At 46.9% G+C, this 69,981-nt stretch overlaps 11 protein-coding genes across 11 annotated transcripts; 6 read left to right on the forward strand and 5 right to left on the reverse strand.

The window, feature by feature from the left end:
• Window positions 1-4,714: 4,714 nt before the first annotated feature.
• Window positions 4,715-5,918, forward strand: PpBr36_11359 (uncharacterized protein; the record flags this gene model as incomplete). The annotated part of the gene is made up of 2 exons (XM_029898461.1): window positions 4,715-4,933; window positions 5,883-5,918. The coding sequence occupies 2 exons, from the start codon at window positions 4,715-4,717 to the stop codon at window positions 5,916-5,918; spliced, it is 255 nt and encodes an 84-aa protein (XP_029743221.1).
• A 587-nt stretch (window positions 5,919-6,505) lies between these two features.
• PpBr36_11360 (uncharacterized protein) lies at window positions 6,506-7,102 on the forward strand (the record flags this gene model as incomplete). The annotated part of the gene is made up of 2 exons (XM_029898462.1): window positions 6,506-6,661; window positions 6,707-7,102. The coding sequence occupies exons 1-2, from the start codon at window positions 6,512-6,514 to the stop codon at window positions 7,100-7,102; spliced, it is 546 nt and encodes a 181-aa protein (XP_029743211.1). The 5' UTR covers window positions 6,506-6,511.
• Window positions 7,103-12,875: 5,773 nt separating this feature from the next.
• Window positions 12,876-13,709, reverse strand: PpBr36_11361 (uncharacterized protein; the record flags this gene model as incomplete). Its single annotated transcript, XM_029898463.1, has 2 exons — window positions 12,876-13,042; window positions 13,244-13,709. 2 exons carry the CDS (start codon window positions 13,707-13,709, stop codon window positions 12,876-12,878), a joined length of 633 nt encoding a protein of 210 aa, XP_029743210.1.
• Window positions 13,710-16,907: 3,198 nt separating this feature from the next.
• Window positions 16,908-28,625, reverse strand: PpBr36_11362 (uncharacterized protein; the record flags this gene model as incomplete). The annotated part of the gene is made up of 6 exons (XM_029898464.1): window positions 16,908-17,336; window positions 17,364-17,863; window positions 22,452-23,533; window positions 24,047-24,877; window positions 24,943-26,548; window positions 28,571-28,625. Coding segments are annotated over 6 exons (4,503 nt in total), but the record flags the coding sequence as incomplete, so codon positions are not given.
• PpBr36_11363 (uncharacterized protein) lies at window positions 18,802-20,122 on the forward strand (the record flags this gene model as incomplete). Its single annotated transcript, XM_029898465.1, has 4 exons — window positions 18,802-18,888; window positions 18,980-19,002; window positions 19,396-19,619; window positions 19,695-20,122. 4 exons carry the CDS (start codon window positions 18,802-18,804, stop codon window positions 20,120-20,122), a joined length of 762 nt encoding a protein of 253 aa, XP_029743212.1.
• Window positions 28,626-32,178: 3,553 nt separating the features above from the next.
• Window positions 32,179-32,896, reverse strand: PpBr36_11364 (uncharacterized protein; the record flags this gene model as incomplete). Its single annotated transcript, XM_029898466.1, has 2 exons — window positions 32,179-32,334; window positions 32,399-32,896. The coding sequence occupies 2 exons, from the start codon at window positions 32,894-32,896 to the stop codon at window positions 32,179-32,181; spliced, it is 654 nt and encodes a 217-aa protein (XP_029743214.1).
• A 940-nt stretch (window positions 32,897-33,836) lies between these two features.
• Window positions 33,837-35,157, forward strand: PpBr36_11365 (uncharacterized protein; the record flags this gene model as incomplete). The annotated part of the gene is made up of 4 exons (XM_029898467.1): window positions 33,837-33,923; window positions 34,015-34,037; window positions 34,431-34,654; window positions 34,730-35,157. 4 exons carry the CDS (start codon window positions 33,837-33,839, stop codon window positions 35,155-35,157), a joined length of 762 nt encoding a protein of 253 aa, XP_029743219.1.
• Window positions 35,158-36,283: 1,126 nt separating this feature from the next.
• PpBr36_11366 (uncharacterized protein) lies at window positions 36,284-37,685 on the reverse strand (the record flags this gene model as incomplete). The annotated part of the gene is made up of 3 exons (XM_029898468.1): window positions 36,284-36,675; window positions 36,967-37,559; window positions 37,618-37,685. 3 exons carry the CDS (start codon window positions 37,683-37,685, stop codon window positions 36,284-36,286), a joined length of 1,053 nt encoding a protein of 350 aa, XP_029743216.1.
• Window positions 37,686-49,807: 12,122 nt separating this feature from the next.
• Window positions 49,808-50,208, reverse strand: PpBr36_11367 (uncharacterized protein; the record flags this gene model as incomplete). The annotated part of the gene is made up of 2 exons (XM_029898469.1): window positions 49,808-50,121; window positions 50,142-50,208. 2 exons carry the CDS (start codon window positions 50,206-50,208, stop codon window positions 49,808-49,810), a joined length of 381 nt encoding a protein of 126 aa, XP_029743215.1.
• Window positions 50,209-60,213: 10,005 nt separating this feature from the next.
• Window positions 60,214-61,236, forward strand: PpBr36_11368 (uncharacterized protein; the record flags this gene model as incomplete). Its single annotated transcript, XM_029898470.1, has 2 exons — window positions 60,214-60,713; window positions 60,864-61,236. The coding sequence occupies 2 exons, from the start codon at window positions 60,214-60,216 to the stop codon at window positions 61,234-61,236; spliced, it is 873 nt and encodes a 290-aa protein (XP_029743218.1).
• A 3,253-nt stretch (window positions 61,237-64,489) lies between these two features.
• PpBr36_11369 (uncharacterized protein) lies at window positions 64,490-66,427 on the forward strand (the record flags this gene model as incomplete). The annotated part of the gene is made up of 5 exons (XM_029898471.1): window positions 64,490-64,867; window positions 64,962-65,052; window positions 65,114-65,182; window positions 65,247-65,840; window positions 65,985-66,427. 5 exons carry the CDS (start codon window positions 64,490-64,492, stop codon window positions 66,425-66,427), a joined length of 1,575 nt encoding a protein of 524 aa, XP_029743217.1.
• Between the last annotated feature and the right edge of the window lie 3,554 nt (window positions 66,428-69,981).

A 69,981-nucleotide genomic window follows, 5' to 3' on the forward strand; every position in this document is an offset into this window, starting at 1 on the left:
CTTTGAGCGCCAGATTGGGGCTTGTGGAGCGATAACCAGTCGTTAGAACATGATGGGAGACGTGGCGATCCAAACTGTTTGTTGCATCCGCAATTTTGCCCCTTTTTTGTCACATTTTTCATAAACCTCGTCACAGGTGGGGCGCAAAGGTCTGCGGGTCCGGGCCGGCGGTTGGACGAATCAAGCGAGGATTTTTAATGACCAATATGGCGCCTAGACAGCTTACCCGACACGGGTTATTGGCGCATTGTTTGACGTTGTGGCCTTGTACGGCATATGGCTTCCAGACCCGTTCGATTTAATCCCAGCCTGCATGAAGGGGAATGTTAAACACTTTTAGCATTGCCGAAAATATTGCCGAATTTGCGAGCCTTTACCGTGATTAAAATGTGCTAGAGAATTAGGTTACACATTCTCTCTTCATACCATTGACCAACAGGCTCGACGCTGATTTGTCAAGTAGAAGCGCTCATGGCCAGGTTTTGGTCCTGCGTTTGCTAGGCTGCACTGCAGGTCCTGATGACCGAAGAAAAAGTAGGTTTGCGGGAAAAGGAGCTCGTCAGGCTTTTGGGGGGGGTTAACCAGCATTTCCAGGAGGAATGCCCAATCCTTAAACCGGGCCGCAGACCAAGTCTCATTGGAGCTGCACGCCAGGTTTTGGGACAACTGCAACGCTTGCGAACAAGAAATTTTGCCAGTTTTTATTGTAATTATGTAAAGTGTCGACCTGATGTATTTAAACAAGACCGATCGCCGACTGTCGAGGGCTTTGTTTATGTTGTTCCCCCTTTACGGTTAATCTCTTTCTTCTGTTTTATTTTTGTTCCATATCGAGAGTGTAAAACTCGGTCATCTTTTCCTTGCCTGCAATGACGAAGGAGCTTCAGAATGGTGGATTGGCGGCACCAGTCTCGCACCAACCAGTACAGCCAATTGTTTCTGACAGCGTCGATTACCAGCTCTGGCAGATTATCCAAAAGGCCAGCTCAAGCCGCCAAGAAAACGCGCAAAAGGAGCAAAGAGTTCAGCAGCTGTGGGCTGAGCATACCTCGCTGCGCAAAGAGATACGAGATTTAAAAGAGCAGCAGGATGCGATAAAGTCTAAACTTGGCAAGGCTCTCGATGAGCAGGAGACCTTGGAGCTCGAGCTTACAGCGACTCAGAAAGAGAACAAAGAGCTTAGGCAATGGGCTTGCAGGTTCCCGGAAAACGCCCAGGGCCCCAGTGCCGACACGGAGACAGACAAAAAGACGGAGCAGCAGTTGCTGGATTGCCAGGTTATAGCCGAACAGCATGCACAGGATTCCCGTCTGTTACAAGAGGAGAACAAAGGCCTGAGAGAACGTTTGAAAGCGTTCGAGGAGCGCGGAAAAGGTCTGTCAGACGATTTTGAGCAGTTTGAGGCGCAAAACAATTTGTTACGCGAAAACGGATTGCTGAGGCAAAAGTATGAGGACGTCCTACGGGAGCTTGTGGGATATTTTCCCGATTTACAGGAAGACGCCGGCAATCTTTCATTGATTTTGGCTGAAAATGCTGGAAGGGCCAAAAGGAAAAAGAGAAACTAGATTTTGGACTGGATCACTTGGCGTTTGTTAGTGCCTGGCATGTTAATTTGTTATTTATTTTTGGTCATGTTGGCAATCGGCAACTGCCCGTCGCAGGGGAAGTTTTGCCACGGCTAAAACTAATACTTATACCGATGTGCGTAAAATCTGTTCAAATGTACCACAGTCCTGTTGTTTCCGTCCAAGCCCTTCAGTAAACTTTTCTTCTTCTTTCTTCAAGGCATGGTGGAAAATGTGAAGGAAAAAAAGCAGCCTCAGGCGCTAAGGGTCAAAACCGCTGGAGTGCTGACTGCTGGCTTGGTTCAACTACAGGGCAGGGCGGGGCCGGATCCATCAATTTCAGGGCCAAGTTTTGGGACAGTTTTGGGACGAGTTGACTTTTGGGGAACGTTAAAAGTTGCTTCACAGGTCCAAATCAGCGGACTGGCTGCAAATCTGGCCCGTTTCTAGGCCCTCTTTCATGTGCTGCGTTTCAGGTCAAAGCACGTTGGTGATAAGGCGGTCGGTAGGGTAGCATCTGGATTTCAAGACGTGATGAACATCTGGTTGTGGAATCCGAACAAGGATTGGGAATAATTGCGTTTGTTGATTTCTTGTAAAATGTGCTGAAAATTCTGGTAGCACTAGAAAATCACAGCTGCATATCGGACATGCCAAAGCTGGCAATGTCAAACATCGTGCAAACTTATAAGCTGCTCATTAGATCACTAAATCACTATGTTTCGTGCTTGCAAAAGAAAGAACGGCTTGAAGATTGTTTGTCTCAAACAGCGTTCTTCCACCTTCCTCTTTCCTATCGCCCTTTTTCGCCTTTGTTTTCACTATGAGCACTTTCCAGTCTTACAAACGCGCGATCGCCCCTAGCTCTGGCGATGATTCGGATGCCGCCCCACTTTTACCTAAAGCAAACACACGTCGTTGGATCGACAACCAGTTTGGACGCGTGCTTCGGTTCCAGTTCGGGATTCCCAACTTGGACTGTTTTGTCAACCGGTCGCTGCATTCCATTTTACACAGCAGCACCGTTCCGGAAAACATAAAGCTTTTTCTTGGGAACCTCGAAGTAAGAGGAATCGAGTTTTGCGAAACGGATGGGCGCTCAGCACCCGCCGAGGCGGCAATGCACAACCGTGGAGCTGTCGTCCCGAAGTTTGTAATTTCGCCAAAAAGCGAATATGGAGTCTCGCAGACCCTGATGCTCCTCAAAGATTTCGACCTGTACAAAAGAATCGCGGTTTCGATCAAAAGCGGAGGCCACGGATACTCCAGTGGAGACTCGTGCCCAGGGATAATGCTAAACTTGGGCAAAATGTGTGGGCAGCGAATGGAAGGAGACAACACGCTGGTTTTGGAGCCCGGATGTGTTTTGGGGCAGGTCATCAATACCATTGCCACCAACCGCAAAGCCTTGCCTCACGGGAATTGTTTCGGAATCGGTGCCGGTGGCCATTTCCTAACGGCCGGTTGGGACATCGCCTTGAGCCGGCCCTACGGTTTGGGATGCCAATCCGTGGTTGGTGGACGGATCGCCCTGTGGGACGGGTCTATCGTCGAGGTGAATCAGCAAAGCCAGCCCGATCTGCTGTACGCCATGCGTGGCGGGGCGGCGGCTGCAGTAGGCGTCGTCACCCGCATACGGCTGCGCCTGATTGACGAACCACCGTCGGTAACGTGGTGTTTTGCTCCTATCGACAAAACGCAGCTTCAGCTGTGCGTCGCAAAGAAAGCGCTTGCAAATGCCCGTGGCCTACCACGCGCAATCACGGTTTCCTTCCGGTTTTACTTTGAACCCCATCAGAATGACCCGGTGTGCTCTTTCAACATTACCAGCCTGCTGTCGGCGAAGGAGACTACCGAGTTAGACCTGCATTCGTTTCCCCGACGGCTTGTAGATTAGCCTTCAGATAAATAATCGCCCAAGAACAAACTGCCATAGAGATTTTCGTGCCATCTTTTCGTAGATTGTCAGCAGCCAAAACTGATCCGATAACATGTCCTTCGACTGGTCACAATTCAACTCTGGAGCTCAGTTCCACAGCTTCAACTTGGAAGATTTTGCAGATTTGTCGGACTTTCAAACTTTGCCGTCAACCCAGGCACATCCAGACGTCGAGCTTCCTGATCTTACCTTCAGCGACGGTTTTCAGACAGTAACTTTTGGCTGTAGCAAAACTTCGTAGCCGGCACCAAGTCATCCTTCGTCGGAAGACAGTCCGTGCACGACGGCAAAAGACAACACGGCCGCTGAGAGTGCAGAAGGCCTGGTACAGGTTGTGAAGCAGATTGTGCTGCAGCACTGTAAGCAGCGCTGTGAACAGCACGATGAGCAGCATTGTGAGCAGCTGTTTTCTCGACGGTTTCAGGAACATGTAAGACAGTTAGAGGTGTTTAACAGCGAGTAAGTACGTGTGATTTTTTAATGGATAGCATACAACATGTCACTGACGTAATTATGTAGGAGAGAAACTCAGCTAAAGAGGCTTGAAAAGGAAGTAGACGACAAGATCGGTAGTTTGGAAAAATGGGCAGCGCAGGTAGAGGCACAAGTGAAGGCATTAAAGGAGCTATATGAGTAGATTGTGGATCTGTAGGACGGTTCTACGTTGGCCTTAGTCCTCTGTCTTTTCTTTGTGTCTCCGAACCTGTCGACTGTTTGTCAGTTTTTTTTTTTTTTTTTTACAATTTTGGACCTTTTTAGGAGCTGTTAATTTGTGTCCTTTAACCAAGTGTCGAAACGAAACTAGCCGAACAGAATCACAACCGGTAGGGCTGGTATCAATACATGACTAACGTTAGAGTCTATTGCGTCATGTATTTGGACTTTATCCCTGATTCGTGAACCTGACTTCAACTGTGTTCCAACAACTGTGATGGTTACGTTGTACTCGTCGGTGTGCCTAACCTGGCCCCACCAATAATTTGTGCCGGTAAGGTGCCCAAGTTCTGGGCCTGGATCCCCACTTGAATATGGGGCCTTTTCCCTCCTGTACATGTGAACGGAATTCCAACGTCACACCGTTGGCATTCAGCTTGCCAGCCCGGATTTGGACAAATCCTGTATTGAGGGTCTGTTCTGTCGCAACTCTCAAGATACCCCTTTTGTTTTATATTTATATTCGAATCCTCAGTCCCTTCGGAGATGCACAATGAACCCTCGAGAACAAGGCAAGCAGCGACACCAGAAGAAAATCAATCGAAACCTCAAAGGATTGCTGAGCAAGTGTTACAAATACGGAAAACTGTCCGGGGTCGAGCTGGCTCTTTATATAGAATACCCAGACAAGGATGAGTTTGTCGTCTTCGAGTCGGAAGGATACAATTGCGACGGAAAGATCGCGGAAAAGGTTTGCTTCACTCGCCGACCGGTGCATGGACAGACCTAACACTCCGCCTCTAGAAAGCTTCAGTGAAGTCGAAGATTTACAAGCCAATCGATATCGAGGATATGCTTAATATGTTGCACAAGAAAAAGGTGCCATTTTTGAATCTTCGGTTCACATCGGGAGGCGTAAACTTGAGACTTTTCTCAAAGTAAGGCAGGAGGTTTTCAAACTCGTAACTTTCGTCGCCAACCAGGTCGGCCCACATCTTATAAGATTGCACACTGCCGCGCTGGTAGACCATGAAGTTTCTGGCTGTTGATCCTCCAAAGCATTTCCCACATCCGTGGCCTAACAAATAAAAGTTAGGACGGGTGTTCTGCAAAGGAATGTGATAAAACTTACAGTTTGAGGTTCGGTAATAAACCCCCAGTCGACCTGTTTATTTTATCGTTAGCATTTATAATCCATATATACGTCTTATAAACATGTTTGGTAGCATCGTCGTCTGGTTTCGTAAAGAGCATAGAAAATAAGAGATTCGTTACGGGCCGATACATCCATAAGTTCGGAAATACACTCACCATCGGCTGCCAATCGTGGGGACCCTTGCTCGCGAATATGCTAGTAAATGCCGGAATCTCGCTCATATTACTGTTCCCAATCTCATAGAAGCTGCCGGCTTCGATGACTGCTACCGTCCCTTTCTGCTGTTGCGCGAGACGGGCGGCTACGGCAAGGCCGGCGTTACCACCCCCGACAACAATCTGTGGCTATATGTTAGTGAACGGATAGTTACTTTTCAAGTATGAACAGACGCACGTAGTCAAATGTCGCATTGTCACCCGGAACGCCGAAAGAAGTTCCGAACGTTATGCAAAAGGTGCAAAAGCCAGGTCGAGACCAACGGAAGACACCTATTCGAAAGAGGACCTCGGATCATTCACGGGAATCCGCGCTGGATTTATCCGAAAAAATAACGCGATTGGGACAGTTTCCTAAGATCCCAGACCTTAGGATCCGGGCATGAGGTCAAGCGTCAGAGCCTGGCTGGTAAGCATTTTTGGAGATGGCTGGTTTCTTTTTTTCTTTTTCAGGTAGTTAACGACTAGCCAGTGGGCAGTTGAAAATACTCTATATGAAGAAAGGGAGTTTATAAACAGATTATCAGAATAACAAGCTGTCAATTCATAATACAAGGCCGCGGAATCTGGGAGAGTCTCTATTTGTGAAAAGCACAAATCCACTTTAGCAAAGTAAAATAAAGATTTGAAGCTGAACTGCTGGCGGAGAAACAGATTCACCATAGGCAGAAGAAGAATTAAACAAAGTAAAAGGAAGGTTTTGCAATCGGAAACAGGGACGGATGAACAAAGAACAAAACCAGGCGACGGAACCCAAGAATTGGCCTATGTACCGGACAGCTTTTGGGAGGCAAGCGAAAGTAGAGCTGGTGTTGAAATGTCGAGAGAATCAAAAGCCAGACAGCGACAGAAGATATATTTGACCCCTCCCGGCATTATTCAAGCCAAGCTTTCATTGCATGATTAGCTTATTAAAATCGAGCTTCTTTATAAAATCAGTTTACCTCAGCTGAAACCTTTTGTCAGTTACAAAATACCCATGTCTGACGTTCCGGCGAGCAAACAAGGCACAATCCCAAGGCTTGAGAGCCCGCCGTGCGCAATATCGCCAGTCCGGATGGAATGCAGTATGCCAAGTGTCTCTATAGCCGGCTCGCAAGAACCCAGGCTGGAGGCCAACGGACAAACGGTACGCACATTGATGATTTCTTACCTTCGTCGCTAACTCGGCTAGGATACGTATGACGCAATCAACCGTTATTTGTGGAATGCAGTCCATCTAATCGAAGCCTCCCGCCGGGAGAGTAACAAAATATCTCAAAGCTACAGTGACCTTTTCGAAAGCTGCAAAATGCTATGGGATCAAAACCAAAAGCTCGAATCGAAGCTTTCCGCTGCTTCGGATGCCAACACTCAGCTACAGGATTGCATCTCGACGAACGAAACACTGAAGGCGGCACTCGGGTTTGAACTCAAGGAGAGCGAGGACGAAAACGCCGCGGTCAAGGAGTGGCACTATCAAGAAATCAAAGATAAGGACGTCGAGATTGCTATACTGAAGGAAAAACTAAACACTATGCATGAACAGGTTGAACAGTCTGGAATGAACATTGCAACCCCCAAAGTGTGATCACCAAAAAGCGGAAATTTGTTCATCACGCAACGAAAACGCGCTGTTGCCGCAAAAGCAGCTTAAAATGGACCGTACGCTTAGCATTGTTTCTCTAGTGCTGGGAGAATGGGATAGTAGGAGGAAGTATGGTACGACAGATGCAAACAATGGAAGCGATGCAGGTGACCCGTTTGCAAAATAAGATATAGGTGCTACAGTATAATATGTTGGTTAATTTGCTGCAACAGCGTTTATTGAGGTTATGCAATCTCCATGCATCTGCAGTGGAAGTTAGTCCCAAGCCGGAACGTGGACTGATTTATGCGCCAACCCAAAAACAAAAACTAACAACTTATCAACTTCACAACCAAGACTTGAGCCTTTTATTCCCAAAGCCCTAAGCCAATCGCATTAAGCTATAGAACCCAAGTACTTTCAAAACCGGCTCGAAAGATTAAGACTGTTTCACACTTGATTAGGGTAAAGGCTGCGAGTTCCGATGATAATCTTTATCCTTTTGGTTTGAGGCTTCTGATTCTGCGAGTCGATATTCGACTTTGTCGTGGTGTTATCAGGTGGGGCTTCTGGATATCCCGAGCTGCTATTGGATATGTTTTGGCTTTGCGTGGTCATATGTGACCTCGTGCACTTCTTGCGCGTATCGACTAGCAGGTCCATATCTATGGTTTAAACTGCAGCGATCGCCAGTGCGGCTCAGACTGTGCTCTTCTATCCTAACGTGACAAATGCACTGAAAAACCGTAAAGAAGAAAGTGGGTATAATTGCTGCGATTTGGGGATGTCGAACGGCTGTAGTCTGGCTGTTGGATTGTCATTGCTATTCTTGTATTGAAATGGAAATATGCTCTTTTATGGCTTGCGTCGGTTCAAATCGCCGGGCGGAAAACAGGAAACTGGTCCACGGCCGACATGTTTAGGTACCAAGAAAGGGCCTGGTCCGAAAATAGGTAAACTTGGCACTGGTGCTTTTCTGTAGAAGAGCAGATGTCCTTGTAAAAGCCACTGTGTGGCTTTTATTGTACATATTCATTTGTTGGGGGAAATCAACTGTAAAACCATGCCACGGTTAAAAACGATTAGCCAGACCAAAGCTTACCCTGGCAATTGAATATCTAATTCTGGCTTATCTCAGATGCGAGCAAGTTTAATAACAGGAAGATCGTTGAAAAAATTGCTCTCGAATCTCCCGTGTGGCCATACTGTAATCCTGAGCCGATGTTGGCATGGCTGAGCGAGGGTTGAGGATTGCTTAAGTCCGTGGCGCAGTCACCAGCTCCTAGTTTTGGCCTTTATAAGGCGCAATTTATGGCCATGTCTACTCAGAAACAGAAGAAGACTGGGCAAACACCTACAAAAATCCACGGCGTGCTTAAGAATCACTACAAGGTCACCTCGATACGCTTTGTCGAGAATGTAACTCGCCTGGTCGCACGCCAACTCCTGAATGTTTCTGGGAAGGCACCTCTCACGGCTTTCAACTCCAGTTTCGTCGCCGCTCTCACTGAGGAACAAGTCGAGCAGATTGCTTGTAAAGACCCGGAGGTCACAGTCCAGCGCAAAAGAAGTCGATCGCGAAATTGCCAATTTGAAGGAAGCCCTCACCCTTCTTCACTGGTAGCATCGCCAGCATAGTTTTCACCATTCTTCACTGGTAGCATCGCCAGCATAGTTTTGTTGGGAAAAATAAAATGCCATTGCATCTCGAAAATAACAGTGAGATGACAGGAAGAGAACTTGGATGAAAGAAATGGGTTTAATGAAACTGGTACCTCAGTGCGGGAGTAGTATCATGGCAAGGTACAGGAATGTAGTTGATGCTGTTGTTGTGTAAACTAGTTTATTTTTATCTGGATGGCCGTCTCTATTACTGGTCCTAATGTGCTGGTTTTCCATGCGACCAAGTACAGTAGCATTTAGACGGATTACCATCCCTCACTCTCATTTTCCCCCTGCGCTGCTCTTGCCAGCTTAAACTTGCCAATAATATGAGATCGCTGCCAAAAGGTTTTGCACAGATGGCTGCGCATCTAATATTATCGTCATACAAGCTGTCAAGCTGCCTAATCTTGGCTCGGTATTCATCCAAAGCCCATTCCGAAAAGCGAGGCTGGCCAGAGAAAGTGAACGAGAACCAAACAAGTTGTGGCACTGAGAAAAGTCCGAACCAGGCATCAAGTGGGAGAGGATACACAACGTTTAGCCTGTTACGAAGCTGCTCTTTTCCATCATTCTCAACACCAGCGATATCCACTGTGTCGCTGGCCGGGACGAATGAACCGCTGCTGCCGCACTGGGAGTGTCCCAAGGCGGCGCCTGTGTTCGGGCATTATACATAACGTTGGGCTCCACATCTCCGACCCCCCTAAAGTCCGGCCCCCTTGAAAAATGTAACGACGAAATACCCCTTTTATAAACCGATTTAAATGTAAACCTATCAACGCACAATAATACAATCATTGTCAGGCTCTCCCGGTTCGCTAACCTCTTCTCCATCGTTCAAATCCTCTAAACAGTCCCTATTATTTTCCTGTGCTTCATAAACGTTTTTTTTGCTGACCAAAAGCTCGTTGGGATCCGGAATTACCCTTTTCCTTTTGACCGGCCGTACCGCCTCCAATTTTGCTTTTAACAAACTGATTTTTTGCTGAGCTTCAGCCAATAAGATATCCTTGGTTTCGAAGCTTTTTTGGACTTTTGCAAACAAAAGCCGTGAAGTGGCGTTACTTTTTTCGGACCGGGAAATTTCCTGTAGTTGAAGTCGAATATCTCGGGTCGTTTTAGGGGTTTTCCAAATAAGTAAAGATTGGTCGTTAATTTTTTGGTTTGGGCTTTCCGGTGTTTTATCCCTTTGGAAGCCGTTATTTCTACCTTTTTCGACGTTGGCGTTGCTATTTTCTAATAAAAACGGGTTTAAAAGTGGTTTTGCCAAGTTCACCGGCCATAACCCCGTCGTACGCCAACCAGATTGAATGGTTTTTGCTATAAATGCTTTTGATCTGGCTTTTCGATAGCAAAGTAGAAAGTTTCGTTTCCCAACAACCGTTGAACAGCAAAACTGGTTTACAAATCCCAGGTGACGTCGATAAGCTTCCTTTAACGGCCCAAAAACCGATAAATCCAACGGTTGAAGAACGTGCGACGAATGAGGAGGTAAATATAAAAGCTGAATATTATTTTGGAGGCAAACAAGCATAAACTCGTCGCTGACGTGTGATCCGTGGCCGTCGAGAACTAATAAACGCTTTTCAGGAGTTAAAGGTTGGGTATTTGGAATAAACACCTTTTTTAACCATTCGATACCTGTTTCATTATTTGTCCACCCGTTTTCTGTTGCATGAAATTGCCAGGTATCGAAAGGACTTAAATCAGCTGGAAACCATTGTTGCNACCAGTTGGAGCGTACATTTGCCTGCTTTGGATTTTGCCCACAACGCCGCGTGGCATTCCAGCCTTGGTATGTGCCCGTTAAAGGTAGTGCTCGGGACCGAACCCCGAAACCCGCTGTCCACCGACCTGCCAACCACGACCGTTGATTCAGACCAGAAACGAAAAGCGCTGCAGATCGTCCGCCAGACTAAAGAAGTCCAAGAGTTGGCTCGCCAAAACGCGCTAAAAACGCAGGCGAGGCAGGAAGAACAAGCCAACAAAAAGCGGCGACCAGTAGATTTTGGGGTTAACGACTATGTTTTCGTCAAGAAAAAAGGGTTTCCGACGACCGCACCGACGACCAGACTGGATTCACAGTGGACCGGACCATGGCAGATTCTAGAAGAACGAGGATATAGCTATATTCTGGACGTACCTGAATCGTTTAAAGGAAAAAACTTGTTCCACGCAGACCGCCTCCGCAAAGCCGCAATGGACCCATTACCACAACAGAAAAGAGAGCCGCCTCCGCCAGAAGAGATCAACGGAGAACCAGAGTTTGTGGTCGATAAAGTTCTAGCGTCCCGATTATTTGGCCGGAGTAAGACATTGCAATACCAGGTCGTATGGCAAGGATGTGATCCAGACGACACGTGGTACCCGGCTGAAAATTTCAAGAATTCAGCGACAGCCCTTGACGACTTCCACAAGAAGTACAAAGATGCCGCAGGACCGCCGAAGCGATTGGCAATCTGGATAAAAGCCGCTGCCGAGGATAAGTTGGACGAACCGAATCAGGAGGATAACGTGGCGGAGCATGGAGAGTTAAACGGTAAAAGGAAAAAGCGACGACATGGTTAACTTGACAAGAGCCTCGCATGATCTCCTGCGTCGACATACGAGGTTTGGAAGGGGGTAGTGTGACATTTGGACCATGAGATCACCAGACCCTAACCCTGACCCTGGACCAACGACCCACCAGGGTGATACCTTTATCGACGTCGCGTCAAGCTCAGAACTTTGTTTGTTTCCTTTCCTCTCCTCAGAGTAGAATCTTCGTCGATAGGCGCCAATAGACTAGCTTCCGTGCTATGCGTTTTTACCCTGGGAGGTATAACAGCCCCCGTAGCTGATACACATTCGATTATGCTCGTCCAACCCCGCGTTCCAGGCTCTTTTCGCTGTAATGGCCGGATTTTATTACGCCCTAACACCAGGCCATTAGATCCTTTGCCTTCCATTATACCTGTTTCGTCCATATTCCAACGGTTGGCCGGTTTTATAGTATCGATAACGGGATTTTTCAAATAGGACCACCAAGATTTAATTACCTCGGTTGTAGCCCCATTAACCCGGGCATTTTCTATTCGCCGGGGCCTTTGGGTTTTCAAAATTGGATATCGGGCTATAAAACGGCTAACCCAATGTTTCCCAAGGCTTTTTCTTTCTCCGGCGGCCTGAAGAATTCGTTCCGCAAAATAGCGTAGTTCTTGATGCGTTGGCGGAAGGCCTAACGCGGCCTGCGCAAGTACCCAATCTGCCAAATAGGTCTCCTGCTCCTGTGAAAGCCTTTGACAAAATCTTTTCGCTTGTTGAATTGACTGGGCCCCCTTTAAACGATCGTGAAGGGTACTCCGAGGAATACCCCATTTTTGCGAGGTTTTGTGAACTGATTTGCCATTTCTTATGTCAGAAATGGCAGCAAGAAGCTGATTTTCAGTGTACTGTTTCATTGGAAAGTTTGGAGCAAGAATCTTCAAAATGCAAGTTCTAAAGTGAAAAGTTCGTCTAGATATTTATAAAATAAAACAAAGGGTTGACGTGGCTGAGTAGATATTTTTAGGGGCCGGACTTTAGGGGGGTCGGAGATGTGGAGCCCAACGTTATGCAGCTTGATGACGTGCCCCTCGCCGTGGTCGGCTCGGAGCACCTGCCACGGCTCGCGTTTATCCGGTCCCAGTACCGACATCCTTACTTTGTACGGAAGGTCGGCGCATCTCTCTCTCTCTCTCTCTCTCTCTCTCTCTCTCTCTTTCTCTATCTGTCTCTCTGTCCTTGCCCCGTCACGTTCAATACCCTGTTTCTCCAGGCTGTCTCGCCTTTCCGACCCCCATGCCTCGAGCCTCTGCGGGTTTTGAACACACCAAAGCGCAAGCTCGCGCGTCGCCAATGTATCCTCAACACAGTCGTGACCTTCCCGGCCATGGTTCTGGATATCGATCCCCACGAGTTCCTTCATCAAGTCTTTCAGCCCCCAAACGCGTCGAAATAATTCCACGCCACCAAAGACAGCTTCGGCAGTCTGCAAAGACGTATCGACAATCCGAGTGTGGGCAATGCGGAGAGCGTGTAAATCGTGTTCCAGACCATGACCAATCAAAATAGTATCGGAATCAACATATTCTCACAGCTCGGCCCTAGCAGCGCGCCAGCTCGCAAGGCAGTTCTTTCTAGACTTGGCTTCCCGTAAGGCACGGGATGTAATGCCACTGTGCTTGGTGCGCCAGTTAATTACTTTCCCCGGGGGCTGAACGAATTTATTGATCAAGACCTCGCTTGTCAGGACATCAACTGCGCAGATGTAGGCGACTTCGCTTGTCTCGGTCCTGCGTGGCGCAAGTTTCCCTGGTCCTCGGTTGTTTTTCTGTTGTACCGGTTGATGCGGCGATGTAGGACTGCTGTTGATATGATTTTCTCCTTCAAATCCAGGTCCAGCCAGCTTTTTATAATGTTTTTCAGTTGCTTTGGGAGCCTCTATACCCACCATCTCACAGTCGATAGCCACTACCCGTCGCTTCGGAGCGCTGTCGCTTCGCGGCCAGGAAGGCAAGAAGTCCTGGAGTATGATCCCCGCAGGAAGTCTGATGCCTTGGTAGTTATCACCAAGAAGGACGAATCTGTGCCTCCTTAACTGGCAGGAGGAGTGACATCTCTGTTTGAGAGCCTCATATATGATGTCTTGATCTGCAGTCGACAGGGTGCTATAGGTGTTGGACCCGTGATGGAGCGTCTTTGGCGAAGAAACATTGATATCGGAGTAAGGGCCGCTCTGAAGAGGGACAAATTCAACCTTGAAACTTTTGAGCTGCTGCTGTGGCGTCTTGCAAAGAGCCGGGAGATCTTCCGTAAATTGAAAGTCTGGCTCCCCTTGGGCTGGCGGCATCCCAACGGTGTCACTGCCGTTCTCCGACAAGCCGGTCACGGCCAAGCTCAGCGACTGTAGATTCCAAGTATCCATGAAGCTGGTGAACGGTTTGGGGAGTGTAAGAGTAAGTGCCTCGAACTAAGTGATGCTAATGTTGGCTTTGATGAGAATTGATAAAGGGTTCAATTGATGAAAGGCCAAAGGTTGCGCAGTGGCGGTAGAGAAAGGGGGTGTAGACTAAGGGAGGTCGTCTTCTTGTGCTTCACCGGCACCTCCGATAAAGTACTACAATTAACTACTGAACATTCCAAACTGACAAATTCTTACAAATACGTGTAACCAATTTCTAACTACGTGCATTTATTATTTGTTGCCACCATACCATCTCAAATTGACACGTTGTTACACCATATGCAAGCAGTTACTTATCCTATTCGACAACCAGAGTGTGCTGCGCTGTTTTTAACCAACTCATCAATTGATGAGGAACAATCATGAAATAATTGCACTCTTTAGCGAGCAGCGGAACCCTGCATCATCAACAAATAACGCTGCTTTTGATCCAAGCAAAGCATCCCCATCCCCGCCTTACCTCCCCAAATTTCCACCAGCTCCTGTCCATAATCTCCCGACAGTGCCTTCCTTGAACGTTCAGGTTAGATTGGAGCGATAGACTATGCTAGCGATGAAATAAAGGAAGACAGACATCGATTTCGAAATTCCTGAGGCGCCGGAGGTGTCGGCTCACATTCGCAAAAGTTTATGAGGAGTTGGACGCTCCCATGCACACTGCGTGGTAGACGTAAACGAAAGTCATTGTCGGGTTGCAAGACCTATAGCAACAGACACGTCAGGTCACTAAGCAGGCCGGATGCTTAGGGCCGACCGCCTTCACCTTATCTTTAACCAATGAGAGAGCTACATAAATGAAGAGTCATTGTTTCGTCATCTGTCAGCTCTCGTGAATTTCCGGCGTGAGGGGCTGCTGGAAACATGGGAAAAGGAAACAAAAGGTAGTGTTGCCTTTCTTTGTGATTGAATACAATGTAACGCTGTTGGCAGTGCTGCACAGCTCCTGTGTGGTGAGCCGTGTCTCGGCATGCATCTCTGGACTCTCCTACCAACTGCATAATAACAGCCAACCATTGCTTTAAAGGAAATGATGTTCATGTGCCCATCAGTTTGATTTAGTGGGCGTAAAGCCCCCTCATCGCCCACTGCCTCTTATCATCTGCATATTGACAATGTGGGAAAAGATGTCTCATTGTCTGGGCACTCGATACTTGATTCAGGTATTTTTTTACTGCTGCACTTTCTGTCACTTCCATCAGTGTGTTTGGCTTCTGTTCAATCTCAAGCTTTGCCCATACATTTAAAACCATCAATGGCCTGTACTGCACTAACTTACTGCACCAAAGCTTTCCTTGACAACTATCTCTGGTAAACTAATCTTTCGATTGCAAACACCTAATTTATACCATTTTCTCTGGTTAGGGATTTGAACTATGACATTTACTCGTGGACAGATTTGCCTCATGCCGCTCCTCAATACGTCACAGACCATCTTTTCGAGGATCGCAAGTGGTTCGCGAGGGATTGGACGCTTCAATTTAGACCAGCCGCGCATTCTACCATCACTTATCCAGTGCATGAAATCCATTTCATCACCCCACCATCATTATGTGACGCCGGGCCCCGCGTTTTAACGCCCCATAGATAGCGTACCATGGAAATGGGGGGCCTCCTGGATAATCAAGAACCTATTAGGCTGGAGATGGACGGTTTTTAAAATAAGATAACTGGTTCATAATGACCTGATAACATGCTGGGGCTGTATTGCATGACCACTACATCATGGTAGCCGCATCTGTAAAGGCGCAAGCGTTTCGCAAACATTAGCCACCGCCATTAAACATTCCAAATACAGGAGGCCCTTTTATCAGGGGGGTCTATTTTACATTACATGCACACGGTGGCAGTGACCAATTGCACCTGTGATTGGAGAGTAAGCACAAGGGTAGTGAATTTACAGCGAAAAGAACCTGATAAAGAAAACTACCCCTCAGGGTATTTGTTTAATAATTGGGATATAAATTCAACTTGAGATCCTGTGTCCACGCGTACGTTGTCGCCTGCTATACCCATGAGACATGTTGATTTGATCAATACACTCCAATAATGGCCTTACTTGCTAAGATCCCTTTCTCAAGCCTCGAAACACTGGTCCTACCTCTCGATACCGGCATCACTGAGTTCAGTCACCTCGCCTCTTACAACTGGATCGAATGTCCCACACCAACCATAGCCGTTCCGGGTAGCCCCGCCAAATGGTCACCACCTACCGGGCCCACCAGGCTGAAAAAGGACACGGGCTACTTCTATGCGGCGCAGAATCTGGCCCGCCATCCCGAAAGCCCTCTCGAGCCTCTTTTTCGCTCCATGCTCCTTACAAATCCCTTGGTTGACCTTCGATCATTTGATGTCGTGACTGACCGGAACAACATACGGAAATTGCTGTCGTTTGTCGAACCTGGCATCGAGGGCAACAGAGTTGGGGATTTCGCAATCAACATTGAGGTCGTCGGCACGACGGCTTTATTCTCCCGTGAAGAAAACGAGGTCAGGCGATATGTCGCACCAAACGAATTCCGGGGCCACGGCCACGAATTTGAAAAGGCCTACACTATGAACAGCATACGGGGCAGCACTGGGCATTACAAGATTGCTGAGTATTAGTTTGGTGGACTCAAGTTACTCGTCAGGTATGAGGTTGACGGTTATGTCTCTCCAGTTGGTGAAAGAGATGCAAAAAGTACCCTTGCCCACGAGTTATCTTCGTTGCAACTGTCAAAAGCATTGCCGGAGGCGTCACCAGTGTCATATACATGGCCAGGATCGAAGCTGGAGGTGGTGATGCAGGGAGAAACAATCTCGTCAGAGCAATGCCTAGAGATTAAGACCCGAGTTGCCCACAAGCCGTTACTCATCCAATATATTATGCCACAACTTTGGACATCGCAAACAACGAAGCTTGTGCGAGCTTACCACACTGGTGGCCTCTTTCAGTAATCAGTAGAAGCGTGGTATCACATGACCACAAAGGCTTAGTCAGCGTTAAGAGCACGATAAAAGCGCTGACACGCTCTTTAGCCTAGATAGCACCACCTAGAACAATACATGGCTCTCCTACCCAATCAAATCTGCCTGCACGTGTTCGTTGGTGTGCGTCAATATCTCCATAGGGCGCATCTCGTTACACCAAACCAATCATGCCCAAACCTTCCTGAACTTGGTATCAAAACCCTGTTGGAGGATCTTGAATGTCTTAAGAATGTTCATCAAATTAGCCCGGTCTTCCTCCTCCGAAGGAGCACTGTCTGACTCGCCATCCGCCTCGCTCTCGGAGCTATAGTCAGCCTCGCTGGACTCCTCAACTTGATCCCAAGAGTCCGCCAATACAGCCTTTCTCGCCGTTTTCTTGCTGGCGGCATTTTCCTTTGGCAGCTGGACCTTAATGCCAGGGATGTTATACTCCTCGCCCTCATCCTGATCGTCTTCCATTTTGTCGAACGCGTCTTGCACCTCTGTCATGTCGGGATAGCCTGACTTCGGGTTCAGAAAACTGTCCAGGCTTGTGACAATAGTGGCCAAGATCAGCGAGAAGTCCTTCAGGCGGAACCAAACGTCACCCGCCTTGATGCCATTGCTCCTAACCAGTGTCTTGAGGTCGCNCAACTATCTTCTCACATGCTTGCTAAGGTCCTTATATTCTACGACAATCTGTATCCTATAGTCGGTGGTCCGGCCTGTGACGAACACTTCTATCTCGTGCTTCGGAGACGTGTACTTGCCATCGGTTCTTCCGAAACCATGATAATTTCTAAAGCTGGTCAAACGCCGTTCCGTGCTCGGCCGAACTCCATCTCGATCCCGGTTCCGCTCCCGAGAAGAACCATACGCGACAGACTCATGTCTGTTGTCTACACGTTCCCTACAAGAATCCTCCCTTGTAAAGGCCTTCTCCCATTCGTATTGACGATAACCGTCATCTTTTTGTTCACTGTAATTTCCGCGTCCTACGTGCACATTTCTCTTTCCCTGTTCTGTGCTTGTTTCCCTGGGCAACGTTCTGGTCTGCGCACCGGGATCGAATCGGACACGATTTGTCCCTTCCTTTTTGAGAATTGGTCTTATTGGCAGTTTTTCGTCTGTTTTTTCGGCGTATTTTCCCTCTGAGGTGGTCATTGCTGGCTGTGCCAAAGGGCGAGAAATGTTGCTCGCGTTTCTCTTCTCATCATCGTCTTTTTTGTTTTTTGACACTGGGAGCGACTTCTTCCCTCTTTTGCATTGTTGACGGGAGGTCGATAATTTTGTTCATGTTCTTTTTTCACAGACAAGTGCCTGGCCCCAGACCTCGGCTCCCCAGTTGAGGGATGCTCTAAAATGTCACTTGCGTTGCTTGTCCGGTCCATTATCCCACCGGACCCGCCTGCCTTGATACGATGTCCATCGACGGGAGTTTTGTAGCCCTTTCGCCGTCGACGTACCTCGTCAGTTTGACGTGCAAGCTCGGCGATTTCAGGTCGAGAAAGCTTTCCAAGCACGGCGACGAAGTTAGGGAAAACTTCATATACCATTCCAGCTTTATCTAATACACTTGCACTAATGAGGCTGCGATGTATTTTGGTCCATACTGCGTCAGGTGTAACTTTTCCGGAATCCTTTGGCCGGTTTAAGTCGGGCCGATTTGGTTTCGCAGTACGAGAAGACATTTGATTCGGGCTGGAATGTTTACTGTATCAGATTTGAGTTTTACGGTTTGTGAATGTATGCTCCCGATACGACAGGAGCGTAGTGCACGTTCAACTTTAAATTCGTTAAATAGTTCTTTGGACGCAGTGATGGCAGCCCGTTTTGGGGAAATAGCCCAGATTTGGACCTTGACTAGCTGAAACTGCGCCAATGCAAACCCCGCGTGTAAAGTATCAACTGTAAGGACGACAGCCCGATCAACATAACCAGAGATTTACGAACGTTTATCTAATAAAACAGCCTAAAGTGGTTTCGGGGTTTGGAGTTTCTAGAACAAAAGGCCAAAGCTAGCCACGGCACGCTTTAAAAATAAAAAAAACGAGTTGACACGTAGTGATCGTGTTAAGTATAACGGGGCAAGATTTGTACCACAATGTCAAGGCTAAGTCGACTTGAAGATAACCCAAAAAGAAAGACCAGTCCCGAAAGAGATCCGGTCCTGAAATTGGCCCGCGGACCGGTAATAGACCGCGATTACCTTTCAAGAAACTCGCATGCCGAGATCCAAAAGCTGCACGGTGAGACTCGAATATAAAAGAAGCAATTCCCAGGCAGGTGGAACAGCAGAGGTGATGTGCGTCTTTTCTTTCATGCACCAACGCATTCCATTCTTTTACGCGCTGTTCACTACCGGCTTCTGCATTAATCTGTTATTCCTACTTTTTTAGCTTCTTCATTTATCTTGGTTCATCATTCGCTATGCGTCACATCTCGGCTTTTACAGTCCCCAGCTTTCTTTCTATCTTTGCGATACTAGCTTCGGCTCAAGCGTCCCCAAAACCGACGGAATGCTCGGCGCTTAGTGGAGACGCAACCTCGATTCTGGGAGCCCGCTGCACGCCTCAGTCTGTTCCGCCTTTGGCCACGTCTTCCCAGAGCCCCGACAATCGCGAAGAAAAAGCAAAGCAGGACCTCAGCTTGACGCAACAACTTTTTCTCGCATCAAGGCAAGTGTTTTGCCTTATAGGGGATTTGAGACTCGCGTTTGCCTTTATTTACTCGTGTTTGCTAACAAATTCCAAAGCGCCGCGGACCGGTTTAACCTTCTCCCGGACGATTCTCAGTTTGTGTTCAACTTCAACCAAACCCAGGAAGGCGCCGGCGATGGCGGCATGCTTGTAGTCGCAAACCGCAAAACCTTTCCCGCCTTGGTCGGGACGGGTTCTGGGATGGCCGTTGGTCGTGTGGGACGTAAGTCTGCTCTCTAACCTCGTTCCCCCACCAATGAAACGACCCGGTCCGACCCACTTTCTAACCCGGAAACAGCTTGTGGCCTCAACACCTTCCACACCCACCCCCGATCGGCAGAGCTGCAACTGGTCGTGCAAGGACGTCTGGTTACTGAAATGATGCCCGAAAACGGAATCGTGGACGGCGAAGGAAAGCCCCGCGTCATTAAAAACGAGATTGGAACTTACCAAATGACGCCCTTTTATCAAGGTTCGGTTCACACGCAGTTCAACCCTGATTGTTCCGATGCCGTCTTCGTAGCTGCTTTTTCCAGCGAGGATCCCGGCGCCGGCCAGGTGGTCGAGCAGACGATCGCGTTCACGGACGACCTGATCGCCGCCGCGTTCGGGCAGTCGATTTCTGGCGAAAACCTCGAGGCTGTGCGCAAGGCGATTCCCACTAGCATTGCTCTTGGGGTCGAAAGCTGCCTGGAAAGGTGCGGTATTGAGAAGAAATCGATGTGATNTGAGGGGCTGCTGGAAACATGGGAAAAGGAAACAAAAGGTAGTGTTGCCTTTCTTTGTGATTGAATACAATGTAACGCTGTTGGCAGTGCTGCACAGCTCCTGTGTGGTGAGCCGTGTCTCGGCATGCATCTCTGGACTCTCCTACCAACTGCATAATAACAGCCAACCATTGCTTTAAAGGAAATGATGTTCATGTGCCCATCAGTTTGATTTAGTGGGCGTAAAGCCCCCTCATCGCCCACTGCCTCTTATCATCTGCATATTGACAATGTGGGAAAAGATGTCTCATTGTCTGGGCACTCGATACTTGATTCAGGTATTTTTTTACTGCTGCACTTTCTGTCACTTCCATCAGTGTGTTTGGCTTCTGTTCAATCTCAAGCTTTGCCCATACATTTAAAACCATCAATGGCCTGTACTGCACTAACTTACTGCACCAAAGCTTTCCTTGACAACTATCTCTGGTAAACTAATCTTTCGATTGCAAACACCTAATTTATACCATTTTCTCTGGTTAGGGATTTGAACTATGACATTTACTCGTGGACAGATTTGCCTCATGCCGCTCCTCAATACGTCACAGACCATCTTTTCGAGGATCGCAAGTGGTTCGCGAGGGATTGGACGCTTCAATTTAGACCAGCCGCGCATTCTACCATCACTTATCCAGTGCATGAAATCCATTTCATCACCCCACCATCATTATGTGACGCCGGGCCCCGCGTTTTAACGCCCCATAGATAGCGTACCATGGAAATGGGGGGCCTCCTGGATAATCAAGAACCTATTAGGCTGGAGATGGACGGTTTTTAAAATAAGATAACTGGTTCATAATGACCTGATAACATGCTGGGGCTGTATTGCATGACCACTACATCATGGTAGCCGCATCTGTAAAGGCGCAAGCGTTTCGCAAACATTAGCCACCGCCATTAAACATTCCAAATACAGGAGGCCCTTTTATCAGGGGGGTCTATTTTACATTACATGCACACGGTGGCAGTGACCAATTGCACCTGTGATTGGAGAGTAAGCACAAGGGTAGTGAATTTACAGCGAAAAGAACCTGATAAAGAAAACTACCCCTCAGGGTATTTGTTTAATAATTGGGATATAAATTCAACTTGAGATCCTGTGTCCACGCGTACGTTGTCGCCTGCTATACCCATGAGACATGTTGATTTGATCAATACACTCCAATAATGGCCTTACTTGCTAAGATCCCTTTCTCAAGCCTCGAAACACTGGTCCTACCTCTCGATACCGGCATCACTGAGTTCAGTCACCTCGCCTCTTACAACTGGATCGAATGTCCCACACCAACCATAGCCGTTCCGGGTAGCCCCGCCAAATGGTCACCACCTACCGGGCCCACCAGGCTGAAAAAGGACACGGGCTACTTCTATGCGGCGCAGAATCTGGCCCGCCATCCCGAAAGCCCTCTCGAGCCTCTTTTTCGCTCCATGCTCCTTACAAATCCCTTGGTTGACCTTCGATCATTTGATGTCGTGACTGACCGGAACAACATACGGAAATTGCTGTCGTTTGTCGAACCTGGCATCGAGGGCAACAGAGTTGGGGATTTCGCAATCAACATTGAGGTCGTCGGCACGACGGCTTTATTCTCCCGTGAAGAAAACGAGGTCAGGCGATATGTCGCACCAAACGAATTCCGGGGCCACGGCCACGAATTTGAAAAGGCCTACACTATGAACAGCATACGGGGCAGCACTGGGCATTACAAGATTGCTGAGTATTAGTTTGGTGGACTCAAGTTACTCGTCAGGTATGAGGTTGACGGTTATGTCTCTCCAGTTGGTGAAAGAGATGCAAAAAGTACCCTTGCCCACGAGTTATCTTCGTTGCAACTGTCAAAAGCATTGCCGGAGGCGTCACCAGTGTCATATACATGGCCAGGATCGAAGCTGGAGGTGGTGATGCAGGGAGAAACAATCTCGTCAGAGCAATGCCTAGAGATTAAGACCCGAGTTGCCCACAAGCCGTTACTCATCCAATATATTATGCCACAACTTTGGACATCGCAAACAACGAAGCTTGTGCGAGCTTACCACACTGGTGGCCTCTTTCAGTAATCAGTAGAAGCGTGGTATCACATGACCACAAAGGCTTAGTCAGCGTTAAGAGCACGATAAAAGCGCTGACACGCTCTTTAGCCTAGATAGCACCACCTAGAACAATACATGGCTCTCCTACCCAATCAAATCTGCCTGCACGTGTTCGTTGGTGTGCGTCAATATCTCCATAGGGCGCATCTCGTTACACCAAACCAATCATGCCCAAACCTTCCTGAACTTGGTATCAAAACCCTGTTGGAGGATCTTGAATGTCTTAAGAATGTTCATCAAATTAGCCCGGTCTTCCTCCTCCGAAGGAGCACTGTCTGACTCGCCATCCGCCTCGCTCTCGGAGCTATAGTCAGCCTCGCTGGACTCCTCAACTTGATCCCAAGAGTCCGCCAATACAGCCTTTCTCGCCGTTTTCTTGCTGGCGGCATTTTCCTTTGGCAGCTGGACCTTAATGCCAGGGATGTTATACTCCTCGCCCTCATCCTGATCGTCTTCCATTTTGTCGAACGCGTCTTGCACCTCTGTCATGTCGGGATAGCCTGACTTCGGGTTCAGAAAACTGTCCAGGCTTGTGACAATAGTGGCCAAGATCAGCGAGAAGTCCTTCAGGCGGAACCAAACGTCACCCGCCTTGATGCCATTGCTCCTAACCAGTGTCTTGAGGTCGCCGTGCTTGAAAAAGTCGTACAGATAAGCGTTCCAGGGCCTCCCGTCTGTGTCATCTGGATAAACACAAATATAGGGCACGGCCGACTCCTCGAGAAAGACGCCCTCACGGAGCATAGTGCACAAATCTCTGACTGATTCAAATGAGTCGTCGAAGCCGGAAAGTGCTGCGAATGGGGATCGGATTTCGGGCGTAGGGGTGGATAGGGACGCTGGGGTTTGGTTGCCATTTCCGACACGATACCCGGAAAACGGCAGCCTGTCGTCAGGGGTATTGGCTAAGTGCTGACGAACGTACGTCTGCACGTACCTTTTGAAGATGCTCAACGTCTCCCGGTTGTGCTCGCGGAGTATTTCCAGTGCCTCGTGTGGCAGAGGAGGAAGAATGACTTTGGACGACGACTTTTTGATTGTTTCCAGCCACTCGTTGTCTCGGAATCGGGGACACGGCTGGCGACAGAAGAGATGAGAAAGTACGAGTAAAAGCTCAAGTACAACCTCGTTTGGCCTTTCGTGGACGTTGGCACAGAGATTGTGAAGGTAACCGCCTTTTAGAAGTGAATGGAAGGCAAAAACCGAGTTTTCGGTGAAGTACAGGTGGCTGACCAGCCCGGCAAAATTCAGCGGCGCGCCGAATTCGGACAGCAAGTTCTGCCTTCGGAGACAATCGATTGAGAAGCGAAGATGATGCTTCGCTGCCAACTTTCCGGACGGACCGCCGAGATATAACAGACTTTGCGAAAGTAGAGACTGTGCTGTGTCGAGAGAGTAGCGATTGCAATTGGTGTCATTGCAAAGTGATAGGACCCTTAAAACAAGTGAGGTCGATATCGGGAACTGTCCTCGGATGCTGGGGAGCCGTGAGGACATGATCTCGAATGATCTATGGCTGGAAATATTGAAAACAACATTCCCCAGCAGATCAAATCCTCGACGGCCTGCTCGACCGGATGCTTGGCGATAGTTTAAAGCCGAAAGAAACACCGAATCTGCTGAGAACACAACAGTCTTGCAGGGCACGTTGATACCCAATGCCAGGGTTCCAGTGGCAATGACAACTGTCAAATAGCCGCGGCGGCAAAGCATTTCAACCCTAAAGAAAGAGCGAATTAAAAAAAAGCTAGCCATAGACATGCGATAACAAGCTCAAGCCCAAAAGGTCACTTACACTTGACGATATTGACGGTTCATGCCGGCATGGTGGACGCCAACGCCCCGTTTTAGGCCATTGATGAAGGTCGGATGGAGATTCGACCACCTTAGTCTCTTGAGGAGCCCTTCAAGATCCTCGCTCGGGCATGCTCTTGAATCTGCAAAAGAAAATCTCGGCAGTGGCTGGTCCGGATCGAAGTACTCCCACTTGCTTGCGTCTTTTGTCGTCTGCTCGCGTATTATATCTAACTTGGAGACGTCTTCGTCCAGGGTAGACCTTTTGACGGCAGCGAGAGCCTTTGTCGACTTTTCTTGCGACCTTTTCCATGTCTCATATTCGCTCATGGTCTTCAACCATTCTTTGCTTGTATTTTTCCATCTTAATTCGTACTCCTCCAGCTTAGCGATCACGAAACGCATGATCTTTTCGCACTCGCTGCGGTCGTAGTTGAACATGATGGCAGGCAGACCTCGTCTGTGATGAAGATCCAAGAGGAGTTGCAAATTAGACTCATCAGCCACGGCTTCGCTCTTCTGAACCTGGCGCCGCTTGCTATCTATCGGGCAAGACAAACCCTCTCCGTCGCTGTCGAGCATTTTTTGCAGGAGCTCATCTCGGACCACCTCGAAAGGAGACTCTGGTTTTGTCATCCAGGGCAAAAGACAATCTTTCAGGCTTGACTCCCAATCGATAACATCGGCCTTTTTGACTATTGAAGGCAGAGCAAGCGAGGGATTGAGCTTTTCAGGGATAGGAAATGCTGTAGTCTGATGCCTGTGCATGCTTTGCCAGAGCGTCAGGCAATCTCGAGCTTCCAAGCTGATATCATCTAGTGTGCCTCGGTTTCTGGAATACTGTTTGTCAACACCTGCATGTAAAACGCCGAAATTAAAGGGGCTGGGCTCTCCTACCGATTCACGATGCTGGCAATAGGATGTACAAAAGCAAACGGACTCTGGCTGTCCCCGTCTAGACCATTGGTCGAGCTTGTAGCATGTGGAAGGAAGCCGTTGAAATTGCCTGTGGCGTTGATGGACGATGGCTTGTAGATATACTTGCGCAAATCGGAGTAGCGGGCGGCATGCATCACCAACTCCATTTCGTGTCCTTTGGTCTTTTGAGACTCTCTCAGCCACGCCACAAACTCCTCTGGATTTCCCACTGTAGCTGATAAGGCAACAATTGGGCAGGGCGCCATCAGGAGTAGCTGCTCCCAGACGACACCCTCCTCTGCTTGCCCAATGCAGTGAACTTCATCAAAAATAATGCGCTTGATCCGATGAGCCCACGACCTCTGCTTCTCCGCGTTGGGCGATGAAAGCAGCATGATCTGTAGAATGTGTGGCACCGTAATAAGAACTTGACACCCCGCCGGGTCGTTGACGCGATAATCCCTGGTGTGGATGGCCCACACACTTCTGCTTTCCGGATGTTTGAAGTTCTTCTTGAACCGGCCGTGTACCTCGGCGGCGATCTGATTGACAAGGGCTTTGGTGGGTGCAACGTAAACGAGAACGTCATCATCGCTGCTCTGCATCACCCTCTTCATGGCGTAGAATGAGATGAACGTCTTGCCGGTAGAGGTCGGCGCGATGACGCAGATGCTCTTATCGGCGTCGATGGCATCAAGTACTTTGCGCTGCCATGCGTCTGGCTTGAATGCGACACGCGAATCTGGCGCCGAATCGAAGCCGCGCTCCATCTGTGGCCCATAATGCTCAAGTTGGTGCTCGATCGAGGTTGGTCCCTGATACAGGCCCTGAACCCTCGCCTTCTCCGTCGAGGCTTGGATTCCGTCGGCCAGCTTGCTCAGCTCCAAGGACAATTTATGTGGCAGACCTTTGGACTTTAGGACGACAAGTCTCGACCAGATTTTTGCGATGATATCGGCTAGTTTGCTGTTCTGTCCTAGCTTGACATTCTTCTCAAAAATGGCTAGGAGGAGTGAGCATATATATAGCGATACTTCGTCGCCGATAAGGTCCTTATTATAGTCGAAATTAGACTCATAGAGCTTTGCCGCTTCAAGTCGTCTGTGCAGGTTGGGCCCCTTCTCTAGATCCTGCTTCTCGATCGCCCATCCTTGTTCCGCTGCTGCCAATTCCGTCGACCGGGGAGCCAAGGCTGGGACTGCACGCAAATCTTTTCCTCGGCCTTGTTTATTTTTGGCACTCGACAACTGCCTCAGCTGCTGTTTCCACGCTGGTATAGCCATCAGGGTTCCGTTGCGAGACAAAACGACGGTTTCCGGACCAGTGGTGCTAAGGCTGTCGGCGTACCTTTTCGTGGACGCCATAAACCTCTGGTGACGCTTCAAGGCCCACTTGTCTAGCGGCTTGTGCTTCTGCTTCGATAAGGTCTTGGAATTGTGCCAGTGTGTCGCCTCTCGAAAGATTTTGGACGCGTTTGGCGGCTCGAGTGTGGAAGATGCGGTGATCTTGACATCTTCAAAGTACGGGTCGAAGGCCGGATGGGTGAATCTGAGCACTGGCTTCGCAGAGTCAATCGACGAGACAGCTTTCTGGGAAGATACTTCGTCCGGTATGCGATCAAGCAAATCCTTCAGGGCCGGTAAGCAGTCTACCCTTGACGTATTCTTGAGGCTCTGGGAGTACTGAGTAGTAGTAGTAGTAGTATTAGTTAACGCCGGGCTCGGCCCGGCTTGTTAGCCGGCCGTTAGCAACCTCCCGAGGGGTATCTCGGCGCGCGTTCTATCTTCTTTATTTACACAGGGGGAAAACAAGGAGGGCAGAGGCGGATCGTGCCTGACCGGGTTCGGGCCCGGTCCTGCTTAGGGGGTTAGTTCACTGACGCGACCCCGTGCCTAAGGTGCACGGAGGGTTCGTCTGACGGCTTGTGCCGTGAAGTGTGGGTGAAAAGGCAGTAAGTCTATTCCTCGTCAGAGTTCGAGTCGTTTACGATCGGTGTCCCTAGGCGTAAAGTGCGTTCGTGGCGCGCGGGGCGCTGGCGGGCCGCTCTGGGGCGGGCGCTGAAGTAGTTGGTGGCTATCGAAAACGCCTCAAAGCTTTTCGGTTGCCCGAAGCTTGTCTGGAAGAATTTACAGCGTTGGGCGCGATATGGCGGCCCGACCGGCCGATCGTTATCAAGCCACGGCCAGTTTCTCCACACCGCCCGCGAAAAGCGGCAGTGCACCGGGTGATCAGGGGAGGTCCGCTTCCAGCACCAGGCACACGAGGTGTTTGCATCCTGGTGGTTGAAACGGTCATGGTAGGCTTTGAAATCGCCGTGGCCGGTCCTCATGGCCAAATAATGGCCCAGTAGGGGTCTTGGCAAACGCAGTTCCTCGGGCTCCTTTCTCGGTGTGTATTGGAATTTCCATTCCCTATATGCGGGGGACCGTTCCTTGCATTTCCTACAGTAAACTATAGTCACAGGGTTGGACCAGACCCTCTAACGGACAGGCCAGCTAGAGCCCTCCTAGTCGCTGGATACCCAGCCTGCCACGTAAATACAAGGTTTGCACCTTAAGCCTACCGCATCCACAAAAAGGCCTCTTGATAGACCGACGCGCGCATCCGTCCTCTCCGGCTAAAATAGCATCTCTTCCGCCTAACATGCCGACGACATCATCTGCCCCGGTGTACGTCCCTAGTGCGAGTAGAAAGCTTCGAAAAGCCGGCGACACCCCGTACATGTCCATCCACAGCTTAGTCCCCCGTTGGTTCCTGGGCTAGCCCAGCGCCACAATGTGGACATGAATGCAATCGAGTTCTTCCCGTCCTCCAGACCCGGCGCAGATTCCCAGTGCGAGTGAGAAGCATGGGGCGCCTCAGTCACACTATTCCACCACGGCCCACCGTCCACGGGGTGTACCAAGGGTGCGAACCAAGGCCGTGCCCACGTTTCTTGCTTCCCGTTACCCAAAGCCGTCTCCAGCAATGGGCCGACCACGTCTTGCTGTCGGGACCCTTTGGAGACTGCCGCGCCGGCACAGTGCTTCCGGTCCACGTACAACTAACCAACCCCCGTAACGGCACTACCTCCTCGCTGCAGGCAATCCCAGAAGGTGTGAGGGGGTGAGAGGGTGCCCTGTCGATTCGAAGAACCGTCGGGTGGTTCTCAGCCTAATTTCCCTTTCTTTTAAACCGTATTGTCTAGCCTTCCGGGGAAGGACGCCTGCCTTTCCGGCTGGCAAAGTTTTTTGTGCCACGCTGGCTCGCATCGCGAGATTGGGCCTTGTCTTGTGCGCCTCTATGCGGGTGGCGCGCCGAGCCGCCGATCGGACTCTTCCTTCACCGCGATCAGTGGAAAACTCGTCAAAGGGGAGATCTGTCGATTATACATGGGTGTTGCGAGGAAAGGCGTTCCGTGTAGTGACGGTGCTTAGGGCGACAGGTTGAAGAGTTTTTCGTGTGTGCGCGCCTGTTAGGGCTACAGGCGGAAGTCCCGCGCAAACGTTAACAGCATGGTCCGTGCGCCCATACTGAAAATTTTGTGTACGGGAGAGAGTTGTGCTGATTTACTGTACAATGCCACGCCACGGGAACGAAACAGCCGCAGCCAATCACTCTTTCTCACTTCTTTGCAGAATTTGATTTGGGCTTGGAAAACCCCGACAAGTCGTTGCAACCATCCTTGTATAACGTGGCTTGACAGGGCTCGGCGTTGACTTCGGCTTTTCGGGAAGACCTAGTAACTCAAATGCCTTCAAGGGCTGTTTTTTGGTAGCGGATCGTTCCGAAATGTCTGGGATTTTTTACGATAGTATGCTCTCAGGATGGTTGGTCTCGGCGCAAAGTGAAAATGCACTCCGGGATACGCATTTCCCATATTAGTAACGTTAACTTCATGGTTAACTTGGCCCACGTAATCCTATCATGCCCTCGATTTGCTAAGAGAAAATCCTCCTTTTATTGGAAGCCCTATAGCAAACCCCGCAAGCATGCTTGTACAATATTGTTCGGTTGCCTGAGGTAGATCAAACCCATCCCCATAACCTTTTTACGCTGCTCTTTACGCGTCCCCACCGTTACACCATCTCCACTCCTCTCGCCCGACAAGGATTGAGCGACATGCTGCCGTGCCAGTCTTTCAAAATAGGGCTGTGCAAATCAAAACAGATGTCATTTGTTGCACTGCCTCTTGGCCAAGAACTGGCATGTATCCTCAGAAACGCCTTAGTAGCAGATGATTGACAGAGAAAATATGCGACCTGCTTGGCCAGGGAATGCCCCATTCCCCGGTTGCATGGTTTTGTTCCCGGCAGCAGAAAACACTTGTTTCAACATCCAACAAAATCGTCTCCAACAACTTTATGACGCACGGGATGATTGGTGCACCGGATACCCGGCGATCGCAGGTTCGTCGTCAGGGCAGAACCTGGTGGCTGTCGAAAACCATATCAAAGATGGGTAACTTCAGCTGGCTCGTAATCGGAATTGTCAGCATCGAAAAGTTGTTTGGAATTATGGTCGGATGCGAAATATGAAATGTGGGCGGGTTGGACGCTCAGGTACAACCCGGCGGCATGGAGGCTCAAAAAGTCTATAGACGTACAAAACGATGCCAGAGAGAGGTTGATACAGCTCACGGCCATATCGAATTACAAAAGCCCGTACCGCAGCCTAAAGATACGGCGCAGCGGAGTGGTTAAAATTAGACAAACGTGATCGGCCTCAAGATGGTCCAGAGCTCGGTTGCGACGCCGGCCGTTGCAGTGCCCATCCCGGCGCCGTACAGGAGAGAGAGAGAGATTGCTTGTCGGTGCTCAGGAAGGATGCCCTATAGAATGACTGGTAGAAAGATAGAAGAGGGAAAGTAGGAAAAAATCAAATATAAAACCGACAAGCACAGATTTAGAGATCGCTTTTGCGTTAAGATTAAAATTACAGGTCCACACACCCTTCCTGCAGAGTATACCCACTACAGCCTGAAATGGCTGGTGACAGTCCTTCGCCAGGTCAGGTTATTCGTGCTAAAACGCTTGCGGCCTGTGAATGCCAAAGGCCGTCTTCATCAGCCCGATATCCTCGGAAAACACCCTGCTAACTTGACCTCGACCACCCGACTTCCTTATCGAATTGCTGGAATCTACCATATCTGGCTTCCGTTTTCGTTTGTTCGACGCTAGCTGAACCAGCGGAGGTCGATGTGGCTCCAGTATCAGTGCCCTTTCGAAGTCGATCATCATAACACCGTTGATCTCCGCGTTGAAAAGCATGTTTGCCCCTCGCACATCCGTGTGGGCCACTCCCAGTTTATGGATTGCGTGCAACGACTGCATCGCCTTGTTTTCGAGCTCTCTCTCCCCACTACCCACAATCTCCGTCGCGTCAAGGTCATATCCGCCCCACGAAAAGAACGTCACGTGTACTACGTAGACCCGGTGGTCATAGTAGTATACCCTATTCATCAACCGGAGATCGATGGCCCCGAGAAAGACGGGCACATATTCACCTTGGATGGGTTGCAGACGCGTGTAAACCGCCGCCTCGTGCTTAAGGTCCTCGACAAATGCCTGAACCGTGCCCTTGCCGACAAAGGTATAGCCATAGTCAACCAGGCAAACCTTAAATAATACGCCGCGTGCACCTCCATGCCCCAACGGCGTAATCCCGTTGTCCAATGTCCGTTCTAGCTGCTTGAAGAGCAGATTGACGAATTTGATGTGGTCTATCGGATGACGGAGACAGGCGCGGCTTGGGCCACTATCGCGGTCGCTGTGAGAGCTGGGCTGCCTGTTGTGTAGTGCCATGTTAGGGCATTTTGCGTCGAGTAATCCGCCCTGAACGAGCCCCAACAGACACTTTTGGGTGCAGTAGGGCCTGTCTTGCTCATTACTTGCTCCTCCGCTCCCACCCTGCGGCCGTCGAGCTAGAATCCGCTCGCTGCGTCGAGCTCCCTGACCTCCCCGACCTTCTTGACGCATCCGCCGTTCTGTCGGACTCGGCGTGTCTGGCAAATCCGGTCCTGATTCATCGTCTGACGATTCTCCAGGCTCTCTATGTTCGTATTCCTTCTTAGGCTCATCTCCCATATGCCGACGTCTTCTTCTCCGGAGAAGATACGGAGATCGATCNGCAGAGATACGCCTTGATAAGGCACAATTCAAGGCCATGTCTACTCAGAAACAGAAGAAGACTGGGCAAACACCTACAAAAATCCACGGCGTGCTTAACAATCACTACAAGGTCACCTCGATACGCTTTGTCGAGAATGTAACTCGCCTGGTCGCACACCAACTCCTGAATGTTTCTGGGAAGGCACCTCTCACGGTTTTCAACTCCAGTTTCGTCGCCACTCTCACTGAGGAACAAGTCGATCAGATTGCTTGTAAAGACCCGGAGGTCACAGTCCAGCGCAAAAAAGTCAATCGCGAAATTGCCAACTTGAAGGAAGCCCTCACCCTTCTCCACTGGTAGCATCGCCAGCATAGTTTTGTTGGGAAAAACAAAATGCCATTGCGTCTCGAAAATAACAGTGACATGACAGGAAGAGAACTTGGATGAAAGAAGTGGGGTTAATGAAACTGGTGCCTCAGTGCGGGAGTAGTATCATGGTAAGGTACAGGAATGTAGTTGATGCTGTTGTTGTGTAAACTAGTTTATTTTTAGCTGGATGGCCGTCTCTATTACTGGTCCTAATGTGCTGGTTTTCCATGCGACCAAGTACAGTAGCATTTAGACGGATTACCATCCCCCACTCTCATTTTCCCCCTGCGCTGCTCTTGCCAGCTTAAACTTGCCAACCATATGAGATCGCTGCCAAAAGGTTTTGCACAGATGGCTGCGTATCTAATATTCTCGTCATATAAGCTGTCAAGCTGCCTAATCTTGGCTGGGTATTCATCCAAAGCCCATTTCGAAAAGCGAGGCTGGCCAGAGAAAGTGAACGAGAACCAAGCAAGTTGTGGTGCTGAGAAAAGTCCGAACCAGGCATCAAGTGGGAGAGGACACACAACGTTTAGCCTGTTACGAAGCTGCTCTTTTCCATCATTCTCAACACCAGCGATATCCACTGTGTCGCTGGCCCGGACGAATGAACCGCTGCTGCCGCACTGGGGGTGTCCCAAGGCGGCGCCTGTGTTCGAGCATTAAACATATGCAGCTTGGTGACGTGCCCCTCGCCGTGGTCGGCTCGGAGCACCTGCCACGGCTCGCGTTTATCCGGTCCCAGTACCGACATCCTTACTTTGTACGGAAGGTCGGCGCACCGCGAATCCTCCACCTCCCAAGCCACAACATGTAAGGCCCGTGGGCAAGAGTATACTGATGGAGCGGATTGATTTTGTTACTTAGTTGCGCTCGAATATGTGCAGTAGACCGACCAAAAAAGAGGTTCAGCTACACTACTGTACAGTATGTAACAGCATTTACTCTATTATTTTAATTGCAACTATCTTCTCACATGCTTGCTAAGGTCCTTATATTCTACGACAATCTGTATCCTATAGTCGGTGGTCCGGCCTGTGACGAACACTTCTATCTCGTGCTTCGGAGACGTGTACTTGCCATCGGTTCTTCCGAAACCATGATAATTTCTAAAGCTGGTCAAACGCCGTTCCGTGCTCGGCCGAACTCCATCTCGATCCCGGTTCCGCTCCCGAGAAGAACCATACGCGACAGACTCATGTCTGTTGTCTACACGTTCCCTACAAGAATCCTCCCTTGTAAAGGCCTTCTCCCATTCGTATTGACGATAACCGTCATCTTTTTGTTCACTGTAATTTCCGCGTCCTACGTGCACATTTCTCTTTCCCTGTTCTGTGCTTGTTTCCCTGGGCAACGTTCTGGTCTGCGCACCGGGATCGAATCGGACACGATTTGTCCCTTCCTTTTTGAGAATTGGTCTTATTGGCAGTTTTTCGTCTGTTTTTTCGGCGTATTTTCCCTCTGAGGTGGTCATTGCTGGCTGTGCCAAAGGGCGAGAAATGTTGCTCGCGTTTCTCTTCTCATCATCGTCTTTTTTGTTTTTTGACACTGGGAGCGACTTCTTCCCTCTTTTGCATTGTTGACGGGAGGTCGATAATTTTGTTCATGTTCTTTTTTCACAGACAAGTGCCTGGCCCCAGACCTCGGCTCCCCAGTTGAGGGATGCTCTAAAATGTCACTTGCGTTGCTTGTCCGGTCCATTATCCCACCGGACCCGCCTGCCTTGATACGATGTCCATCGACGGGAGTTTTGTAGCCCTTTCGCCGTCGACGTACCTCGTCAGTTTGACGTGCAAGCTCGGCGATTTCAGGTCGAGAAAGCTTTCCAAGCACGGCGACGAAGTTAGGGAAAACTTCATATACCATTCCAGCTTTATCTAATACACTTGCACTAATGAGGCTGCGATGTATTTTGGTCCATACTGCGTCAGGTGTAACTTTTCCGGAATCCTTTGGCCGGTTTAAGTCGGGCCGATTTGGTTTCGCAGTACGAGAAGACATTTGATTCGGGCTGGAATGTTTACTGTATCAGATTTGAGTTTTACGGTTTGTGAATGTATGCTCCCGATACGACAGGAGCGTAGTGCACGTTCAACTTTAAATTCGTTAAATAGTTCTTTGGACGCAGTGATGGCAGCCCGTTTTGGGGAAATAGCCCAGATTTGGACCTTGACTAGCTGAAACTGCGCCAATGCAAACCCCGCGTGTAAAGTATCAACTGTAAGGACGACAGCCCGATCAACATAACCAGAGATTTACGAACGTTTATCTAATAAAACAGCCTAAAGTGGTTTCGGGGTTTGGAGTTTCTAGAACAAAAGGCCAAAGCTAGCCACGGCACGCTTTAAAAATAAAAAAAACGAGTTGACACGTAGTGATCGTGTTAAGTATAACGGGGCAAGATTTGTACCACAATGTCAAGGCTAAGTCGACTTGAAGATAACCCAAAAAGAAAGACCAGTCCCGAAAGAGATCCGGTCCTGAAATTGGCCCGCGGACCGGTAATAGACCGCGATTACCTTTCAAGAAACTCGCATGCCGAGATCCAAAAGCTGCACGGTGAGACTCGAATATAAAAGAAGCAATTCCCAGGCAGGTGGAACAGCAGAGGTGATGTGCGTCTTTTCTTTCATGCACCAACGCATTCCATTCTTTTACGCGCTGTTCACTACCGGCTTCTGCATTAATCTGTTATTCCTACTTTTTTAGCTTCTTCATTTATCTTGGTTCATCATTCGCTATGCGTCACATCTCGGCTTTTACAGTCCCCAGCTTTCTTTCTATCTTTGCGATACTAGCTTCGGCTCAAGCGTCCCCAAAACCGACGGAATGCTCGGCGCTTAGTGGAGACGCAACCTCGATTCTGGGAGCCCGCTGCACGCCTCAGTCTGTTCCGCCTTTGGCCACGTCTTCCCAGAGCCCCGACAATCGCGAAGAAAAAGCAAAGCAGGACCTCAGCTTGACGCAACAACTTTTTCTCGCATCAAGGCAAGTGTTTTGCCTTATAGGGGATTTGAGACTCGCGTTTGCCTTTATTTACTCGTGTTTGCTAACAAATTCCAAAGCGCCGCGGACCGGTTTAACCTTCTCCCGGACGATTCTCAGTTTGTGTTCAACTTCAACCAAACCCAGGAAGGCGCCGGCGATGGCGGCATGCTTGTAGTCGCAAACCGCAAAACCTTTCCCGCCTTGGTCGGGACGGGTTCTGGGATGGCCGTTGGTCGTGTGGGACGTAAGTCTGCTCTCTAACCTCGTTCCCCCACCAATGAAACGACCCGGTCCGACCCACTTTCTAACCCGGAAACAGCTTGTGGCCTCAACACCTTCCACACCCACCCCCGATCGGCAGAGCTGCAACTGGTCGTGCAAGGACGTCTGGTTACTGAAATGATGCCCGAAAACGGAATCGTGGACGGCGAAGGAAAGCCCCGCGTCATTAAAAACGAGATTGGAACTTACCAAATGACGCCCTTTTATCAAGGTTCGGTTCACACGCAGTTCAACCCTGATTGTTCCGATGCCGTCTTCGTAGCTGCTTTTTCCAGCGAGGATCCCGGCGCCGGCCAGGTGGTCGAGCAGACGATCGCGTTCACGGACGACCTGATCGCCGCCGCGTTCGGGCAGTCGATTTCTGGCGAAAACCTCGAGGCTGTGCGCAAGGCGATTCCCACTAGCATTGCTCTTGGGGTCGAAAGCTGCCTGGAAAGGTGCGGTATTGAGAAGAAATCGATGTGATTTGATGTGGGTATGTGAGGCATCTCAAAGGGCTACTCTGTAGGTATGAATTTATATACAACATGGCAATGTGTTTTTGCAACGAGAAACCGGTATTGCCGCAGCTGAAGCGAATTGCTCGAAAACGGCAAAAGTTCCTTTTGATAGCTAGACTGGATTGGATATGTACAGCATCAATTCACTTACCTACATATGTTCTTCATGTCTTGCGCGTGTGATGTTTACCATGACGAATGATATGAGTTGTCATTTGTTAGACATAGCCGCCACCATAGCTTTGGGTCAATTAGTTTGAAACCAATGCCATAACTGCCGCCGTACTATTCGCTGCCACTCCCAGATCTTGGAAGTGTAATAGTCGGAATGGTTGTGCCACAATGCGCAAAAAAGGGGGGGAAAAGGGAAAAAAAGAAAAAAGAAAAAAGATGGTAACGGCTTTTCTTAGCCAACTGTTGTACCTTTCTAAAGTTGTCCAAAAGGTGGGCAAGGAATCACATTTTGGGAATATGCCAGGAACAGATTTAGGCCCTGTGATACGTAGTAGAAATTTAAATCAAACGACGTGTTTGCACCGAACGTATCGTACAGTGTACAGTAGAAGGCGAAATGGGCTTCGCCAAATTTCGTAGTTAACATTTTTGGTAGTGGTGGTGTGGAGCCGTGACTTATGTGGCTTGGCGGACTTCGCTTGTACCTGACAGGTTCCCACGGATAATCACAAACCGACCAAAAATTGGGAAGGGCCAAAACAGGCCTTGCTGGGATTTTTTTTCGGACCCAAAGTCGTCCAAAACCCGCTGGACGTCAATTCCTATTTTCGCCCCCCCCCCTTTCTGTTTTGTTTTGTTCACTTTCTGCTACAATAAACATTACGGTCCACAACCAGCTACAACTATGGCGCCGCAACTGGACGCGGCACGGCGTGTACTGCTTTGAGCCCCATTATCCCTTAAAAGCCAACTAGTAGACTTGAAAGCTTCGAGCTGAACCGAAACCGTTCATAAAATACGCTTTATGAGACCGAATTCAAAAGTTTTTATTTGCAAAGTACGTTGTCTCGGCAGGCACTGTTCAATAGCAAAAATACGTGTTACGACCAGGGCAATCACAGAATGGGAGCTAGTTTTTAACATCCATCGACGTAGATTTTACTATAAGGGAAGTAGACAAGGAAGCCTGAGGTTGGAACAAATTTGACATTGCTGCCTTGCCTATAGAGCAGCTTTAACAATCTAGGCCCAGTCGGCAACTTCTTTTCCGTCTCCATCATTTCACTTTGAGCTTTGAAGCCTTTTTCCATCCCCCACATACCACAAGAGACGCCATTATGAACGAGAATTTGCACAATCTCGTTGTGGCCTTTGAGTGAAGCGGCTTGGAGGGCGTTGCCGTATCTGCCGCCCTGAGCATTGACGTCCGCACCATCCTTCAGGACCTTTTCCACACCGCAAAGCACGTTTCCTTGAGCCATATGATATAGTAAAGGAGCTTCAACTTCTTCAGAGCTGTTGAGATCTCCTTCATACCATGGTCTGTCGGGATCGTAAAGGCCAAAGGATATTTGATGAGATCTTTCACTTTGAATAAACTCCCAAACAAGTTTTCTAACTCCGTCGGCGTTTGGTCCACCTTGAGCAGCGTGGGTCATCCAATATCAAGCGCCGAGCAGCGAATTGGAGGTTCTGATGAGATGGTAGGGTTCAAAATATACAAAATGACTGCTAGCAGTTTTGGAGCGCTTCATTGGTTTTGGTTTTGGAGAACTCCGCACAAGGCAGGGTTTGGGCATCAAGGTTACAACCACAACACGCTGAGTCGGGGGATTCGCGTCACCCTGAGGAAGCGCCGCGGGGTCCCCGACAAGCTCCATCAGGACTTCAAAGCTCAAGTCGCTGATCGACAGTTTTTCGGCATTAGTCTTTGACACAGCGCATTCTGCCAGCAAAGATGGATCCTGAACAAGCAACTTGAGACCATCTTTCAGGTAGCTCCTGAACCATACATCGTCCGAGCGTGGAGTTGGGTATGCGTTCCGTAGTAAACCAAGGACTGTCGGGAACGGAAGCCCACTTCCAAGCCTTATTACTTCTGCCTTTGCAAGCTCCTCCAGGTCGGACAGCTCGTAATCCCGGGTCCACCTGTAGACTCGACTGGCTGTTCTATATTCTGAACACATCTTTTCATGGGCTGTCCCCTTGGGCAGGAGACATTGGTAGGTATTGGTGAAGAGATAATGGACGAGAACGTGGCCGATATCTTGAGTTATCTCGAGCAATGATACTATTTGAGTCCATGTTTGTATCTTTGTGTGCAGTTTTGGGCACTTGCGAAGTAGAAAGCTCGGAACTTTGAGTGCTGTTCCGTCCCCGAGTTTGAGTTCGATGATTGAGGCTGCGTATGGGCTGTTTTTGATGATTTCAATCAGCGCAAAGACAACTTTAAGAACAGTTGAGCACTCACGAGGATTCAGGCCGTGTATCATCATCAAGACCGTTTCCGGAGGCAGATGCCTTGTTCTTCTTCTTCATGTTTTCCGTTAGGCAAGGGCTTGAGATTCAGAGTATGCTGTCAGGTTTGTGCTTGATAACTTAGGTCCAAGAATCCATGCTCGCAAGCTGTATCATGAAGGTAAAATTTAGCAGTCGGCTTTATATTTAGAGGTCCGCGCGGGGCTGCGTTGCTGACCCCCATGTGCCTTGTACCACGTCAAATTGCGGCCCAACGGCTGTAGACGGGACGACAGCGCTCAAACCCAATCCCGTCCATCGGCCCAGAATGCCTCTGGGCATCCATAACTGTCGACAAAATTGATTCGTGCTGATTTACTGTACAATGCCACGCCACGGGAACGAAACAGCCGCAGCCAATCACTCTTTCTCACTTCTTTGCAGAATTTGATTTGGGCTTGGAAAACCCCGACAAGTCGTTGCAACCATCCTTGTATAACGTGGCTTGACAGGGCTCGGCGTTGACTTCGGCTTTTCGGGAAGACCTAGTAACTCAAATGCCTTCAAGGGCTGTTTTTTGGTAGCGGATCGTTCCGAAATGTCTGGGATTTTTTACGATAGTATGCTCTCAGGATGGTTGGTCTCGGCGCAAAGTGAAAATGCACTCCGGGATACGCATTTCCCATATTAGTAACGTTAACTTCATGGTTAACTTGGCCCACGTAATCCTATCATGCCCTCGATTTGCTAAGAGAAAATCCTCCTTTTATTGGAAGCCCTATAGCAAACCCCGCAAGCATGCTTGTACAATATTGTTCGGTTGCCTGAGGTAGATCAAACCCATCCCCATAACCTTTTTACGCTGCTCTTTACGCGTCCCCACCGTTACACCATCTCCACTCCTCTCGCCCGACAAGGATTGAGCGACATGCTGCCGTGCCAGTCTTTCAAAATAGGGCTGTGCAAATCAAAACAGATGTCATTTGTTGCACTGCCTCTTGGCCAAGAACTGGCATGTATCCTCAGAAACGCCTTAGTAGCAGATGATTGACAGAGAAAATATGCGACCTGCTTGGCCAGGGAATGCCCCATTCCCCGGTTGCATGGTTTTGTTCCCGGCAGCAGAAAACACTTGTTTCAACATCCAACAAAATCGTCTCCAACAACTTTATGACGCACGGGATGATTGGTGCACCGGATACCCGGCGATCGCAGGTTCGTCGTCAGGGCAGAACCTGGTGGCTGTCGAAAACCATATCAAAGATGGGTAACTTCAGCTGGCTCGTAACGTTGGGCTCCACATCTCCGACCCCCCTAAAGTCCGGCCCCTAAAAATATCTACTCAGCCACGTCAACCCTTTGTTTTATTTTATAAATATCTAGACGAATTTTTCACTTTAGAACTTGCATTTTGAAGATTCTTGCTCCAAACTTTCCAATGAAACAGTACACTGAAAATCAGCTTCTTGCTGCCATTTCTGACATAAGAAATGGCAAATCAGTTCACAAAACCTCGCAAAAATGGGGTATTCCTCGGAGTACCCTTCACGATCGTTTAAAGGGGGCCCAGTCAATTCAACAAGCGAAAAGATTTTGTCAAAGGCTTTCACAGGAGCAGGAGACCTATTTGGCAGATTGGGTACTTGCGCAGGCCGCGTTAGGCCTTCCGCCAACGCATCAAGAACTACGCTATTTTGCGGAACGAATTCTTCAGGCCGCCGGAGAAAGAAAAAGCCTTGGGAAACATTGGGTTAGCCGTTTTATAGCCCGATATCCAATTTTGAAAACCCAAAGGCCCCGGCGAATAGAAAATGCCCGGGTTAATGGGGCTACAACCGAGGTAATTAAATCTTGGTGGTCCTATTTGAAAAATCCCGTTATCGATACTATAAAACCGGCCAACCGTTGGAATATGGACGAAACAGGTATAATGGAAGGCAAAGGATCTAATGGCCTGGTGTTAGGGCGTAATAAAATCCGGCCATTACAGCGAAAAGAGCCTGGAACGCGGGGTTGGACGAGCATAATCGAATGTGTATCAGCTACGGGGGCTGTTATACCTCCCCTCGTTATATTTAAGGGGAAAAACGTACAGCAACAATGGTTTCCAGCTGATTTAAGTCCTTTCGATACCTGGCAATTTCATGCAACAGAAAACGGGTGGACAAATAATGAAACAGGTATCGAATGGTTAANGTGCTGATTTACTGTACAATGCCACGCCACGGGAACGAAACAGCCGCAGCCAATCACTCTTTCTCACTTCTTTGCAGAATTTGATTTGGGCTTGGAAAACCCCGACAAGTCGTTGCAACCATCCTTGTATAACGTGGCTTGACAGGGCTCGGCGTTGACTTCGGCTTTTCGGGAAGACCTAGTAACTCAAATGCCTTCAAGGGCTGTTTTTTGGTAGCGGATCGTTCCGAAATGTCTGGGATTTTTTACGATAGTATGCTCTCAGGATGGTTGGTCTCGGCGCAAAGTGAAAATGCACTCCGGGATACGCATTTCCCATATTAGTAACGTTAACTTCATGGTTAACTTGGCCCACGTAATCCTATCATGCCCTCGATTTGCTAAGAGAAAATCCTCCTTTTATTGGAAGCCCTATAGCAAACCCCGCAAGCATGCTTGTACAATATTGTTCGGTTGCCTGAGGTAGATCAAACCCATCCCCATAACCTTTTTACGCTGCTCTTTACGCGTCCCCACCGTTACACCATCTCCACTCCTCTCGCCCGACAAGGATTGAGCGACATGCTGCCGTGCCAGTCTTTCAAAATAGGGCTGTGCAAATCAAAACAGATGTCATTTGTTGCACTGCCTCTTGGCCAAGAACTGGCATGTATCCTCAGAAACGCCTTAGTAGCAGATGATTGACAGAGAAAATATGCGACCTGCTTGGCCAGGGAATGCCCCATTCCCCGGTTGCATGGTTTTGTTCCCGGCAGCAGAAAACACTTGTTTCAACATCCAACAAAATCGTCTCCAACAACTTTATGACGCACGGGATGATTGGTGCACCGGATACCCGGCGATCGCAGGTTCGTCGTCAGGGCAGAACCTGGTGGCTGTCGAAAACCATATCAAAGATGGGTAACTTCAGCTGGCTCGTAATCGGAATTGTCAGCATCGAAAAGTTGTTTGGAATTATGGTCGGATGCGAAATATGAAATGTGGGCGGGTTGGACGCTCAGGTACAACCCGGCGGCATGGAGGCTCAAAAAGTCTATAGACGTACAAAACGATGCCAGAGAGAGGTTGATACAGCTCACGGCCATATCGAATTACAAAAGCCCGTACCGCAGCCTAAAGATACGGCGCAGCGGAGTGGTTAAAATTAGACAAACGTGATCGGCCTCAAGATGGTCCAGAGCTCGGATGCGACGCCGGCCGTTGCAGTGCCCATCCCGGAGCCGTACAGGAGAGAGAGAGAGATTGCTTGTCGGTGCTCAGGAAGGATGCCCTATAGAATGACTGGTAGAAAGATAGAAGAGGGAAAGTAGGAAAAAATCAAATATAAAACCGACAAGCACAGATTTAGAGATCGCTTTTGCGTTAAGATTAAAATTACAGGTCCACACACCCTTCCTGCAGAGTATACCCACTACAGCCTGAAATGGCTGGTGACAGTCCTTCGCCAGGTCAGGTTATTCGTGCTAAAACGCTTGCAGCCTGTGAATGCCAAAGGCCGTCTTCATCAGCCCGATATCCTCGGAAAACACCCTGCTAACTTGACCTCGACCACCCGACTTCCTTATCGAATTGCTGGAATCTACCATATCTGGCTTCCGTTTTCGTTTGTTCGACGCTAGCTGAACCAGCGGAGGTCGATGTGGCTCCAGTATCAGTGCCCTTTCGAAGTCGATCATCATAACACCGTTGATCTCCGCGTTGAAAAGCATGTTTGCCCCTCGCACATCCGTGTGGGCCACTCCCAGTTTATGGATTGCGTGCAACGACTGCATCGCCTTGTTTTCGAGCTCTCTCTCCCCACTACCCACAATCTCCGTCGCGTCAAGGTCATATCCGCCCCACGAAAAGAACGTCACGTGTACTACGTAGACCCGGTGGTCATAGTAGTATACCCTATTCATCAACCGGAGATCGATGGCCCCGAGAAAGACGGGCACATATTCACCTTGGATGGGTTGCAGACGCGTGTAAACCGCCGCCTCGTGCTTAAGGTCCTCGACAAATGCCTGAACCGTGCCCTTGCCGACAAAGGTATAGCCATAGTCAACCAGGCAAACCTTAAATAATACGCCGCGTGCACCTCCATGCCCCAACGGCGTAATCCCGTTGTCCAATGTCCGTTCTAGCTGCTTGAAGAGCAGATTGACGAATTTGATGTGGTCTATCGGATGACGGAGACAGGCGCGGCTTGGGCCACTATCGCGGTCGCTGTGAGAGCTGGGCTGCCTGTTGTGTAGTGCCATGTTAGGGCATTTTGCGTCGAGTAATCCGCCCTGAACGAGCCCCAACAGACACTTTTGGGTGCAGTAGGGCCTGTCTTGCTCATTACTTGCTCCTCCGCTCCCACCCTGCGGCCGTCGAGCTAGAATCCGCTCGCTGCGTCGAGCTCCCTGACCTCCCCGACCTTCTTGACGCATCCGCCGTTCTGTCGGACTCGGCGTGTCTGGCAAATCCGGTCCTGATTCATCGTCTGACGATTCTCCAGGCTCTCTATGTTCGTATTCCTTCTTAGGCTCATCTCCCATATGCCGACGTCTTCTTCTCCGGAGAAGATACGGAGATCGATCAACACCTTGATATGTTTCAGGTTGATAGCCGGGTGAACTGTTTGGCGCATGTCGCTCGTCCTCTGGAATCGATCTTAGCGTTGTCTCGAAATCTTCCACCCACGTCTTGAGTTTTTCAGTAGCCTGGTGGCGCTCGTCTTGCCCGCGCAATCGTTGCTCACCCGGCAGACCTAGCGCCATGAGACTAAAGGCAAGATACTGCCCGACTGCTGTGCACAAGTGAAAATGGCCCGGATGGGCCAACACTTCAGCATTAGGCTCTGCAAGGTGATAGAGAAGCATTTCAGGCTCGCGCCAGTCGATCTTTAGAAACACGATCGCCTCGCCCGTCGTCAATAGACCATACTCGAGTCCCCCTTCAATCATGTAGTGGTAGGTTTGCGTAATCGCCGCTGCAGTCAGTCTTTCGGCGTGATACTGGAAACGTGCGTCAGGGTCCACAGACGTCGGGATGGTCTTCCGGTTGACCACTTCCGTGTAAATATTCATCGGACGTAGACCAAGGCGAAGGTGCGGCGCGGTTAGCTTGTGAGGCGGTTTGTACTCGGAGATGTAAATCATTGTGCGTCTTTCCGAGCCCGCGTCAACGGATCGGTAGACGCAGATCTGATCGGGTCGAAGCCGGTTAAGGTCGAGACTGTGGTTTGGAGTAGCCGGTGTTGTCGATGGGGTATCGCGGTAGACGACTTCCTCTGCAAGATCGCTGATTGCATGTGGATGGTTCTCGAAAATGATTCCGTTTCCCAGCTCGAACGCGCTTCTAACATCTTCGGCCTGTTTGAGTTGGTCTATAATCGCTTTGACGGGATCCTCGACACTGTTGTGCAAGAAGGACTCGAGCGCCTTCTCATCGCCTATCCTGCGCACTGAAATCCTTTTTCCTAAGCCGGTGAGGAAGGCTCGATTCTCAAAAACACGGCTATCGGCAGGGAAGGTGTCGTAGATTGTGCCGAATGTTATTCTCTGCTGCTGAATAAAGTCGGACCATGGCTGGATATGTGTGGGACACCATTTGTTTCGTGGATTGGTGATGGGTCCCTTCGAGGTCAGTTTCCGGTCCCGCTCAATGTTGAAGCTGGAGAAAACCAGATGATGACAGGCAGCGATGTACTCGTCAAGTGTCGTGGGTTGAGTTTGTTGTTCTGAGGCTTCGGCGCGTTGCTGTTCCCTCTCGGCGCGTTGCTGTTCCCTCTCGGCGCGTTGCTGTTCCCTCTCGGCGCGTTGCTGTTCCCTCTCGGCGCGTTGCTGTTCCCTCTCGGCGCGTTGTCGCTCCCGCTGTCGTTCTTTCTCCGCTTCTTCCGCACGTTGTTGCTCTCTTTTTGCGCGTTGCTCTGCCTCTCGCAGCTGCCTTCTCAGCTCTTCCACACTCGTCGATCCATCCATGACGCGTAGGGGCATAGGTCATGCTGCGAGTTGATTAGGACATAATTGTCGCAACCCGAATGTTTTGAACTGCGGCGTTGTCTGAGTGGAGTCGTATTACGTACGCATGTTGCGAGGGGCAACCTGTCGGAAACACCCAAACTAACGAATCGACTGATGCACGGACGTACTCAGGTTCAAAATTCCATGCTCATTCAGCGATACTTGGCGTCCATAAAACTTCGGCCTCCCATACTCATATGGGCGGTCGTAATACTTAATAGAAAGCTTCCTGCGGCGGTCTCTGCATCAAATGGCATTCATAGGCGGTTTGGACGGCGCTTAGCCTGTGTAGGCGATTGGCTGACCGAGATCTTAATCCCGCGCACGGTCCTCTACCACCTGGCGCCAAACAATGATGGCTTCCTGGCTGCCCAATTTAATGGACTTCATCACGCGTTGAAGCAGCAAGTACCAAACAATATTATATTGGCTGACCTCGTTGGCACGCTTTAACCAAAGCAGTACATTGGACCACCGTCGTTGTCAATACAATACTACCTAGGTGCGTTGAAAATGGCGTAAGTTAAAGCAAAGACTGTATGCTGGCAACTTACCGCGGCACGACGGTTCTGGAAAGTTGGGGTGGTATTGCAGCCCTGAACGTACTTGACTGCGCATGAAGGACGGCGCGTGCTGAGATAATTTTACACCACTTTTGCCCAGTGCAGGGGTCTTCTTGTATGCCCCATTCATAGAACTCCACACTCGTACCGTACAAAAACATGGAGTGTGACCCATGATTACAGGGCCACCCTCCGCCTACGGAGCATGGTTCCGCTGGGTCTACCCAGCTCGACCACAGTGATTGCTTCCATGTCCGGTGCTTTTCTAGCCGCTATGGACTATCAGCCCCGCCTTTCCGAAAAGCCGTTTGGACCGTTGCCGTGGATGCTTAGGTAATTTAGTGTGGACTTCCTAGCTTTGCATCCCAGAGTGGCCGGCGTCTAATGCAAAGTGAATAAAGCAGGAGCATGGGACGAAAATGACGATGGGCGTTCAGGGGCTTTTGGACGAGTTTGGTTCCCAATAGGTTCCAAGCAGGGTCTGTCTTGGCGCATCCGAATTTTTGATCTATTAGTGAATGCCCTGGGTACAGAGGGCGAACAGCCTGGACAGAATGGCATGAGCAGACTGCTGTCGTGTCACTAAGGTAGCAACGCCGCCAAGTTGTTATTCCGTTACAATTAGAAGGCACTTGAATTGGATCTTTTACCGCTGCCAAGAAATTTGATGTTGTTAGCAACGAGCAGGGCTTTATTCAACCCCAATCTCGTCAAGGTCGTGTGGAGCTTGGACGTGACTAGGACGGTAAGGCGGAGGATTGGCTGGGGGCATGGACCCGAAATATTCATGGACCCTAAATCCGACGGTTTTTCAGTACCAACCTTGCGCAGCCGCCCAGCGATTTCTGTCTTAGCCAAGAATATCCCACAACGGCAGGCGCTGGGCGGACTGTTTCTCAGCCGCATAATCAACATGCAATGCCCAATGCAACATGAAAATGCAATCTGCCTCATATGCATCATTGGGAAAGTTTTTGGGAACAGTCACCATCCATCTAGTAGAACTGCTACGAAGTATACTCTAAATTTTGACGGGTCAGGATGTTCATTACTTCCAATATGGACTATTCGGCAACACAATCTTGTAGCGAGTGATTGACACAACCTGTAAATTTCAAAGACGCATCCGACCAACTATACTAGACGACGGCTGAGTACACTAGCATAGTTATGCCTCTAGCGACATGTGGATCTGAAGAGCCGCCGTGGACGAGCTACGGCGCTTGACACTTCGGCGCATTAAAAGGAAGCGCGTTTGAGTTTTCAATGCACGAGATAACTGCATGCGAAAATTTAAATATGAGCGCGCGCTAAGCAAGTTGTGGTTAGGGTTAGGGTTAGTTAGGGTTTTAATTCGCGTATATTGTTTTTCTAAGCTAATTTGCTAGGTTTATTATTACAAACGTGAAAACGTTAATAATAAATAAAAGGAAAAACAAAATAGCAAAAATAAAAACCTAAAAAGAAAAAAGCCAAAAATTGAAGTAAAAATAAAAAGGATGTGAACGAATAACGAACGTGTAAATAATAGGTTAATAATAAAACCTTGGAAAAAGGATAAAATAAAACAAATAAAACAAATAATAACCCGAATAATAAAGCAAATAATAAAGGAAATGATAAAGCAAATAATAAAGCAAATAAAAGAGCAAATAAAAGAGAAAATAAAAGAGCAAACAAAGGGTTTTAATTCGCGTATATTGTTTTTCTAAGCTAATTTGCTAGGTTTATTATTACAAACGTGAAAACGTTAATAGTAAATAAAAGGAAAAACAAAATAGCAAAAATAAAAACCTAAAAAGAAAAAAGCCAAAAATTGAAATAAAAATAAAAAGGATATAAACGAATAACGAACGTGTAAATAATAGGTTAATAATAAAACCTTGGAAAAAGGATAAGACAAATAAAACAAATAAAACAAATAATAACCCGAATAATAAAGCAAATAAAAGGGCGAATAATAAAGCAAATAATAAAACAAATGAAATAAATAAAACAAAAATAAAACAAAAATCAAATAACAAAGAAAACGAAAATCAAATAACAAATAAAACAAAAATCAAATAACAAATAAAACAAAAATCAAATAACAAATGAAACAAAAATTAAATAACAAATAAAACGTTAAATTCGACGTGGTATAACCTTTGCAATCGAGGTGGCCGCAAAGGTACGGGAACGTAATAATGTTAACGAAATCGAGGTATCCATCCAATGGGCCGCAACGGGGCCCATTAATTTTTGCAACTGTTTATAAGCCTGTGCGGACGATTTTTCCATAAGGCCTCCGGCACTTATAATTAGCGGGTGGAAAAAAGGCTTTAAAAACGTATATATTCGATTTTTGGCGTTGGCGGCCTCCGTTAACGTATCGTTGGCGGTATCCCTGGCGGAATCCTTATTAATTGCAACGATTTGTACGTCGTAATAATACCTCGAATTCCCGTTAATAACGGAAAAATCAGCCCTTTTACCGTTGGCCGTGCGGGGTGCGGAGCGAATAGGGGTTGTAATAGGGCTTCCGGACCCGTTAAGGTTAATAGGTTGTTGGGTAAGTGCGAGGGGTGCAGGTGCAGGAGGTGCAGGTGCAGGGTGTGCAGGGTGACCTTCGGGTTCGAATTCGACCTGCAGGTCCGGCCGGCTTTTAAGGCTATTTACGATAACCTTGGTTATTTGATCGTGCCGGGCCGTATATTTACGCGCAGCCCCTTTGCATATATCCTCGTGGCCTATATTGGTGCGGTTACCGCAATGGCCACAGGGGTGGTCGATAGGCCTAACCGGGGCTAATAATCTGGATCGAATAGCTTCTGTAAATTCCGGATCCGTAAAACGGGCTAATTTTTGAATCGGTAATAAATTTAACCATTTTCGACCCAAATAACTCGCGTTTTCGGTTAGGGCCTTTATTTCTGCTGGGGTTAAATCGGTTCGAAAATCGGCCAATAACCCGTTTTGCAAATGTTTTAAAACCTCGGTAGCGGTTAATCCAATATCTCCGTCGATTGGGTGGTGGATCCGTTGGATTTTTTGTAAAATATTCGTTGCCGCTGTTTTAGACACGTCGTATATGTCGAAAGCGATTTTGGAATGCGGTAATAAACCTAAACCTCCGTCCCGAATAGGTAAGGTTATAAGGGGTATTTTGAAATCCGTTGTTGGCCGTGGTTCCAAATCCCGAATGGTTAACGATAAAACGAATTTTTCGATTAATAAATCGACCTTTTCCCATAAATTCGTTAAACCGTATGGATTTAAAGTCCGTAACAAATGCCGTAGCAACAATTGGGTGCTTTTCCGTAATAACAACAGCCCATATTGCTTTGGTAACGATTTTAAGGCGTTTATTGCGTTGTCCAAAATTCGAATTTTATCCCGTAAAAATTGTTTCCGTTTCACTTTGGGACCTATAAACGAACCTAGGACCTTGAACCCGTGGGTTCGAAGGTCCTGTATATCGTGTTCGGTGGATTTATCGGTGTTAATAATAACGGGGCTTTTTTCGAAAATTTTGGTTATTTTGGTTAACGTTCCCGGGATTGGCGATAAAACGTATAAATCGTCCAGGTAAGCCGTTATATACGCCCTCGGGACCGCATTTTGGATTGTTTCCAACGTGGGTCGAAATGCAAGGCTAAATAACAAAGGACCAATGGGGTCGCCCTGTTTAACGCCTTGCGAACTGGCCAATAAAACCCCCCCTTCCGTAATTAAAATCGACGGTTGGTTATAGGCCCAACAGGTGGCCCTATAAAAGGTGGGGGCGTACGTGGCCACGGCGGAGGCTATTGCAGCCCTGGGTACGTTGTTAAACGCGTTTTTAAGGTTGATAGACGTAATCGAATCGATACCGTTAAGGTTACGGCCTGTAACGGCTTCGTCGATGGCGTATATTGCAGGTTCGACCCCCCCAGGGCTATTAACGCCCAATTGGTATGGTAAAAGGCAGTCCGGCCGATATAGGGTATCCAAAATGGCTTTAAAGGCTATTTTATATATTAAATCCCCTACCGCTATCGGCCTTACTCCTCCGTCTGGTTTTTGTAACCCTATAAGGCGGGATGCACAAAGGAGGTCCCGGCCCGGTGCCGTACCCTGGCGAATCATGTCGGCCAAAAGCCTTAAAGCCGGTAAAATGTCGTTTTGGGTATTAAGGGTTATATCGATTAACGGCCTGGTCCACCCGCTTAATCCTGGAGCCTTTTCCCTTCCGATGGACGAAATGGCCTTTTGGATGGCCTTTTCGGTTATAGGCCTTCCGGCTGTTGGTTGGGATCGGGTCCGAAATGGGTTGGCGTTACCGATAGGATGTTTTTCCCGTAATATATGCAGCGATTCCGGGGTTTCAGGGGCCAACGGGGTGGGATCGATTAGGGTTTTGGCCGCACGGCCAACGTAACCCTTTTCCAATAACGCCGTGGCCCTGGATACCGGGTTTTCGTCGTTTATAAAACCATGGTTATCGATTTTGGGGATTTGTGGCCATTGGGATGGGAATGCACGCAGCGTTGCGGCCAATTTTCCATTAATTAACCCTATACCAAATATACGGGGTAAAATAAGGAAATTTAAAACCGTTTGTTCGCATGGTTTTTGGATAAAATTTTTGGCTATCCTATTTGCCGTTTCCGCAAAAATTTTGGCCTGGCGGGCATGCAATTGTTTTTCTGGAATCGGGATTTTGGAATACGTTATCAGGGTTTGGATCGACGGTTTATTAACGATAGGGCCGGTTAATAAATCGTGTTGGGCTTTTAACGAATCCATAGGATCCAAAAGGGGGACGGCCGAATCGACGGCCTGTTCAGGGGCTACGGCCGGTTCAGGGGTCGATTCGATAGCCTGTTCAGGGGTTGGAACGGCCGGTTTAGGGGTCGAATTAACGGCCGAATCGACGGCCTGTTCAGGGGCTACGGCCGGTTCAGGGGTCGAATCGAAGGCCGAATCGACGGCCTGTTCAGGGGTTGGAACGGCCGGTTCAGGGGTCGAATCGAAGGCCGAATCGACGGCCTGTTCAGGGGTTGGAACGGCCGGTTCAGGGGTCGAATCGAAGGCCGAATCGACGGCCGGTTCAAGGGTCGAATTAACGGCCTGTTCAAAAGTTGGAACGGCTGGTTTGAAAATCGAATCGACGGCCGAATCGACTGCCGAATCGACGGCCTGTTTGGGGGTTAAACCCTGTTGGGCAGATAAAAACAAATCCGTTATCGAAAGCAACGAATTCGGGCTATCTGGGGTCGTTGGGCTTATTATAATAGGGGTATTAACCTTACGGTTAATAGGGCTATTGGGATCGTTATAACGCATGCGTAACGCCGGCCTTTGGGTTGGAGGCGAAGGCGTATTGGCCTGTCGTTTGTGGCCGGGGGTCGGGCCTACAGACGAGGCCGCCCGTAAACGGGCCTGGGATAACGATATAACCCCCGTTAACGAAGGGGAAAAGGCGGAGGGTTTAAGGGCCTGCGTAGGCCTTGGGCCCTGCGTGGAGGTTTTGGAAGGTCCTGGGCCCTGCGTGGAGGTTTTGGAAAGTCCCGGGCCCTGCGTGGAGGCCTTTGCAGGCCTTTGGACCCGGGTGGGAGCCCTGGAAAGCCTTTGGACCTGGGTGGGAGCCCTGGAAGGCCTTTGGACCTGGGTGGGAACCCTGGTCGGCCTTTGGGCCTGCGTGGGTTCCGTTAGCGTATCGTTCGTTATATGGGTTAATAAAGGGGCGGGGGCGGCCGACGTAGGCCCTGGGGCCTGCGTGGAGGTCGTAAAAGGCCGTGGGCCCTGCGTGGAGGTTAACGAACCCCCATCCGTCGGCCGTTTTTGGGTGGAAATTTTCGACGATCCGGCCACATTGTGGATTTTGGCCATATGGGTTTTAACGCCAATATTCCCTTTGCACGCCGTTGCACAAACGGGGCAGGGCGTTAAACCCAACGGTTGCAATTCCAACGCCGTATACCGGCTCGTAACGTGTTTTTTCCGTATATGGTCGAGGGGATCCGCGTACGAACCAAGGCACGTTGGGCAAATAAACCCGGCCATGGCGGCGGACAAAGGTAAAATAAAACAAAATAAACAAACAAATAAAACAAATAAATAAAATAAATGCAAACCAAATAATAAATATATGCAAATTTGCACACGCAAAAATTGCAAAAAACGCGGTTGGATTAAAAATAAAAGGAAACATAAAAGGAGGGAAAGGGATATATATAATAACGGATAAATAAAATAATAATAATAAATATACGTATAATAAATATAAATAATACGCATTATAATAAATAAACGCATTAATAACGTATATTAATAACGCATATATACCAATATTAATAATGTCACGGCCAGGGTAAGCATAGCACGGAAGCTAGTCTATTGGCACCTATCGACGAAGATTCTACTCTGAGGAGAGGAAAGGAAACAAACAAAGTTCTGAGCTTGACGCGACGTCGATAAAGGTATCACCCTGGTGGGTCGTTGGTCAGGGGTCAGGGTTAGGGTCTGGTGATCTCATGGTCCAAATGTCACACTACCCCCTTCCAAACCTCGTATGTCGACGCAGGTGATCATGCGAGGCTCTTGTCAAGTTAACCATGTCGTCGCTTTTTCCTTTTACCGTTCAACTCTCCATGCTCTGGCACATTATCCTCCTGATTCGGTTCGTCCAACTTATCCTCGGCAGCGGCTTTTATCCAGATTGCCAATCGCTTCGGCGGTCCTGCGGCATCTTTATACTTCTTGTGGAAGTCGTCAAGGGCTGTCGCTGAATTTTTGAAGTTTTCAGCCGGGTACCACGTGTCGTCTGGATCACATCCTTGCCATGCGACCTGGTATTGCAATGTCTTACTCCGGCCAAATAATCGGGACGCTAGAACTTTATCGACCACAAACTCTGGTTCTCCGTTGATCTCTTCTGGCGGAGGTGGCTCTCTTTTCTGTTGTGGTAATGGGTCCATTGCGGCTTTGCGGAGGCGGTCTGCGTGGAACAAGTTTTTTCCTTTAAACGATTCAGGTACGTCCAAAATATAGCTATATCCTCGTTCTTCTAGAATCTGCCATGGTCCGGTCCACTGTGAATCCAGTCTGGTCGTCGGTGCGGTCGTCGGAAACCCTTTTTTCTTGACGAAAACATAGTCGTTAACCCCAAAATCTACTGGTCGCCGCTTTTTGTTGGCTTGTTCTTCCTGCCTCGCCTGCGTTTTTAGCGCGTTTTGGCGAGCCAACTCTTGGACTTCTTTAGTCTGGCGGACGATCTGCAGAGCTCTTCGTTTCTGGTCTGAATCAACGGTCGTGGTTGGCAGGTCGGTGGACAGCGGGTTTCGGGGTTCGGTCCCGAGCACTACCTTTAATGGGCACATACCAAGGCTGGAATGCCACGCGGCGTTGTGGGCAAAATCCAAAGCAGGCAAATGTACGCTCCAACTGGTTTGGTATTTGTCGATATAAAACCGTAGCTTTTGGTCCAGTTCTTGGTTGGTAATCTCTACAGCACCTTGTGTTTGAGGGTGCAGGGCGCTGCCGTGTCGGTGTTTAGTACCCGTGAGTTCATTTATCGTCGCCATAAATTCGGAGATGAACGGCCCGGCGTTGTCGCTAATCCAAACGAAAGGTAGTCCTAGGAAACGGTATAGGTATCGGTAATATCGGGAGGCCAGGATTTCTGCTGTGTCGGTCTTCTGTCCTGGGATGGTGGCTATCAGGCGACTGAACTTGCAAACGAACACCCACACGTAGTCGTATCCGAACTTGTCTTTGGGCATGTCCTTTCCGTCAACTGCTACATGTTCCCAAACGTAATTCGGTATCGGTAGCGGATGCAATAGGCCCGGGGTCTTGTCGTGTTTGCCTTTATTTCGCTCGCAGTCGTGACAGTTTTTAATGTATTTCCGAATGGTTTGACTCATGCCCTCCCAAAAATACTGTCTTTTGATCGTTTGTATCGTCTTGTTCTGTCCTGCGTGGGCGAATATTTTGGGCTCGTGAGCTTCACGGATCAGAGCGGTCCTTAAAAAGATCTGTCCGTCTAAAGTCGTTTCCGGGACGACCAGCTTTCCTTGGTGTTGGCCTAGCTTTTGTTTTTCGTTCTCTTGTCGTATTAGGTCTACCAAATCTGCGCCGCTCACCACGTGGGCGTTTGGGGCGGCAATGTTGACGGCGGCTACCGTAGGTGTGATCTTCTCAGGTGGGATTAAAGTCATTGTTCGTTCTTCTTTTTCCCGAGCTTTAACTGTTGGAAGGTCTGCCGTTTTGCGGGACAAGGCATCGGCGGCTATGTTGTCTTTGCCGCGGCGGTACTGAAACGTAATGTTGAAATTGGCCAGGAAATCTGCCCAACGCACTTGTCGAGTCGAAAGGAGTCGTTTTGTGGAATAGTAAACTAAAGCTTGGTGGTCTGTAACCACGAAAAAGCTTGTCCCCAACAGTTCTGGTTCGTAATGTTCCAGCGTTTGAACCACTGCCAGCAGCTCTCGGTCTTGGATCGGGTATGCGCGTTCTGCTGGGGTCATCGTTTTTGAGAAATATCCCACAGGCTTCCATTCTCCACCTGGTTGTTGTTGCCAGATTGCTCCGCCGGTCGCGTTGCGTGAGGCGTCGGTTTCTACTTTGGTCGGTCGTCCTGGGGTGAAAAATGCCATAACCGGTGCATCGCAGGCTAAACGTTTCATTTCCTCAAATGCTCGCTTCTGTTCGGGGCCCATAGCGAATTTGGCGTCTTTCTTCAACAGTCGGTTCAACGGCTCAGCGACGCTGCTGGCATGGTGGCAAAACATTCGAATGTAATTGCACAATCCCAAAAAGGAACGCACGGCTGTTTTGGACGTAAGGTCTTCGAACTTCCAATCGCTAATGGCCTGCAGTTTGTCCGGATCGATACGGATGCCCAAACCTGCGTCCATAACGATGCCAAGATAATCGACCGTGGTAACGTTAAATCGAGACTTTTTAATATCTCCCTGGAGGTCGACTCGGCTTAATCGGTAAATAACCTCTTCTACTTGGTCCCAATGTTCTTCCTCGTTTCCGTCGGAATAAACCAAAACATCGTCGGCGTATGCGCTGGCGAACAAGTCCAAAAGTTCATTTAGCTGAGCGTTGATAAAAGATTGCCACCAAGCTGGGCCGACCTTTAGCCCAAAGGGAAGCACCTTCCATTGAAAGGTGCCCTGTCGGGTGCGAAAAGCAGTGAGGTACTCTGAACCAACCGCCATACGTAACCGGTTGAAAGCTCGAATAATGTCGATTTTTGTAAACCTCTTTGCGTTGCGACAATTAAAAATGGTTCCGTTGACATCTGGGGCTGGTACAAATCGATCTTTCAAAAACTGGTTGATCCATCGGTAGTCGGTGCAAAAACGGCGTTCGTTGGAGTGTGGTTTAGGTAAGAACAGGACAGGCGCTGGGTCGGCCTGCATACAGGGTTCGATAAACCCAATGCGCAGCAGCTCGTCGACTGTTTCCTTTTCGAGCGGCAGGAATTCCACAGGTGTTCTGTACGTCGGAGGCGATCCTGTTTTCGGCTTGTCTAGCTCCAAAATCACATCGTGCCCTGGGCGATGTGGAGGCAGGTTGGTGGAAGCTGCTTTCGAAAAGAATCCCTCCAGGTGAGCGAGTCGGGATGGCAGTTTGCTTCGGACCAGTTCGACATGGTCGGGGTCTTCATTTTCCGGGAACGGGATCGGTTCTCCCTTGTTGGTTTTCCATTGGTACGAACGGCTGACGGCAGATAGGCTGATGGCGGGTTTTTCGGGTCCAATTTCTAACGTGATGGGCTGCGTGGGTATTGGGCACGATTTCCATCGCTTTTGTCGGGGGTCGGTGTCCAGCTTGTGCTGAAGGGCAGCTATGTTTACAACGTTTTGGTCCTCACCCAAGACGACCGGGGTCGTTGGTCTGGGTTTTAAAAAGGTTGTTTGGCGCCACGGTCGTCGAAGTATTTGCACCCTTTTGGTTTCCCGTTCGAATGCTCGGTCGCGCCGCTCTGCATCGGCTTGCGCAGCCGGATCGGGTTTGTCCAACTTGTTCGGAAGTCTGATGGCTGGCGAGAATTTTGCCAACGATGGTGTCGTTTCAGGCCATGCGAACGTTTGCGTTTTCGGGTGGATCCAAACATCCTGTTCAACTAGCCAATCCTGCCCAATAAACATATCATGTCCACTTTCCGTCACGTAAAACATTTGGTTGCTGAACCGGCGTCCATCGATTTCCAGGGTCGCTTTTAGTTTGTGCGTAATGCGTCCTGCGTCCTGTTTGCGGTAGTCCGACAAAAGTAGCGGGGTTTTTAACCTTTGAAGCCGGGCTCCTAGCCGTTCTGCGGCTTGTTTAGCGATTGCTGGGCTGATTAAAAGAGAAATGTCTGCTCCGGTGTCACAAAGAGCTTTAACTGATAGTGCTACGCCATTAACCTGTATCTGAGTTCGAATGATGAAAGATTTAGGTCGTGGGTTACTACCAATCTGAGCTATCGTAGACATCTGGACCACCGAGGAGGCTTTTGGCGGTCTCACTCTTTTCCCGATCGCTTTTGCTCGTCATTAGTGCTGTGGTTGTCCTCAAAATCCAAGGCCCTGACTGCTTTCGTTTTATTGGGGCATTCAAATGATTTATGTCCTTCTTTCCCGCACGCGAAGCAAGTGTTGGCTTCCCAATGAACCATCTTTTCAGTTTCTGTCAAACCACGTCCTGTGGCTTCTGTTGTTTTAGGTACCATGTCGCTTCTTTCTCCTTTGTTCGGGTTGCTGGATTCGTAATAGCGTCCTCGATTGCTTTTCCTGTTTTTGTCTGGGCTGTAGGGGTATCTTTCTTTTCTATCTTTACCGCGACTTTTCTGTTTTCGCTCCTCTCGTTCCCGATACGCTCGCTGAGTGCTGTGAGCTGCATCGGCCACCAAATTTGCGAATTCTTCATAAGATATTCTGGGGTCCTTGCTGTCTCGTAACAGCCGGTGATCGAGGTCTGCCGGGATATGTTGCCACAGCGTAGTTTTGCGTTCTCCTGCTGGTACTCCAATTTTATCGGCGAGAGCATTCACCTCCGCAATGAAACTGTAAACGTCATTACCTGGTCCGCATTCAAAATACATTTTTGATAGTTTTTCCCATGCTTCGGACGCTTGATTACTGTTATGGTACACCGTGGCCAAAACCTGGATCATCTCTGCCACGCATGAATACGGTTGGGTCTCTGAATTGTATCTGGTCTCCAGCATCGTTGCTGGTCGGTCGTCCAACAGGCTGAACAGTTTTGCCATGCGGCTTCGTTCAGTTCGGAAGGTTGTGTTATCCTCTTCGAAATAATCTGCTAATTTCGTAATCCAGCGGTCAAAAGTGGTTGAACTGCCGGAAAATGTACCTGGATCTGATCCTCTACTTTTGGCTCTTTCACTGTAGTGCGGGTTGGCTGCTTCTTGGCTATGGCCGTACGGCTTAAATGCTTTCCTGCTGGCTAGGCCGGTCGGTTCGAACCTGGTGCCTCCAAAGGCGCTATTTTCGGGTGTGGCTTGTCGGGTTTCCGGTTGATTGTTCTGTCTTTCGGTTTGCAGGCGTGTGATAACCGCCTGTAGCCTAGCGATCTCGCTGGCTAGGTCATTTCCGTCTGCCATCATATTGGGGTTTGCTTCCGGCGTTGTATGCCTTGCTTCTGCAAACTCGAATTCGTCTAGATTTTCCTCAGGCGTTTCTATACTAGGCCACGCGGTGTTCGAAAGGGAATCAACTTCGATTTCGTCTTCGAGGGTGGAATCGGTGTTTGGCGTGAAATCGGTTTCACTCTCTGGTCGGGTCGGGTCGTCGGTGGAGCGATCTGTTTGCTCCGTCTTGTTCGAAATCAACCTTTGTGATTTCCTGCTCGCAGGTGGATGGTCCTTCAGCCTGGGCATAGGTTGGGGTCGGTCTGGGTTTGAAGTTGACGTCTTTGTCAGTCTCCGGTCGGGTCTGGTCTGTCGAGTGCGGATTTATTTTCGTCGCTCGCCAGCGGCGTGAAGATAGTTTGTTGCGCCTTATTTGTTAATCGCTAGGCCAGCGATTCTTTTGAGAGTAGAATTGTGTCACGGCCAGGGTAAGCATAGCACGGAAGCTAGTCTATTGGCACCTGTCGACGAAGATTCTACTCTGAGGAGAGGAAAGGAAACAAACAAAGTTCTGAGCTTGACGCGACGTCGATAAAGGTATCACCCTGGTGGGTCGTTGGTCAGGGGTCAGGGTTAGGGTCTGGTGATCTCATGGTCCAAATGTCACAGTAAGGAGATAGAGCAAAATCTCCCCAACCAATTTAATTATTTTTCAGTACCAAAATTATAGTGCATTTCCACCTACCATTTAGCGTTTTTAGCACTGGTTATTTACCACGCCGCACCTAGGGTTTACCCCTATATCCCCTGTTAGCACTACCATTGTTAACAATTAAAAACACCGGATTAACCAATTGCGCGACGATAAAAATTTGTAAAATATAATGGGTTAATTGGGAACCGGATTATATTTTTAATTTCCGCCGTTAATTATTAACGGCGAACAAATAAACGAATTTTTAATAAAAACGGAAATATTGCAGCGGAAAATATTTGGCCGATTTTCGGCGGAGGATAACCTGCAGGAAAATCTTTTGGAAACCTGGTCGGCGGACGAAATTAAAATTTTTTGGAATATTTATATTAATACGGAAAAGGCGGAACGTTTTTATATTAAAATTACAAATACGTTCCCGGATATTAACGGAATTACCGTCCGGTTATTAAAAACCGGATGGGTTTTGTTGGCCGAACCGGTGCGTAGATTTTATTAACGTTATTTGGAATTTGGATATTTTCCAATATTTTAAAAAAAGGCCGAAATTATAATATTACCGAAAACGGGGAAAAAAAACCGGAATAACGTTCGATTTTGGCGGTTTATAACTTTTTTTTTTATATTGGAAAAGGCCTCGAAAAGTTCGTTGCACGCCGGATAACGTGGGCAATATATAATAACGGGTTTTTTAATTGCATTTACGGCGATATTTTACCCAAACGATCGGCGACGGATTTGATTTATATTTTTGCCTATAATATTAAATAGGTTTTAATTCGCGGGGAGGAAATTATCTTTATTGTTTATAACGTTTAAAACGTTTTCGACGCCCTTTTTTATAAATAATTAATATGGAAAATGCGGAATTTTAAATTTAATAAAATGTTTTTTAAATTTATAATTAATTTTTTAAACGACCGCCAGGTTCGAATCCGGCTGGAGGGTACGATTACGGGTTTTAGGCGGTTTAAATACGGCACCCCGCAAAAATTTCCCCTTTTTCCAATTTTATATATATATATTATATTTGGCGTATTTTGTTAAAAACGGTGCGAAATAGCGGTTAATATACGCAAACGACGTATTTATATGGAAATTGTTATTTTTTTGGAAAAAAACGTATGTTAATTGGAAAATAAATTCCAGAATATATACGAAATTGCGGCGGAAAAAAATTTTATTTTGCAACGGAAAAAATAAAAATAATTTATATTATTAAAAAAAAACACGGTTGTAATCCGGAAATCCGGATTAATAATAAAACGGTTACCCCGGTTTAATTACCGGGCGGCCGACGCGGATAAAATATTTCCGGGACCGAACGTTACCCGGGTATATATTGGTTTGGTTTTTAATTTAACCGGCGGTTGGACGGGTGTCGCTACGTGGCCGAAAAAGTTGCGAAAATAATAACGGTCGTTATTTATTTTAAAAGTTTTAGGGTAGTAAAATACGGACCGTCTGCGGTTATATTTTGCAAAATAACGGTAATATACGTTAATTCCTCGGTTATTTACGTAACCGAAATATAATATAATTTAACGTATAAATAAAAAAGATTTTTTAAAATATTAAATAAACCGTTGGTTTTAACGGTACGGGTTATTTTCCCGGTATATAAAACCATTTTTTTTCGTCCACTATTTTTAAGGACGCAAAATTACCCTCGGTCCGCGTCGCGCTAGTTTATACCCGCTTAAAATATAACGCCCAATTAAAATTCGTAAATAAAAAATATTTTTTTATTAACCGCCTGCGTAAAATTTCGCCTGTCCGTAACCCAGGCCAGTCGGCTATAATTTTGCAAACGGTTGCATAATTTTTCCCGCGGATCCGGAAATTAAAATTGCGCGTATTTCGCAATGCCCCGGATTCCCGCATTAACCTTACCGGAGAAATTCCAAAAAAACGGCCCGCCGTTTTATAAAATGGTTAAATATAATATTATTTAATAATATTATAATATATATAAATGGTTTGGAAAAATATAAAAATAATTGCGTCCAAATAAAATACGGATGGGCCGTTTTTAAAACGGGTTTGGAATTTGCCGCAAATTTCGCATTTATTACACCGGAAAACTATATTTTGGACGCCGAGGCAATTAATATATTAAAAGGGTTATAGGCGGCAACTAAGGCCCAACCAGGCGGCCGGATTTAAATTTATATAAATAATACCTCGGTTATTTGGAATTTTAAAAACGACGCGCCGCGTTCGTCCTAATAGGTTTTTTTAAAATTTCATAATTTTGTTGATTTATTTCGAAAATATAATAGCGAAATTCGGATCCGTTAATATTTTGGGTATTAAAAAATCCCGGGAAACGATCAGGTTAAGACGTTAGCCAAAACCGGTTCCGCCGGACCGCCGGACCCAAGCCCGAAAATTTAGCAAATTATATATAACGGTACCGGTACGGTTTTTAAAACTATTTTTTCGAATATAAAAAAAAATTGGTAACGTAACGAATTTTGTAAACGGTCCCCCGTATATAGGGAATCAAACCTCCAATATATACCGAAAAAAAAATCCGAAAAATTGCGTTTACCAAAACCCCTATTGGGCCATTATTTGGTTATAAAAACCGGCCATAATAATTTTAAAATTTATTATAACCGTTTTAATTACTAAAATGCAAATACCTCGTATATTTGGTGCTGAAAACGGACCTCCCCTAAATACCCGGTATATTACCGCTATTTGCGGGCGATATGGAAAAATTGGCCGTAATTTAATAACGAACGGCCGGTCGGGCCGCCAAACCGCGTTTTACACCGCAAATTTTTCCAAATAAATATTAAATAACCGAAAAATTTTTAGGCGTTTTCGATAATTACCAATTATTTTAACGCCCGCCCCAAAACGGCCCGTTAACGTACCGCGTATTATAAACGCATTTTACGTTTAAAAATACCGATTATAAATAATTCGAATTTTAACGAAAAATAGTTTTATTATTTTTTTACCTATATTTTACGGCACAAACCGTTAAACGAATTTTCCGTGCATTTTAAGTACGGGGTCGCGTTAATAAATTAACTTTTTAAACAGGACCGGGCCCGAACCCGGTCAGGTAGGATCCGCTTTTGCCCTCCTTGTTTTCCCCCTATATAAATAAAAAAGATAGAACGCGCGCCGAAATACCCCTCGGGAGGTTGCTAACGGCCGGTTAACAAGCCGGGCCGAGCCCGGCGTTAACTAATATTATTACTACTACTACTACTATTCCCCTTATATAATTTTACCTGGTGTAAATTTATTCACTTTCACAGACGGCGCCATGTTGCAACCGCTGCCATTGACGCGAGAGCAACGATACGCCTTTTTTACGAAATGCTTATCCCTAGTCCCGGACATGGAAACCTTTATTAGGAAATGGTTTAAAAACGCATATATAAACGACATCCGCCGTAACAACGTCAAAAACTGGCTTCTTTGGGGCTTATTCGACCGTCAAGGACCCCCCGGCGACGATAACGAGGAATTGGAACAATATATTTAACTGGCCGAAAATAAATTTAATTGGCAGATAAAAAAAGGGAAAGGTAATTGTAACGCAATTAGGATTAGTTACAACGAAATCCTAATGCACCACCGGTCACTTTTTTACTACGCTTTTATTTTTATTATCGACACCTTGGGAATATTGGCAATATATTCCCTTGGATATACATTTTACCGCACCAAAAGGTCCAATTTTTTCCGCGTTTTCCTTTTCCGGCCTTTGGGGATATTAGTTTGGAACGAATCCGCAGCGCGCGACCACATAAATTATTTTGTACGCCCACACAAATCTACAACGAAACGGCCGATTTTATTCATTTACGGTATCGGCGTCGGTGCGGCCCAGAACCTAATATATTTAGACAGCATTCCCAAAAACGTTGGGGTTATTGTTATAAAATTTTTGCCCATTTTATCCCGTATTTTACCGCCTTTTTGCAGCGTTTCCGAAATGGAAACATCGGTCGCCGCTATTTTAGACCAACAGGGTTTCGACGATATTGTCCTCGTCTCGCAAAACTACGGCATTTTTCTGACCACGCCGCTCCTTCTTTTACCCCGTATGGCATCCAAAATCAGTGCGTATATGCTTATCGACCCAATCGCCTTTTAGTTACATCTGCCCGACGTTACGTACAACTTTACCCGCCGTCCACCTAACCTTTTCCAAAAAGTTTAACACCAAATGCAAATGGTTGCACGAAACCCCAACGTCTCGCATTCGTTGCACAGACGTTTTTCGTGGCGCGAGCATATCTTTTGGCGCGAGATGCTGCGGGACCCATCGCCGTCGACGGCGCTTGCGCACGTCGCGAAGCGCCGGACTACTGTTATCATTGGCGGGGTGGACTGCGTCACCAACCCGCTCGCGGTCGCGAGTTATATCGAGTTCGACAGGGCCGAGTGCACACCGCAGGAGCTCGAGGCGTTTGCGGCTTCCGAGAAGCGTTGGAACGGGTTCAAACCCCTGGAGCTTATTTGGTTGCCGGGCGAAGACCACGGCGCCGCGCTTATGAAGTCGAGCCGTGTTCCATTGAGCGCCAAGGTGGTGGACAGATATCGTAACAAGGATTACGCGCTGGGTATGGGCGGCGGTACATTCTAGACTAGACTAGGATAGGGCGCCGTTGCGTGGTTGGACACGCGAGATTCCCGATACCATGCACTTTCATGGTTAGATGTTGGGGAGTTTATGTGGTTGATAAGCCAAACGGCCCTAGGCAAGTCAGAGGCCAAGCCAGGCTGGATTTTGTGACAGTTCTTGTTGTATTGTAGCATCAGTGTCGTTAGACTATATAGCTTCAATGCACTTTGGACGTTGATAACGATCGAGGAGCTGAGGCCCCTGGCGGTGGTGGTCCACTTAGCTGCCGGGGGTATATTACTGTACCGTACTGTAGATATCTGTGAGGATCAGGCCCCCAAACCTACCCTCAGAATCACGACTCGGCTCCAGGCCGAGCCAGGGATCGGACAAAGGGTCCACTAACTCCAGATTTAAACGCGTCTCTCCAGCGCGTCGTTGATTGTAATTTCTCTCTTCTCTTCAGTTTAGAATTTTCGTTAATAGCGCCTAATACACTGAGGTTCTCCAATGTATGCCTGGCCATGACACTTTTTTCTTTTTTATGATTTTATTTTTCGTTTATTTATTTCTTTTCTACTTTTTCCTATTTATGTTTTACGCTTTGTATTTTTATATTCATCTCCACTCCATCACCTTGAGAAAAAAAACGTAGCAAAGTAGCTTAGAATATAAATAAACGCGAATCAAAACCCTAAGTTCCACCGGGGCATGCCTGTCGCAGGCGTGTTGGCGATGGCTCGTTCTGGCTGTCACGGAGCAAGGTATTTCGGTTTACTCACAAAGGGTCGCAGAGTCGCAGATTGCCATGATAAAGAATAGAAGCGCATGTCTGTAGCAAGATGACGCCGACAAGGGTCTTGACCGGGCAACGCTTTTCTGTAGTTCGGCATCCCTGGCATCTTGACGCACCAAGCCAACAGCATCGCCTTTCATTCCAATCAAGCCGCAGCCTGTGTATCATGTCTTGCAGACGGCGGAGTGGGTGATATAATCGCCGGTGCTGCTTTGAAGTCCAGTGAAGCCACAGGTATAGGGCAAGCTCTGCCTCCTTAAGGTGCAATAATGCGGCCAAGCTAGGCAAGGTGCTGCTTGAGAGTGATGGAAGGGTGGCTGTACATGCTTTGAAACTTCGGAGATTTCACTGGCCCCGAAACTACCCCACCCACCCAGCGGGGCTTGGGTGAAATTGGCTTGGCACCCAAATCGCACTACTTGGAGGCTGTCCGTTGTGGGCCCCCTCAAAGAGGGGTTACAAAACCTTGATTTTTGACAAAACCGTGGGCCATTATCGCGATTGGAAAACTAAGCCCAAACGTACCTAAGTAACAAATAATTTAATTTTACAATTCGGTCTTAGGTATTTTTACAATGGTAAAAAAATTATAAAAATTAAATATATATTACTTATATAATATAAATTTTTCCCGTATAAAATATATATTATTTAAATTTAAAATTAATATATAAAATAAAAAAGTACTTGTTTGTACATTTTTTCAAACCCCGGTTATAAATTTAAATAAAATATATAAATTAAATTTAAAAATATTTTTAAAACCGATATTGTAAAAATTTTATTATTTTTTAGTTTTATTTCTTATAAAATTTTAATTGGTTAAATTATTTATAAAAAGGTAATTTACTATACAAAATAATAAAAAATTAAATATTTTATTAAATAATTAGTTTTATGAATTTAAATAAAATAATTATAAAGAAATTGGTTAAAATAATTTTTTAATTAAGTTAAAGTATATAAAACTGCATTTTTTAATATTAAAAAATATATAAAATAAAAGTAAAATTTAAATATTTTAATATTTTCCCCTTATAAAAAAAAATATTAAAATAAAAAAAATTTCAAAATAAATTTATATGGTGCATTTAATAAAGTATTTAATTTTTGTTTTTATTTTATATATTTTACTATAATTAATAAATTATTCAAACCAATTTTTATGTATTTATTTTATTTAAATTAATAAAATTAATTATTTAATAAAATATTTAATTTTTTATTATTTTATATGGTAAATTGCATTTTTATAAATAATTTAACCAATTGGAATTTTATAAAAATAAAAACCTGAAAATAGTAAAACTTTTGTAAAATCGGTTTTAAATATATCTTTTAATTTAAATTATATATTTTATTTAAATTTATAACCAGGATTTGAAAAAATATATAAACAAGTACCTTTTTTATTTTATATATTAATTATACTATAATTTTATTATCGAAAATAATATTTTAAATTTGCAAATAATATTTGGATTTTAAAAATTTTAAAAATATTTTACTTTTGTTAATTTTATTAAAATTGGATTAATAACGTGGATTTTATTTTCGCTAAGGTACATTCGGGCTTAGTTTTCCAACAGCGATAATGGCCCACGGTTTTGTCACAAATCACGGTTTTGTAACCCCCTCTTTGAGGGGGCCCACAACGGACAGCCTCCAAGTAAATGCTGGTTTGTTCATACACGCGCTTTAGCAAACCTGGAATCCCGCGCCTTAGGATCGCGGCCATGAGACCGGCTATCGCTGTGAAGATTCCGTTGGGTTGCAAGCACTGCCATTTTCCCAATAAATCTTTGCCGGTTATGTACCCAGTCAAGAGACTGTGCCTCTCCGTTGCAATCCGGGCATGTATTTAAATTCATCTCACCAGTTATTTAGTTGTGATTCAAGCGCAGTAGACGTGAGCCCAAGTTTTTTAACATTACGAACACTGAAAGGCAGTCACCGCTGTTTCCTTGAGCGTCACCAGAGGGCTTGGCTTGCGATGGGCCAGCACTAAAGCGTCGCTTCCGTAGTGGATGCTGCGCGGCTAAAATCGGCCCGGGAAAGGGCACAAACCCGAGCCCGCCGACTGACTTGACTGACTCCATGCTGGAATCCACTTAGTCATGTACCATCGCAAATATGCCTGAAATCGGACGCGCGGGTTATCTTTCGACCCCGAGACACACAAAATTCCAAAATAAATGTGGATTATCTACTTCCAGTGGGGTTGTCACTGTGGCTTGAACCGTAGTACCCATGATATGATGCATTATGACGCTGCTAACTGCCAGCAAAGATGAGGTATCGGGGTGCTCATTATACCCGAACTAGACGGCCTCTCCTTCTTATTGCAAATATATATTCATCGACAGCTTGTCATCTAGAATGGCTCTTCATCCAGCCAGATAAACATTCAACTCTTGTCAGCCTATACCTATAGTTACACTAGAAGTCAACACGCATTTTTCGTTTCACATCACACTCATGGATACCAAACCGATCGCGGCCAACATTTCCCATGGCGGCGGGATCCTCCAGGGTCTCGCCACCGGGACATCCGCATGGTATGCCTCTTACGTCGTCACCGCCATGCTTTTGGCCTTTTTCGCGTTCAGTTCCAAAGACAAGTATCCGGAGTTGCCTTGGCTGAACCAGAAGGCGCCTACCGAATTGACGTCGTCGAAACGTCGGGCCGAATTCATCGCCAAGCCTATAGAGCACCTGCACAAGGGTTCGACGCAATTCAAAGACACGCCGTACAAACTCAACACCGAGAACGGCCCCGTTCTCGTTCTGCCACCCAAATACGTGAACGAGTTGAAAAGTGATCGAAACCTCGACTTCAAAAGCATCGCTTCGGAGGTGAGATTCAAAACATCTTTTCTCATCATGAACAAACTGTGCCCAAACCGGGTTTATCACCCATGCCTCGACCTTGGCTAACTGCCCAATATAGAACACCCATGCCTATCTTCCGGGCTTTGAACCGCTCAACTCGCCACCTACCTTGCCCCAGATCATCAACAAACACCTGACCAAGGCCCTATGTGCGTTTATCCGATCCTGTCTTGCTGCATGAGCAAGCGTCAGCTGACATGTAGTTTTTAGTGTCCCTGACACAGCCGATATCCCTGGAGACAACCAACGCTTTGAAGGATGTCTTCAAGGAGTCAAAAGGTGGATATACTGCAAAGCCCCCATAGAAATGGCAACTCGAGTCACTAACAGCATAAATACACAGAATGGACTACCATTACCCCCAGTCAGATTGGGCTTGTCGTTTCTCGAATGTCATCCCGTATCTTTATGGGCAAGGAGCTCTGCAATGACAAAGAATGGATCGAAACCTCCTCTGACTACGTTTTTACACTGTTTCGACACCAGTTGGAAATTGCGGAATGGCCGCGCCGCCTGCGTCCGTTGGCAAACTGGCTGTCGCCTCAAGGCGCTGTTGTTCGCCAGAAGCTCCAGCGGTGCAGAGACGTGTTACAGCCTCATTTGGAGAAACGCCAGGCCGTGATCGACCAGGCGCTTGCCCGCGGCGAGAAAAGTCCTTACAACGACGCGATTGAATGGTTTGCCGATACGATTGGAAAGAATTATGACGCGGCTTCGGCACAAATCGGTTTATCGCTTGTGGCCATTCATACTACCGCTGACCTGCTGACCCAAACGATGTACGACCTTGCGAAGAACCCCGAATTAATTCCTGCCCTGCGTCAGGAGGTTATCGATGTCCTAAGCACGAACGGTCTTACAAAGCTGTCCTTCCAAAAACTGGTTTTAGTGGACGGCTCTCTTAAGGAAAGCCAAAGGTTAAGGCCTATTTTCACCAGTAAGTTGGAGATAATATCCGTACACCTCTACAAACCTTGAAATCGATCGACGTGATTGCGACGGTTTCAACGTATACCGTTTATCAGGATATGTTATTATTATCTGAACACAGAAAGAAAATCTAACCGGAACTTCGTCACAGCATTCTTTATCAGGAAGGCCCTTCAGGACGTTGTACTCAGCGACGGCTTCGTCGTTAAAAAAGGCACATCTCTTGCCATGAACGGCACCAACGTCATGATGAACGAAGAAATTTACCCGGAACCGCACAAATATAACCCTTACCGTTACGTCAAAATGCGCCAAACGTTTGGTGAAGAAAACAAAGCGCATTTGGTTAGCACCAGTCCCGAACATTTCGGGTTCGGCCACGGAATCCGCGCATGCCCGGGTCGTTTTTTTGCTGCCAATGAGCTCAAAATCGCGATGGCGCACATCCTGCTCAAATACGATTGGAAGCTTGCAGATGGTGCCGAGGATTTGAAGCCCAGGGCCGTTGGGATTAACTACCTTCACAACCCCGCCATCAAATTGATGGTGAGGAGGAGGAAGGAGGAGCTGGATTTGGATTCGCTCGAGTTTTGAAGCACGGGGAGGGTTTGAAGGCAGGATTAAAGGACTTGCTGAATCACGCGTTGTTAGCCGTGCCCTGGCCCTTGAGTGAAGGTGGTGGAGGTTGATGCTTCCGGCAAAAAGAATGTTAAACTGTCGTTTTCGTTGTACGCAACTAGATTTCGTTTGTTATCATTCTCCGACATTTGTCGTTTTATTGAAATGATTTCTTTGGTACCAAATAATTTCAATCACGTGGCAATCGGCCGTATTAGCTGTATCTCACCCTCAGCAGATATCTTGCCTGCAATAAGAATGAAACACATACCGGATACTCCAGTTGCTGGGTCAAGTTCCCATGGCAGGTATTTCTCACTGTTCTACAATAGTCACAGGAGCTGCCACGCACAGAGCTGAGGACGTAATTTTCAGGTGCTTGGGGTTTCCAAAAGACCCCTCGCGAAGACTTTACCGTGGAAATCCAGTTTTAATGGAACGCGCGCACCGAAAGATACCTATTTAGTAAAAATGGACTTCCTCAATTTGGACCTTGCGTCCGCATTAAAAACCTCCAAAATTATGCTAAACTTTGCGCGCAAAATTTCGAATAACGCAACCCAAAAGGCCGAGGAAATTGTTCCCGAAATGGTAAAACAGGTTTGCAAAATGGTAAGGGAAATAACCGCTGCTGTTGAAAAAATGGGCGAAAAAGCCGGAAAAACAATTTTCGATACCGCAACCCAGGCAACCGCAACCTTTGGTAAAACAATTGCAATTATCGCAGGGGCAATTGGGGCTATTATAATTGCTGCCCCGGGTTTAATTGCGATTCCAGCATTAGGTATTTTCGGTTTTAATGTTTCCGGGCCTGTTGCAGGTAAATAAACAAAGTTTTCGCAATTCGAACGTTTTAAAGAAAAATTCAAAAATAAAAAACATCCAAAAATTTATTAGATGTTACCAATTTTTATTTTTTATTTTGCTGGGACACAGGAGGGATTGTAGCCGTTGCGCGAAATACTATAGGCGGGCTATGGGAGGTTACGGAGTTGCGCCTGTGTTCGGAGCAGGCCAGGCCGGAGGAGGAGTTATGGCGGGATCGGCTGGGAGGGTTCTGTGGATGAAATCGACAGCGAAGGGCGCAGCGTTATCAAGTCCAGCGAAGATCGTTCCGTTCTTGCGACGCCAAATGGGCTGATAAGTTTCGAAATGAAAAGATCCGGAATGTAAAATAATTTCCCATATATAATTATTAAAGGTGCGTGCGATTATGGGGATAATTACAAAACCAAAATATGGTAACCATATGCAGCAGCAACCGCCGCGGCGTATACGAAGGCGTTTTTGCACCATTGGGCTTTTTTTTAACAAACAGGTTAATAAAATATATAATAAAGTATAACGTTTTTCCATTCCTCGGTCCTTTATATATATTGGCTTTTATTTTAATCGGTTTTAATTATAAAAATTTATATTATTTATTCAAATTCGCTATATATTAATTTTTATTATTTGCAGGCCCCCTAAAAATTATAAAAACCGGCCCGTAATATTTCCAATTGTATAAAAACCGCAATTTCGTCGGGCGAACCGAATTTATTAACGATTTTATTGGCAAACAATTTTTCGGTAATAATTATATTTATTAACGTATCGTATTATTTGGATTCGGCGGCGTCGGTAAAACGCAATTGGCGTTCGAAATAATTTTTTAAGTTAAAAATAATATACCAAAATGGTCCGTTTTTTGGATATAAATTTTTAACATGGCAAATTTCGAAAAATCGTGCAGGGAAATAACCGAATTGCTATTTCCAAATTGGGTGGAATAGGACAATACGAAAAAATTGGTTAAAAAATATTTTAATTTTGTCGCGGCCGGCCGTTAGTTTTTCGTCGTCGATAATATTAATAATAAAATTTTATTAGGCCGTGGGAAGGAGGGTATATATAATTTTATCCCTCGTTTGGATAAAGGAAAAATTTTATTTGTTATTCAATATCGGCGCATTACATACCAATTTGCCTAAAACGAAATAATTAATTTTAAATAAATAAACCAGGACAAAACCAAAAAATTGCTAAACAATTCCTTTATTATAAAACCTCCGGAAAATGCGAAGCAAATTATATTCGAATTTTTGGAATTTTTAATATATTTATTTTTGGTTATTATTTAGGCGATATTATATATAAGCGTAATAATAACGTCGGTATTTTAATATATCTATTTTTTAAAAAATATATTAGGCGATATAACGAAATTGTTGGAAATAAAATGGGAAAACGATAATAGGGACCCCAAACAAACGTATATTATAATAAAACTTTGGGCGGTATTATTTAAACAAATTCGGAAAAATCTGGGTATTACCAAATTATTTAATTTTATAATATATATTTAATTTAAAACAATACCGCCGTTAATATTATTATTAATTGGGTTAAAATTGGAGCAAAATATAACGTTTGAAATTTTTTGTGGTTATTTATTTTTAACCAAATAGGGGAATAATATTACGTATAATATATATCGTTTGGTATATTTCGTTTTACAAATATAGGTAAAAAGGTAAAAAAATACCAGGGAATAAAGGTAAAATGTGCTGGTTTATTTTTAAAATATTTTTTTAATAAATAAATGGGAAAAACGTAAAAAATGGCGACAAATTTTACCCCATATATTAAAAGCGATCCAATTTGACGGAAAAAATAAAAACAATTGGTATAAAAAAAGTAATTTAAATTATTGGGCTGGCAAATATTTAACGGCTGACGGTTAAATAAAAAAGGCCGTCAAATTTTTGAAATACGTGGTAAAAATTCGAAAAACGATATTGACGGAAAATTACCCGGATCGATTAATATCGCAACATGCATTTATTAAAATATATCGAATTAAAGTTAAATAAAAAAGGCCGTTACATTTTTGAAATACGTGGTAAAAATTTAGGAAACGACGTTAACGGAGAATTACCCGGATCGATTAATATCGCAATACAAATTTGCTAAAATATATCGAGGAATACGGCGAACAAAAAAAAATGGTTCCGGATACAAACGATTTTTTGGTTAGTAAAAAAACCAGGTTTAAATTTTAGAAAATAATAAAAAAAGTTTGAAAATTTTTAATTTATTTGCACGGATTCCAAACTAATAATTTTTTAGTAATACCGTTCCGTATTTTTATTAAACGGGTAATTATTACGACTAAAATATTGGATCGGAATTAAATAGGTTAGGTGGGCACGAACAGGACCTAAAATTATATAAGGATAATATTACGTAATATCGCGTGATTTCCAGGAATTGATTTAGGGTAATCCTTCGAGCTTAGGACAAACGCCAAGAATAATAATTTCAAGTAATTTGTAGAAATTAAGGGAGATTATATTTGGACCAACAAATTAAATTAGAGCACCCCTTAACCGCCACCCCCCTGCAACCGCCACCGCTAATATAATATACGAAATAATATAACCTCGGTAAATATTCGTTTATATTTTTATTACATTTTGTCCAACTAAATTTATATTTTGTATTTAATTTTTTATATTAGCGATAAAAAAATATACCGAAAAAAAATC

The sequence above is a fragment of the Pyricularia pennisetigena genome (assembly GCF_004337985.1).
Source record: "Pyricularia pennisetigena strain Br36 chromosome Unknown Pyricularia_pennisetigena_Br36_Scf_21, whole genome shotgun sequence".
In the NCBI taxonomy this organism is placed as follows: Eukaryota; Fungi; Ascomycota; class Sordariomycetes; order Magnaporthales; family Pyriculariaceae; genus Pyricularia; species Pyricularia pennisetigena.